Source organism: Scomber scombrus, chromosome 19, assembly GCF_963691925.1.
Source record: "Scomber scombrus chromosome 19, fScoSco1.1, whole genome shotgun sequence".
NCBI classification, from domain to species: Eukaryota; Metazoa; Chordata; class Actinopteri; order Scombriformes; family Scombridae; genus Scomber; species Scomber scombrus.
Window position 1 is genome coordinate 3309093 of NC_084988.1, and position 68759 is coordinate 3377851.

The following is a 68759-nucleotide window of genomic DNA, read 5'->3' on the forward strand; positions in this document are numbered from 1 at the left end:
CGGCTCGACTCGGCTCGACTCGACTCGACACGGTTCCAGGACAGACCTTTTCCATTACAAAAAAGTACCTACTCAACGTGGGCGGGGTCGTCATAGCACGGCTCCGCGAAACTGCCGTGACTTCGTTTTATACGCGACACAAAACACATAAACAATGGAGGACATTGAGGCAGTGGTGTACTTGCTGCTGTATGAGGCTTTTTGTCTCACACAAAGCAAGAAAATTGAGCCGTATAACTGTAACTATGGTAACGCTGCTGCCGGTATTTAAAAATGCCGGGTTTGATTCTTGTGTGGGACGGCTCATGACTCTTCCAGCGACGACTCTCTGACCAATCAGCGGCCAGCAGTCTGTTGACGTCACATTTAGTATCGGCTTGGCTCGCTTGGAACCTCACCAGAGCAGGTACTAAAAAAGTAGCAGGTACCAGGTACTTTCCCTAGTGGAAACGCAAAAAAAGTAGAGCCGAGTCGAGTCAAGTCGAGTCGAGTCGTGCTGGAACGGTGTAGTGGAAAAGCGCCATTAGTCGATAACAGTGTGGTGGTATGTTAAAAAGGTCAATGACGTAATGCAACCCAGTGTCAGTTGGTGTAACCAGTATTTTTTTCATAAAAATCTGATTAGGAAAATAAATGTGAACTAGTGTAGGTGGATGAAATATTTAATATGTATCATTCTTTTGTGGTTACACCATTTGACATGTTAAGGAGCATTCAGTCTTACTTTTGGTTAAAATAAATGTCATTTCAAATGATATAAAACCAACAAAAATACAAAATGTAAATTTTAACAAACCTGATGCTGCTTTTAAAACTATATTTAACAAAGTTTTGAATTGCTCATCTTGCATTTAAGAGCGCAAAAGCTCCCAAATTAGGTTTTTACACAAGATTATTTGCAACCTTGAATGAAAATAATCCCCAAAATAATAGACGGACATCTTAAGTTTTTTCCACTTTATTGGCTGTAAAATCTTGTGTGTCCAAATTTAGGGGATTTTCTTTTATATATCAATAATTTATCACTTGTTCAGGTCTATTCTTCATAATAGTTGTTACCATGTATACTTGAATTGAACAGTATTAGACTGCTAACACTATATTATTTTCATCACTTGTTGGGGGATTGCAGATTTCACCTGAATTGAGCTTCCAGTAATTACATTTTCACCTCAATTCTTACACTAATTCACATATTTACATGTAAGGTGTATTTCTATTTAAAATAAGCTCTGTATTAGCTCTGGTTTGGACTTCAACTTGGTCCTGGGCTATTTTGGATCTGGCCTTAACCTCAGACCTACCTGATCTGCACCGACTAGGACAGATCAGGTAACACAGAGATCTTTAATATAAGATCTGGGTCACCGTGATGCAGAGCAGCGTTTGTTTTAGTTTTGTTGGCTTGCTGTGACTCCCACAAGGGAAAATAATACAGTCTTTTTCTTGATTGCACTCCCCCTGTTGTCTGCAAGTCGTGTGTTTGCCATTCGAGTGAAATTGCTGGGGTAAGGTATTGCTGTATTATTAGACGGCATGTTGCAGACACAGAAAGTAAAGAGGAGACATTTCGTGAGCTGGATTTGACTCCTGAGCATCGCAGATATGAGCCAGCATCATCCACCCAGCCAACAGGGCAACATCCAAAGGCTAATTTTAATGTTTTTATTCAGAGTAAGCATCAAGATAATGGAACAAAATTATACTAAAATACAACTCTTTACTTTTCCTCACTAGTTTCCATTCCAACTATACCTAGTGTACCGTATTTTTGCATTTGCCGCCCAATACAGGACTTTAATTAAGGTCAGTATATTGACTCATCTCTTAACCTTCATGTCGTCCTCCCGGGTCAAATTGACCCCGTCTGTTTTGACTGTTCCTTCTTTCCTCCCTTCCTTCCTTCTTTCCTCCCTTCCTTCCTTCCTTCCTTCCTCCTTCTCTCTTTCTTTCCTTCCTCTCTCTGTCCTCCCTCCCTCCTTCTCTATATCTTTCCTCCCCCCTACCTTCCTCCCTTCCTTCTTTCCTCTGTCCTTATTTCCTTCCTTCCTTCCTCCTTCCCTCTTTTCCTCCCTCCCTCCCTTCCTCCTTCCTTCCTTCTTCCTCCCTTCCTTCCTCCTTTCCTTCCTTCTTCCTCCCTTTCTTCCTTGATTTGAGGACAAGAGGAGGGTTAAAGTTCAACTTCAGTCTAAACTTAATCACAACACTGTAGTAATTAAAATCCCATAATGATATCTAATTACAGGTCAGGATGTTGATATAAGGTAGACGTGTTTCCCTCTCTCATCTCCTCTCGGCTCAGAGCTGTTTATCTCACAGAGCTTTTATAAAAAACATCTGGCGTACGGTAGGCGGAGGCGCTCTCAACCCAGCAGCAGCTAACAACCTCCTCCTCCCTCACCGCTGCTGGCTCCACCTGCAGAGCCGCCCTATCTAAAATTGATTACAGTGACATTTACTATTCATAGAAAAGGTTACTAGAGTAACCCGGTGCTGTGCAGCATGTTTGAGTGGAACATTATTCCCAAACAAATGAAGAGGCGCTCTTCACTGAACAACTGTGGACCAGAGCTGAATGATAAACTGGTTGTATAATTATGAATAATATGCATATCGGCAACATGTATTTGGTCAGGATCTTGAATTATTTCCCCACTGTTGTTATATTTTGAAAAAGGAAAGAAAGACAGACAGATTGTTGAAGTTATTACTGTAAATTCAGCATTTTTTTGTTTTTATAAAGCTATGATGATGCAGTTTTTTTTGCCCTCATGACCTCATCAGGTTTCTCATTGCCTTAAATGTACGGTCCGAGAGCGAATGCATGTTTCTGATTGGCTGGCATGTCAGAGTTTTAGTTAACAGCTTACCTACTGTTATTAATAAGTGCTGTAAAAAGACAGTTTATTAACCTGCAGGTAACCATAGCAACAATACCTCTGCTCTGCCTCTTAACTCGCTGTGGTGAAACAAACTAACTACAGTAAAAAATTCTCTACAAGCAAATTTATTCCCTTTTTTTTAATATTTCCTTCCCCTCCGGTGCTGTAAGTGGCCTTGTTATAAGCACAATAATACACTGAAGTGTCCCAGTTACATGAATATAATCTATTCCACTGTGTGCCGCCTCTCTACCTGTTTTTAAAAAATGTTAAATACAAGTCCAGCTGAAATCACTGAAGTCATTTCTTTTATGCTTTTATTGTGATTTTTTTTCTATTATTATTGTACAGAGGGAAAAAAATATCTTGGAAGATTAATAGAAATGTTCTTTTAGTACTCAGGGTAAGCCAATCAGAGGCAGAGTAGGGTGGGTCTTGCCAAGAAAAGAAGAATACTTTGTTGGCAGAGTTGTTGAAGAACAATGACTACAACATCTAAAAAGATTGATTTTGTCAATATCGGGGGTGATATCTGATAATAATATTAGATTAGTGCATCCTTAGCTACAGCTGATTAGCTTTCCCTGGTGCACAGCAACAGCAGCCAAGATCACATGGTGAATCATATTCAATTTACATACAGTATGTCTATAGGTTTAATCACTTCAGTTAATTTTACTCAAGATTTAAATTGCATGACAAACTTGAAAGCTATCATCACTACTTGATAAACACATATTTAGTTTTCTCATGATTATGCTGGTAGGTCATCAGATACTACATCACATTTATTAGATACTAAGATGCTTTATTATTGCCGATCTATAAAAAAAAAGATTAAGATAAAATAAGATATTTCTTTAAAATGTACATTATTGCAGCAGTAAAGTGGATAGTAAAAGTAGAAAGTGCATCAATAAAAAACATTAAAAAACAATAAATAATAAGCAGAAAAGCAATAAAAACAATAGTAAATATAATAAAAAATAGTTACATTATGTACAAGAGTAATAATGGTTTAGTAATAAGTTTGATATTGTTATTGTACAGATTTTAACCCTCACGTACTGTTTATATTCAGATGTATCCACATTATCCCTTCATGGTTAGTCTCTCTAATGATGAATTATGAATGAATGCCTCATCAGTCACAAGTTAATATGTGATGAATCCCTCCTGTTGTCCTCGAGTCAAGGAAAGAAGGAAAGATGGAAGGAAAGAAGGAATGATGGAAGGGAGGAAGAAGGAAGGAAAGGAGGATGGAAGGGAGGAAGAAAGAAGGAAAGATGGAAGGAAGGAAGGAAAGAAAGATGGAAGGAAGGAAGGATGGAAGGAAAGATGGAAGGATTGGAAGGAAGGAAAGGAGGAAGGAAGGAAGAAAGAAGGAAAGGAGGGAGGAAGAAGGATGGAAGGAAGGAAAGATGGAAGGAAGGAAGGAAAGAAAGAAGGAAGGATGGAAAGATGGAAGGAAGGAAGGAAGGGAGGAAGGAAGGAAGAGAAGACGGAAAGAAGGAAGGAAGGAAGGAAAGATGGAAGGGAGGAAGAAGGAAGGAAAGGAGGAAGGAAGGAGGACGACACAAAGGTTAATCCCTAAGGAAGCTTTCATAGAGCAGAGATACTTTATTCTTACATTTTTATGCTTTTTGTTTATGGATAATAAAACATTTACAATCACACCGATGTTATATAGAACATGACGAGTTCAATTAATTATATTAAATGTGAAGAATGCAACAGTCATTTATGGATGTTTTAATTAAACATGGGTGACAATAATGTATATCAGCTGCTTACAAATGTTCATAAGAAGTTGAAATATTTCCATTTTTGTTTATTCTGGGTCACATTAGGAGAAGACGTCAAATTTAAGGCTAAAGGAAAAACAGTATTTAGGGTGTCAAATGTCAAAATAGGTTAAAAAATAAATTGACCCTGAACAGTATGTAAGAATTCAAGTGTAATAATTTTGCTTTCAGTACATTTCAGTTTTTGATTGAACCACCTGTAGCCTGTAAAGTTAATCTCAGATATAATCCTTAAAACACTTTAATTCTCCTTTACTTACTCTTCTATACCTTTTAATTGCCTCTTTTAGTCTTGTGTTCATATTTTAAACACTCTTATGTATTATGTAAGACACTTTGAATGTCTTTGTGTGTGATATGAGCATGAACTTTTCTTACCTAAATAACAAAATCTCTACATTGGTTCCACTTGAAATCACTCAACAAGTTGCTGGATGAATAATATCCACGTTTGCTTCCTGCTCAACATCTCCACTAGCAGCGCTGTGCTGGGCAGCCATGATGAGTCTAAGTCTTTTCTTTTTTTTTTCTCTACTCTGCGTGGGTGTCGGACTCAAAGGCTGAGAGGCCTCAGAGGAGACGGAGCTCCTCGCTGGCTGCCGTCCATACACTAAGTGCTCTTCATACAACCACACTGCATCTCGCCGCTCTTCTAATTTAGTCCGTCCACATTCAAGTGTTTCATAAAACTTGTGCTGTGTTTCATCAGTCCGGCCCTTCAAGAAGTCTCCTCTCTCTCTCTCTCTCTCTCTCTCTCTCTCTCTCTCTCTCTCTCTCTCTCTCTCTCTCTCTCTCTCTCTCTCTCTCTCTCTCTCTCTCTCTCTCTCTCTCTCTGCTGCACTATCAGCATCGATTCTTTAAAATTAAACCAAACCTTCGACCAGTTTGGAAACTTTTTTTTTTTTTACTTGGTACAAGGAAACACTCGAAAACACTCAGCATGAGAGGTCTGTTTACCGCTGTGATGTTTCCACTGGCTTCAGCTTGCATTAAGATATATGATGATAACGTCAGAGGAAATCCATTAGAGGGAGAATATGGGCTGTGATATGTTGATGAAAATGAGCTGTTTAGATGTACAAACTTGGTATTATTATATCTTATATAACTTGGTCTCATCAAAATTCAACATTAACCCACTAAAGACTGATTACAACTCTACTTTCAAGACTTTTAACCCTCCTGTTGTCCTCGAGTCGAGGAAGGAAGGAAAGAAGGGAGGAAGGAAGGAGGAAGGAAAGGAGGAAGGAAGGAGGAAAGAAGGACGGAAGGAAGGAAGGAAGGAAGGAAGGAAGGAAGGAAGGGAGGGAATAAGGAAGGTAGGAAGGAAGGAAGGAGGGAGAGAGGGAGAAAGGAAAAGAGAAAGGAAGGAAAGAAGGACAGAGGAAAGAAGGAAGGGGGAAGGTAGGAGGGAGTGAGGAAAGGAGGAAGGAAAGGAAGGAAGGGAGGAAGGAAAGGAAGGATGGATGGAGGAAATAAGGAAGGAGGGAGGGAGAAAGGAAAAGAGAAAGGAAGGAAAGAAGGACAGGGGAAAGAAGAAAGGGAGGAAAGAGAGAGGAAGAAAGGAAAGAGAGAAGGAGGAAGGGAGGAAGGACAGACGGAAGGAAGGAAGGAAGGAAGGAAGGAAGGAAGGAAGGAAGGAAGGAACAGTCAAAACAGACGGGGTCAATTTGACCCGGGAGGACGACACGAAGGTTAAGACACTAATTTACAACAGTCTCCTGAACCCTGATTATGACATTATTATTTATCCCCTAAGTGGCTTTAATTCATGTTTAAATATGCCCTGAGATATTAAACCAGGAAAGGGTTAAAAGCAGATTCAGTCTGATTTGATTACAGAAGGAAAACTTACATTATTTATGAATTTTTTAAATGATGAATTAGTGGCTTTATATCCACGGCCGTATTTGATTTAACTATTGTTAGTATGTGTTTCATGTCTGTCGTCCATATTTGGTGCACAGGATGGTCGGTGGATCATGGTGCTGTCAGACTTTCTAACATTACTGAAGTATACCGACACATTGGATAAGAATACTTGGCAGGGCCTCATATGCATAGATCATATTCTGTTTAGTTTATAACAGGAAATACCTGACATGCCAGCAAGACTATAGATGCTGTTCACTGTCGGTCGCAGAGTATCATCACAGTTGTATCTATCCTTCCTGCTGTCTGATGATTAAACGTACATTAAGAAAGAACTCCTGATTCACCCCATCTTTGTATCTTCAAGATCATCACAGAAACATCTCTCAACTATTAACGGATTGAATATATACTTGATCTCTTTATCATCATTTTCAACAACAACACTGAGTTTCTTTATGGCAATATGAGAAAGATGACTTATATAAAACACTGAAGTATGAGGATGAAAAAGAAAAGATGCGAGTCAATACATATAACAAACAAACCACCACAGACAACAGACATCATCATCTATAATGGTAAAAGTAAAAAATAAATGAATATATAAATATCAATACAGTCATTGATGCATGGACGTGATTTCTGTATCAATAATTTAATCATAAGTTTTCAGGCTTAAATATTTAAGTGAATAAACATCATTCTTACACAGACTTTTCTTTTAGTACTCTACCAAGCAAAACAAACACTACATCAAAGATTAGATGGACTTTTTTCCAATATCTGTATTTATTTTTTGTCCAAGAATGTCTTTAATTAAACTTAGAGGATTTACACTTTGAAGTAAGGAAAGTTCCGAGTTGCTGAAAGTGAAGAAAAAAGACACTTTAATCAAATGACTTTATGAGTTTAGGGTGTCTGAGAAACCTTTATGAGCAGCTGTCGAGTGATTAATCTCATGTATGTTCAGAGCACAGAAGATAATAAATATATATGTGTATAAGGGTCAGTGACAAATAAGGGTTGGCAAGATGAGCAATGCAAAAATATCTTTTAAAATAGTTTTAAAAGCAGCATCAGGTTTGTTAAAATGACATTTGCACCATTTTTAACCAAAAGTAAGACTGAATGCTCCTGAAAATGTCAAATGGTGTAACCACAAAATAATGATACATATTACATATTTTATCCACCTACAGTGTATTTAAGTGGACTTATACTAATAATGACTAATTACTTGATCTCCATGGTTACCAGATGAAATGTAATATTTAGAACAATTGTATTCCATTACCTTTATTTAATATAAAAGTTATAATGTAAGATCATGCCAAACTAGTTGATATGGTGTTTTATTGAGAATTTACTGTTTTTAAGCAAGTTGAATTATTTGGAACAAAGTTTTTATGGTTACACCACTTAGACATTTTTACCATAATCCTCTAATATATTCTCTCAAAATGGATTAAAAGCAGAAATTTGATGCTGGGTCCACAAAAAAAGAATGTGTGCAAGTTATTCATACGTTTATTTTCACATTTTAACTCCTGTTGGTTTGTCTCTGTACATGAGATTTGTTAACAATAAGAAAAACATAGAAAATCACCCTTTAAATGTTTCTATTTTTCTTATATACACATAAGTGTTTGGTGGCATGTTTATGTGCAGACTGCATCGTGTGTTTTCTGTGACACGTTGACATTACAGCTGCAGTAAAAAAAACAACCTTGTTATCCATCCTGGTGAGCTGGGAGAGGAGAGGCGGAGGGGCGAGTGCGCTTTACCTCGGCCTATCACGGACACATTTAAAAGGCCCGTTTGAAGCCAGCAGGAGTGGGAGATGAAAGTCCTGGCACAGCACACTTTGACATCATCAAAAACACAACTCCCTCACAACACTCAGCGGCTCTAATGGCTGTGTTAAAAGGTACTTTTAAATACACCGATTTACAAGTGGCTGCTGGCGTGGTCTGTGTGGTCTTTGTTCCAAATTGAACATGAATGAATTCTACATAATGAAACAGGAGAGCGGCAACAGCAGATGCAGCGGGGCAAAACAACCGTTATTTACTGTGACCGAGTCGGTTAATGTTCTGGGTAAAATGTGGGATTTGTTTTTTTTGGGAGATGGATGGTTTGTTAAAGAAATAAAGTCTTCTAATTCGGTTAAAATATTTGAGTTAAATATAAAAAACACTGCTTTCACAGATAAATATCACTTACAGGAAGTAAACAAGCAGTAAAATATGAGTTGAAACGGCTCGTTGTGAAGAAGGGATGACAGAAAAATGAAAACTTTGGGTATTTCTATGCTAGGATAGAATGAGGGAATAATAAAGGTATAGAAAAAGAGGAAAGGAAAGGAAAGCCAAAAGAAGGAATTAAAGAATTAAAGAAACATGGATGAATAAAGGGGGAAGAGGGAGAACAGAAGAAAAGAATAGTAGAAGTACAGCAGAAGAGGGAAAGTGAGAAGGAAAGGGTTAAAATGAATGTTGAAAAAGAGGACGAAAGGAAATATGTTGAAAGAAGAAAGACAGCGGCAAAGGAAAAGATCTGAAGGAAGCAAGGAGGGAGGAAGAAGAAAAAGGGCGAGGAAGATGGAAAGAAGAAAGGATGAAGGACAGAAGGGAGGAATAAAAGAAAGAAGGCTGAATGACAGAAGAAACAAAGTAGGACAGAAGGAAAAAGGGAACAGAGAAAAAACATTGAAAATATGGAATGAATGAATTTCTGTTTTTTAACGTCTTACAAACAGCAGTGTGTAGTCAGGCTCACATCTCAGATGTCTATGAGTTGTTAACAGCTCCACCAAATAGTGATTTTTCCCTCTAAACTTCTCACATGGTTTCATTTCAATAAACGTTCAAATGATCCAATATTTCAGCAAAAATCAAAGATTAGAGAAAAAGTCCAAAAACTGAAAACATGAATCATCTCACCACCCCTAATATTTATCTGCTGACCCTTTGGAGGGGCCCCACCCCTAGGTTGGGAACCACTGGACTAAACTAGCTAACTGTATATAAAGTAGTGTAAACTAGCTCCACCTCCAGCAGCTACAACAGTAACATGCTGCTCTAACACTGATGCTTCACTATTAATAATCTAATGATGTCATATATAATAATATATCAGTCAGAGGACCAAACCACTACTTTACTGTAATACTGCATACTACATCACTCATAATACTGCAGTCCTTTTACTGTAATACTGCATACTACATCACTCATAATACTGCAGTACTTTTACTGTAATACTACATACTACATCACTCATAATACTGCAGTACTTTTACTGTAATACTGCATACTACATCACTCATAATACTGCAGTACTTTTACTGTAATACTGCATACTACATCACTCATAATACTGCAGTACTTTTACTGTAATACTGCATACTACATCACTCATAATACTGCAGTACTTTTACTGTAATACTGCATACTACATCGCTCATAATACTGCAGTACTTTTACTGTAATACTGCATACTACATCGCTCATAATACTGCAGTACTTTTACTGTAATACTGCATACTACATCACTCATAATACTGCAGTACTTTTACTGTAATACTGCATACTACATCGCTCATAATACTGCAGTACTTTTACTGTAATACTGCATACTACATCGCTCATAATACTGAAGTACTTTTACTGTAATACTGCATACTACATCATTCATAATACTGCAGTACTTTTACTGTAATACTGCATACTACATCACTCATAATACTGCAGTACTTTTACTGTAATACTGCATACTACATCACTCATAATACTGCAGTACTTTTACTGTAATACTGCATACTACATCGCTCATAATACTGCAGTACTTTTACTGTAATACTGCATACTACATCACTCATAATACTGCACTACTATTTACCTGAGTAGGATATTTCATGAAGTATTTTTACTTGTAATAAAGTATTTTTTTACATTGTTGCATTTGTATTTTTACTTAAATAAAGGATCTGAATATTCAGATCCTTTATTTGAAGGATAAAGGATCTGTTGTACTGCAGCTGAATCTTGTTGTACACATGTTATCAGTAAAATATTATGTGCATGATGCAACTGCTAAAAGCTTCCACCTTTGTGAGAATAATGTGGAAAAAGATGAGCATGTGTGTGTGTGCGTGTGCGTGTGCGTGTGTGTGTGCGTGTGTGTGTGTGTGTGTGTGTGTGTGTGTGTGTCATCTTTAAGACAAGAGATGAGTGCAAGTCTTCCTTCCTCTGAAAAACAGCTTGTGACATTTAGAGATAATTGACACTGCGTTTTTTCCCCCCTCGCAGCCTTGCTCCCCGCAGCCCTTCATTTTCTCAGGAGTGACCCCGCTTGCTCCGACGAAGTGCTCTTCACAAGATTGTCATCCGAAAGGTCAGATCCAGAGAGTGAGCGAGGCATGGAAAAAATAAAATAAAATGGAGATCCTTCCATCCATCTCGCTGTCTGGATCAAGTCACCCATCTGACCTTTAACAGTGTATCAGCCTCAACAAGCCATCAGAGTGTACGTGGGAGCGGAGCGTGTTGCCTGTTCGTCTGAATGTGTGTATACAAGACAGGAGGAGAGACAGAAACACGCAGAAGCTCTAACATGTTTCTAATATTTACATGCAACAATACGTATCTCATCAACATGTTTCTGTATTTATCGACATACAGTTTACTGCAGGGTCAAAAGTACAGAGCTGCAATGATTAGTCAATTCATAGAGTAGCTGCCAAGTATTTAAGTCATTAAATGTTCAACTATACTGATAATTGGTTCATTTTTTGAGTCATTTTTAAAGAAGAAAAAAAAGTCAAAATTCTCGATTTCTGGCTTCTTTAGTCTTTGTATAAAAGTAAATTGAGTATTTTTGGTTTGTGGACAAAAGAATACATTTGAGGAAACACTTGGCAAACAATTGATCAAGGTTTCTCATCATTTTCTTAGACAACTAATCGATTAATCAAGAAGAAAAACACATTTTTGAGTGAAGGATATCTTTATTAATGACTTTCAATCAGTTTTCTGTTTTCGGATTATTCTGTAAACTTGTCTGATTTGATAGATTATTGTAATTCTTAAAGTAAAAATAACAAACATTACAATTCAATTTTTTCCTATCAATAAAATGTTGCTCTCAACAAGTCGTCCCAAAGTTAATGATCAGATGTTTGACCATGTGACACCAGAACGACACTTAAGTTGCCTTTATCAGCAGTAATCTGCAGACTGACATTACGAACTATTGTGTTGTTTTTCAGTCTCTTTGCTCTTGATGATGTTCGACTGGATGAAAATGTAAAAAATATTGGGTAAAAATATTAGTATAACTAAAATATTCTTATTATGAGCTAAATCATGGCAGCTGATTAAGATGGAACTAGGGCTGCAGTTCATTCATTGTCATTTTGATAATTTTCTCGATTAATCGATTAGTTGTTTGGTCCATAAAATATCAGAAAATGGGGAAAGAAGTCAATCACTGATTCCCAAAGCTCAAAGTGACGTCCTTAAATGTCTTATTTTGTCCTGATCAACAGTCCACAACCCAAAGATATTCAGTTTAATGTCACATATGAGTAAAGATACAAGAAAATATTCATATTAGAGAAGCTGCAACCAGATAATTTAGACATTTTCTTTTTGTGATTTTGAGAATTTTGGTTAGGGTTGAAATGTTTATTTAATGGTTGTCTATTAAGTGATTTGTCAGTTAATCAATATTAATGATTATCTAAGTTACAGCTCTAACAGTTTTTACCTGAATCCATCGGGTCAGAGTAAACTGACTTTGCTCTGTTCTTGTCACATCAGATTTTGCTGTCACTGTGACCCTCCGCCTAAAATAATAAAAAAAACATTTCCCCCATCAGCCTCAAAGCCATGATTACAAGCAGAGCATGTAGGGATATTTTTGCGATGCCTGTCATATTCACCACTTGAGGCCATTAAGTGGGGAAGATGTCGGCACAGCTGATCCGCGGATGATAGCCGTGTAACACATCATGATGAAAATGAATTAATGTCAAAAGGTGCAGAACATCTGCTGCCATTTGTCGACGCCGGATTCATGAATAAAATTATTGTGAATGATGCCGAGAAGTGATATTTGAAAAGTTGCACGGCGGTCGGATGCGGTGCTATGACGTCAGATGGAGCAGTGGGGTACAGCAGATGGTGGAGTTACTTTCCTTGAATATCTATGAGGCAAGAAAACATAAATCAGAGACTAAAATAAGAACACAGAGTTTGGATTCGTGCTGCAGCCTCCAGCTCAGAGAGGAGACACACCTGAGCCTCCTTCAGTGCAAAGCTACAGGAAACAGGGTCACACTCTTTCTAGGAAAACATTTCCAATCAAATAATATGATTAATAGAATTGATTCATGTGGTTTCTGCTACTTATTATCAAGTATCACAGCACATTAAAATGACTGGGATGATAAAGAGGATTCATTCATGTAGTCGTGAGTGATCCACTGCTTGTTTTATTATATTTTTGTTGTATAAAAGGGCCTCAGCCAAAAAAGAAACATCTATATTCTTCCCCTAAAACTAATTTCAGCCTGATGAATGCGACCTGTTCATAAGGAGGTGCAAGGCCAATAGATTGCAATATGAAGCCACGTGTTGATGGTGAATGAGCTTCATTCACAAAAAAATGTTACAAAAGAGTAAAAAAAAGAAAAAAGAATTTCACTCAGAGAAGCTTCAAGTCTTGCTTTCAGACACAAGCAGACAAATAACATAAATGTAGGAGTCGGTAATTGAATCAGAGACCCGAAACAATGAGAAAATATGAATCCGAGTCAGGCTGTACTGTTAACCATATGATGAAATGAATCTAGTAGCAACAAGTCAATTAGTCCAATCTTTTGGGGCTTTAAACATAAAAGCTCTTAGAGAAATAGAGTTGAGCAGAATGCAATAGTTTATCACATGAAAACCAATCTTGTAAGATGTTGAAATCAGACTGAGGAGAAGCTTGAATTTGTGCTAAATCAGGTTTAGATGTATATACAACAGCGTCATCGGCATAAAGTTAAACACAACTGTTATTGAAAATTGGCAGTAAATGTCACAGGATCATCTGCTCAGGACTATTATTGTTTATTTCTCTGTTCATCTGTTGTTGTTGTTGTTTTTTACTAACTCTTGTTATTGCAGATCTTGCCACTCCCTGTCCTGAGCTTCCCTTTTCCCACAGCTGGCCCTCATCATCCTCATCATCCTCCTTTTTATAAACAGCTCTTTCTCATTTACTCTGTTAGATTGTAAAACATACCCTGCTCTCATCCTGCCTGAAACTTACCAGTATTTTTTAACGTACCTCTCTCTTTTAATTAAGTTATCTTCATTCATATTGTTTACTTATATTGACACTTTTCTGTTGAACTCTCCTTCTTCTTGGTGATGACAAACTGCCCCTACAGCTGAGTCGAGTGCAATACTATATAGATCAGGAGTGACTGCCCACACTTTCCTTTGTTGTTGTGTTTTCTGTTCACTTTCTTTGTTGGTGTTTTATGTGTCTGTGTTTGCAACCCTGGTAGTAATGAAGCTTAGTGAAAGTTCAGACAGGAAGACCACCTTATGGTATGCTCACGTCATACTTTTATTTCTCATTCTTTAGTCATCCTGATCCTTCTTACAGCTCATACTGATCTCTGTCAAAGCTCATATTTTCCTTGCTGTTATTTCTGGAGCATCAATTGACACATCAGCTGTTCACATCACCTGGTCAAGTCTAACCAACAGCACGGTGACACACCTTCATTGTCAGCCTATCATATTGCAGCTGTCTTTTTAAATGTTCTCCCTCTCTGCTCAGGTGCTCTCTTGATGCTGTTTTAAATGGGGGGGGGGGATCTATCATGCTGATGTTCAGGACTTACGTCCTTCAATTCAAAAATTCTCCCTGCAGAGTCCAAGCGCCAAAGACTATGACAATACCTAATCATTAATATCATCTGCATAATAAACATTATTTTACTTCATTTCTGGTCTCTCCTGATTGAACTGCTGGAACAATAAAGTTTATCCTCATCCTTTAGTTTGAAGCCTGGTTTATTTTTTGTGATTTAACTAAATGTTGTTTGGACGCTTGATTTTCGCCTCTGAATTCGTGCACCGTCTGACTCATTATACATTTTTTACATAAATACAGAAGAGAAGTTGTCCCAAGGTTGAACCCTGAGGCACACCTCTCTGTCCAATCAACAGATCAGATTTATGTTTGTAAGACGACACATTGTTTTCTGTTATGACGGTATCAACTCAACCACAGAACCTCATTTTCAGAGAGGCCGATAACACAGAGTTTATCTAAAAGGTATGAATTGACCCATAGAAGGCTGACAAGCGTAGAGTTTATCTTAAAGCAGATAGCAATCAACAAATTCAAAAGCTTGAATTAATTCAGTAAAGATTACTCCTGTGGGTTTTAACGTTGTCTGCAGCAGAGAACACATCATTGGTGAATTAGCAGGACTCTAGTTGTGGAGCGCTAGAGCTATCGATACTGAGATAATGTGATAGTTGATTATAAATGACATTTTCAAAGAGTTTATAGCAACAGAACAAATAATGGATAGATGTCTATATATGTTTAGTTCAAGTAAATTGCCTCCTTAATGTACTGGAGTGATGCGTACATATATCTGGATGGCTGGGAACTCACATGTTGACAGAGAAAAGTCCAATAAATCAGCAAATGGATATATGTCATCTATATTTATATACAGTTGATGGTCTGATCCAAGGGAGATTTTTACTTTTGACTTGAGCAGTTTTCCAAGCAGCATGTTTGTCCACAACATTAATGAACTCAGAGTAGAGAAAATCCGAAGCATCTTGTATATTATGTATTGATAATTCTTGTACTGTCTGAATTAAGTTAGTATTAGTGGTGATTTAGGTAGTTTGATGTTCGATACACAGTAGACAATTGAGTGATCATCATACTTGCAAGTAGATTAATGTTGTTTTGGCTCTGCACATGAGATATGCTCACAATAAGAAAAATATAGAAAAATACCAGCCATATTTTTAAAGGTATAAACACTTGAGTTTGTTTTGAAGTTTCCTGCCCCCTTGTGGTCAAAAAACCACTTGACGCAGCTTTAATGTTTTATTACAAGGCAGATCCAGATGTGTCTTAACATCAATAAAACAGCTGCTACCACTTAAAGCAGAGGTGTCAAACTCATTTTAGTTGAAGGGCCCAATTTGATCTCAAGTGAGCCAAACTTTACTATAATAAACCATCTATTTACTTAAGAAAAACGATTTCAATAATATTGTCTTTTTCAGATTATTTGTGTTCAGTATACTGTATGAATGTTTTGAATATGATATAACCACAATATGTATTCAGTGTTTTGTTAGAGAGTATGTACAGTACAAACCACAATAAATATGAGAACATTTTTAAGAATTTTGAAAAGGTTTATTACTTGTGCAATAATTTAGGCTTCCAGTATTTTAAAAAATATCATGTCTGTGACAAGCGACACATCTAAAATACACTGGTTGTCTCCTTACTTCTGTAACAAAATCGTCTGCCTTTAAATTCTTGTGAACATATTGCTCTTATCTGAAGTAAAACAACACAATTACATTCCCTTTTAACACCTACTGTATCATAACAATGTGTACATATCGTAATATATTAAAGAATGTATCGTAATAACATTGAATAAAGCGATAAAGGCTTCCTTAATTAAATACTGTTGTTTAAAACATCATAGCTATTATTACAAAGTGAATAGTGAGACCAAGATCACCGAACTACAGCAGTCAGCACTTAACATTTAGTCATTTACATCTAGTTAATGTAAAAACTGTGCACAAAATACAGTAGCTACCATTAGTAGTAGTATGGCACACATCAGCTAAATACTTAAGACAGCATTCAGATGTGCAGATGATGTCATGGGCGTCAAGGGCTTGGAGCCAGAGGGAGAAAATACTAAATTAAAAACATGGAAATGTGATATTATGTCATGTTGGCGAAGAAGACCCGAAAATACATAAACTGAAGCATAAGTATGGCATCTATACTTTGAATTATGACATTAAAAACCAAATATTTGGAATTAAACTTTACTTTTTGGTCTAGAAGAACCAACTAGAAAGAAAAAAAAGGTTTAGGATGGCAATTGGTCCCTTCAGTCGTCTTAATTAACTTACATATGCCGGAACAAACTCCGTCATCAGCGCTATAAGATCTATAAACAAAAATTAAAAAAGTTTACCGACACGACTCTGGCTCCAAGCACCATGAGCTGGGGTTTGGGAATCTGTTTGTTCTACTCGTCCTCCTCCTTTATCTCTGTGACCTTTTCTATCCACTGTACAGTATGTGCTCATCTATTGGACTCTGTTCCTTTCATCCAAATCTGGACACTCTCACAGTTACACTGGGCTTTTTTTTTGTGTGGTTTTTTTTCAGGGGGGAGTCTTCAGTTGGAGTCCTGCATCTCCGCCGCTGAAGCTTCTTCGTCCACAGCGACGTCTGACTGCTCCTCACCTGGAAAAACATGCAGATGCTGGATTACTCACTAATCTTTTAAATAACTTAGTCCTAATAATACTACAGGGCAGAGTCATGCACTGGGTCGGGTTCAAACAGGTACCAAAAAGTATGTATAACATGTAAAAATGTATATTCATTATTAACAGCTGTGGGCACGAGTAAAAATTAACAAAATGCATCTTATAAAGTTGTTCAATGTCCAGTTTTTTTCCCCAATGGATTTTCATTTTCACACAATTTCAGTTATGCAAATTATTTCATATATTTCATTATTTGCTCTGCACATACCCAAATACAATGTTAAAATTAAGTCTATCAGCAAATTAATAACAATATGACAAATAAATAAAATAAATAAATAAGTGAATAAAAACAAAAGAATGAATAAAAATAAATAAACACATTAAATTAATTAAAAAAAGAAGAAAAAAGAAAAGCAAATCATACAGAATGATAGTTGAGGCAGCAGTTTAATCCAGGACAGTGTTACGGCTCCAGGTCCATATTACAAACACCAGAGAGCGTCAGTCTAATTCTTTCTAATTTAAAAAAAAACAAAACAAGATGTCCTTAATCCAGTTTGCAGAGATAGGTGGAGCAGTGGATTTCCATCTTAACAATATAAATCGTCTATCCACAACCTTTCACCCCTTAATTCATATCAAGTAAGTAGCAGAAAGTCACTGGTGAAACAGATGTAAGTGGTGAATACAAAATTGTGGACATTACATCACCAAAGGCAAAAGTAAAGCTTTACAGAGCCGCTAACATGGCAGTAGACTCTTAGCATATGACTCCAGCTTCTAAAAATGTGAATATTTTTTGTCCTCTACGTTAATAAACTGAATATCTTTGGATTGTGGATTGTTTGGGTGTCTGGTTGGGACAGAAAAAGACATTTGAGGGTGTCATCTTTGGCTTTGGGAAACAGTGATTGACATGTTTCACCACTTTCTGACATCTTATGGACCAAACAACTGATCAAATAATTGTTAAAATAGTCGACAGAATGATCAATAATGAAAATAAACATTAGTTGTAGTTGAATATCTTAAATAAATTCAAACAGTCATCTTGTTTTATGAGCAGACGAATACAAGATGAGAATAAATATGGAGCCCAAATGTCTAAAGCAGAAAAAAAATACTCATACATGGTAAAAAACCACAATCTTCTCCACAAAAGTGCCAAATTCTGCAGTTTTATATAACTTGAGGCGATGTCAAAACGCAGCATGAATGGAAACAGAGTGAATGCAGAAACCCAAGCGGAATGAACCGAGACAAAGAGGAGTCACATTTTTAATCTGAACAAGAAAGTGAGTTTTTATGACTCCATGAATGAACACAAACTATGTCTGAAAGCCAAAAGACTCAGTAGATTATTCTAGATATTGCAATCCATTTTTCAGCTCCATGAAAAAAGAAACGAAATAGAACAAAAATGATGAAAATAATGCCGTCATATTTCTGATTCATGAATATTGAGTTCATTTTGCACTGTCAGAATCAAATTATGCCACGGAAATGCTCGGAGATTCATTCACCTCCAATATGAATGCAAAGTGGATCATTAGCATTAGAACTAACTACAGAAACCAACCCTTTAATATGAGTGCATATGAGTTTCCGGTGATAATTTAAGAGGAGTATATGCCTGTAACTGTAACTCATAATGCAGCTGTTTATATGAATACACAAGCTGCTGATTGTTTACAAGTCCTGCTTCACTTGTAATTGACTGTAATAAAAAACTAAATGAGGCGAGTACTAAAAGGGGCAATGAGGTCAACTTTTGCCCCTGTGGTTACAGACCAAAAACATAACACACACTCCTCCTCACCTGCAGCTTGTTCCTCTACACTCTGTCTCTCGGTTTGGGCGTCTGGAGAGCTCGGCTCGTCCGGCGGCCAGCGGAGCTCGCCGCTCTCCACCTCGGCTGCGTCCGTCGGCTCCACCACGATGGAGGGAAGCCTCTTGGTCAACTTTGGATACCTTTCATGGGTATCTGGGAATATCTGTTGAAAGCTTATGTAAGGTTAACTGAAGTGTGATCGTAGCACATCGTTGCTCACAGCACATACGTGAAAGAACATCAATGCAGTAAAAATGGGATTAGGATGTCAGATGAAAGACTTCGGATGATGACTTCACTCACATTTTACTTTGAACTCTGACTGAAGTTATGACCTCTGTTTTGATTGGGCTTCACATGCTTTCCTTCCATTTTCTAGTTGAATTGCATCTGAAATTATCTTGACACACTGTTGGTCTAGCTCAGGGGGTTTTTAAACTGTGAGGAGAGCTGAAGAAGATACTGGCCCCTGAGGTCAAAGAGACTGGCACTATAAAAATAACGGGAAGTTAATTATTGTGGTTTGGCCTCTGTTTTGTCACACTTGTCAGCGGCTTCAGCTGCAGCAGTGGCTTTGACACGCAGCTCATGGAGGCAATTAAGATACTTTAAAACCCTTAGTGCCACAGTTTGCGTCAAATTCATACTTCCAAAGATATTATTTTACCCAATGTCTTTCTGAGTTTTCTTCAGTATCAAAGTAATCCATTGATAGTAGTCTTTACATTAGGGGTGTACCAGTTTGTGTATTTGTTCTGAACTGTTTGGTACAGGACGTTTGGTTCGATATGCTCTGTGGCACAAAGCAATATAGTCAAAATAGTTAAACAATCCACTAATTCGGATGTGCAGAACAATACTTCTAGCATTTAAGTTAGCCAGCTTAGCCAAGTTAACCTGGTTATCCATGCTCATGTAGGGTTATCGCCATCTTTATTGACACTGTAACACCAAGTGAGTCATATTTGATACATGAGTTTAAGAGAGCTCTTCATCATCAGCGTAAAAATCTCATTAGATACATGTAATACACAGATAAACCAGCAGGGGGCCTTTTTAATTGAGGCGTGCAAGATGGACGTTGTCAATCAGTGACCTGCGATTTTGAGGCCTGGATATTTTTTTGCCAATTTTGAAAAAGTTAAGGTAAGAAAAACATTAAAATAGTTACTGATACTTCAATAGGAATTGTTGCTGGATTGATGCAATGTTGAATTACACAAGTTTTATGTTGAAAATGTGTGTATCAGATTAGATACAGCAGGTATAGAAGGTAATTTATCTGCAAATCTGTCAGCTGTCATTTTATTGCATTTCATGTTTCAAAGAATACATTTTCTGGCATTTATCTTTCAAAGGTTCAGGCTTTACAGAGTTAAATCATCATTATGTGCTGTTGTCGCATGATATTGTACCTCCACGTCCTCCACCCCTCTCTGTTTTGTCCATTGGCTTTGAGTGAAACCGCTCAAAACCAATTATAATATTATATTCCTCATGTGGTCGGACAGCACTTCGTAAGAACCGACTCTGAGTGACCATAAATCATTGTAAAACAGCTGTCAGCAGGTGTCATAATGACATACAGGAACAGAAAAGTTGTTGTTGAATGTTTATATTATTTAATCTTCTTCTTTTTCTTCCTGCTGTACTGATAATGTACCAAAATGTGACCAAAATGACTGTTTAAATTATTATATCACTCATTAAATATGTGGCCTTTGCTATGTGATGTAGCACCACTGCTCGTTTTCCCTCCAAGCCTTAATAGGCTTTAAATATATCATATTTCATAAAAATGTAAGAAATTCCTCCGAGGTTAGTGGAGATGAAGCACCTCCACTATAAAAAGCTGCAGGAAAACCACGTTAAACATGACCTAGACCTCTAAAAAGCTTTCTCTTCTCAACCAAATTTAGCCCAGTTTTAACTTAAGACACCTGAATATCATCACCTGTAAATCACTTATTCAATTACTTTAATGGAAACATCGTTTTTTCTCAGTCTGTGCTGTAGTTTTCTTGAGTCTGTTTCACCGAGTAAAGCCCTTTCCATTAGATGTCTGACAGAAAGGAAATGAGAATATTCATCACAACACAATCACGATCAAGCTTACAGAAGAAATCAAATAATAAAGCAGTGTTCATTCTTTATAGTTCACTTAAAGATGATACATTATGTTTATAAAATCAAGTCTTACAGCAGTAGACGATAACCCACTTGTCCTTTTTTTTAGACACACACCATTCACTCACAGCAGCAGAGTCCAACTCATGACCTTAGTCGCGTCAACCCACATTTTACCCTTGTTCATCACTCCTGTGACTCACCGCTGTATGTGCTCTACTCGAATAAAGCAGGACTGGTTTGAAATCATCTAAACACGCACTATTATTCAAACACTATATTCATTAAAAAAAAAAAAAACCTGGAAGGATACTGAGTCCTGGTCTCCTCCTGCTCCACCGCTGAAGTCCTCCGTCCCCGGTTCCAGAGAGTTCATCACCTCAGTCATCCTGGAGAGAAAGAACGAAATGATAATCAATGATCAATAAACTGCTGATACCAAGTTTCTCTGCTTTTGAGTTCTTATCACCTGAATGTTTATGGTTGGCTTACCTTATCTAATTAATCCTATATCTAACATTTACATATCAATCTTCAATACTTTTTGATTTTTCAAGCAAAGATGTCAAACATTCAACTATTCCAGCTTCTTAAATGTGATTATTCATGTTTTTCTTTGTTTCATATCATTGTAGATTTAATATATTTAGGTTTTGGTTCTACAAGTACTTTAAAGTTGTCACCACTACTACTATAGATATTAATTTCACTATTATCTGACATTTTTGAGAACGAATCGTCAAGTCAATTAATTGAGAAAATAATCTGGAGATCAATAGATACTGATGATAATATAAGTTAGTTACAGCCCTAAAATGTTTGCATAGATAATAAACACAGATATATCTTGGTTAACGTCAATTTGATAAGACTTTTAAGAGCCAGCTGCAAACAACCCCACAAAACCCACGTTTAACAACCAAAACAGCATCACAGAAACAATGATTTTTAACGTAAAACTGCTTTATTCTGTGTTTTTACTGATTCCAACCACCAGGTATGTTTGTTTTGGAGAGGAAGAGACCTCTGCGGATGATTTAGCACCTGGTAAAAACTTTCTGAACGATGAACACCGAAGGAATCCTAACCAGGAGAAGCTGAGCAGAGCACCGTCTGAATGAGACAAATGGTGTTTGTTAAACAATGAAGGCAACAACTCCCATGATCCCACACTACTACTTCATCAAACTCTGTCTTTTAGTATTGTTTTGAGTGAGAGACCTCTAAAACTAGCAGATAAATGACATATCGTGCTAACTGTTAAATAATGTGAATTACCAAATTATACAGTATAATCTAGGCTGTATTTCACTGTTTCTTGCACCTTTGCAGCGATATGTGTGAAAAAGTTCTTGATTCCTACTAAACAACATTCATCCAGTTGGAGGTCAGAGGATTACTCAATCCTGACTAAAGAGATTGACCTGTATGGACTACACAGGGTGCTATACGCCACATATTCAGCAATGTTTCACAGAGGTATGAAATCATCTCGGATGGAGGCCTGCATGCCACCGATCACCTTTTGCAGCTGAGAGACAAGATTTCTCACAAGTAAATGCATTTTTTTTTAGATGATGTAACATAAACCATCTTATCTCCTGGCTCAATTATAGAAAAAGGCGTGCAAAATGGTTCCCACACAGTTAAATGGCCTACACAAACTGAACAGCTGTAATCCTTCTGTATTTCAGGTTGGCGAGGGTTATGGCGAGGACCACATTCCCCCGTGCATCTAATGTCATACGTGTAATGTTCCTGAGATGCAGCTCCTTCGCCCCTTGAGTGAACAAGACCTTGCAGCCCTACAAAACCTCAACGTTCCTTTCAGTCAAGCATTAGCAGCTTATCTTGAAACTGTTCAGACCTTAAAAGTTACGGTGAGGCCACAACCTTAGGTCAGACATCAAACACTAGAGTGCAATCTGTAGCAGCTATTTGTTTGTATTCTGCATTATTGTAATTAATCCGGTCACATTAAAGTGCAATTGGTTAAATGGATATCCGTCTGCTTCATTATGTCTTTATCCACATTGGCGTCTTAAGTTTTAAAACGTGGCTGATGACTGTAGCCAAAGAACGTCGTCTTATATCAGATCACCAAGCTTTCATTAATTGCAGTAATCGATACACTCGGGACGGGCACACTGCCACCTCCCTCAAGATTTTATCTCGGAGGTAATCTCAAGGGGGTTGGGGGCAGATTTGAGAGTGCACTTATGACCTGCTGGAGTATGTGTAGAATGAGGGGGAGACATTAGCAGGCAAGAGGGGGCTGTATGTGAGCTGTGGGGCCAAACAGCTCAATATCATTTACAGATATTTCTTTTGATACATTGACAGTGTCAGCGCAAATTCTGCCCTTTGTGCATGCTGAGCATTTTTAAAAGAAATGTAAGAGAAATTGCACCACTGCTAGTGGCAGAGAGGGGGCACTGGGGAGCAACGCCTGTCCAATTGGGCTTCTGTGCACCCCCAAAATTCCCGTTGACAGCTGTCCCACCCTCCAAATTCATGAAAACTCAGTCAGTCAGTCATGTAAGAGGCTGGCAGGCTGTCAATCTGTCAGTCAGCAGATTGACAGCCTGCCCACCCAATCAGCTTCATGAAAACTTCCTCTCTTACTGTACGCGACTAACATTACGACACATCATGCACACGCTGTCAGAAAAGTTTTGTGTAACTAGCAGCAAGATGAAGGTTGTGGACACTGTGACTAAAGAGCTATGAGAGAGAGGATGAAGGATTTTTCGGACCACACGGAGCCTGAACAGGAGTCGCAGCAGGACGGTTGTGAGACGTTTGTTGGCTCTAAAGGACCCATTAGCTCACCAAATAGAGTGTAACATCAGATCCAGACATGGCTGAGCTCATCTATGTTGACTGGACGCCTGAACAACTTGGCATTATTGTATTTTGAAGGAGAACAAACAGGCACTTTGGATCACAATGGACATAATCAACCATTTATCCCTATTTTTTGCTACCCACTCCGCTGCTGTAATGCTGTAAATTTCCCCATTGTGGGACTAATAAAGGATTATCTTATTTTATCTTCAACTCAAAGCCCAGAAAACTCTGCTTTGTGTAGGCACAGTAGCTGCAGTAACCGTACTATAATGTTATTTTCAGCAAGTTGTAATGAAGCAACAGCATAACAGAAGTCAAAATAAACTGAAATACTTTCAAAGTTTAGTAATTCAGTGCTATTCTGTCGTTATTCCTTTCCCCCCCATTTATTTAAATATAACAGGAAAGAAAAACTTCCCTTCACCTTCCCATACATTTGAATGAGAAAGTGTGTCCAAACTTTTGACTGGTACTGCATATAGAATTATATATATTTAATGCCTACGTATACATATTTCATGGGCATATTTATCAGCTCCCCACTATCTCCATTTTCATTTACAGGCAGAGTGATGTTGGATGGAGACCTTTGTTAAAGCCACATGAATAAAAACCTTTCCTCGTCATCCCCTTTTGAAACCAGCCAACAGTATCAGTGCTCGGCTCGCTGCTGAAACACAGACTTTTTACATGTGACAAGTTATCAGAAACACCACTTTCCATACAATCAAACCGGCAGTTGCTGTTGCCATGGGGACGAGAGATTGAGATTTTATGCCTCTGATTGTCTGAGTAGTGCACTTCGCCTAAGCGCACGAGGCCGAGAGCTGATTCGGGGGTATTCATGTGTGCCGTTACGCAGCAATTACCGCCGTCAGGACGGGGCCGTGCTGTTGTGAGACTTCTCTGTGAAACCTGGAATCGCTTCTGCCCTTCATCATCGCGGCTCTGAGACAATACAGCCTTTATTCCTCATCAGAGGCTCCTATTGTTCCCCTGGAGGGAATCTGTGCGGTCGCTCCGGTCAGTCTCATGTCCTGGTTATAAAAGAAAAAGTATCTGCTGCTCTGTAGGTAGACACTGAGGAAGCCTGTGGAGGTCTGCACATGATTTTAGTCTGATGACTCTGTTGTCGAGAAGTGCATTCACTCTGCAGTGATGCGAAGCGTAACAGACACAGGAATTTAAATGTTGATGTCAGGCATGACGCTTCAGTCATGCTTTTTTCCCCTCTCTCTCTATCTGAATAATAATTCCTTATTTAAGCCATTAAGTCTGAACAAGGTTATCCACGCGTTCATGTCTGCCTGTTTACTCTGCGGGAAGCTGCTTCACTTCTGCCTCAGCAGAGAAATGAAATGTTAAGACGTGTGTCTCTTTACATTTATAATTGGTTCAAGATGAAAGTGTTTCAACTGGTGGTTTAAATTTTGACACACAGCATTTTAAAATAACTTCCACCCGGAGGTCTAGAGGTGAATCACAGATTAAAGTCTTTAGAGAGTTTAATAATGTGCTCAACAGATAGACAGAAAATTAATCGGCAACTATTTTGATAATCCAATAGTGGCTCTCAAATTGAGTTTTCTTGGTCGTACGTTACTGTGAGAGTAATATTTTGGGGGTTTTGTACTAAATGAGATTTTTAGGATGTCGAAGTTGTTCTGATGTGGATTTTTCACCATTTTCCGATGTTTTATTGTCTAAAAGCAGCAATAACTGGATAACAGGACAATGCATTCACCCATTATTCTCTTGAAACCATTGCTTTATTTATCTCAGAAATGCTTAAATACAGAGTAGCAGGTGCAAAAATCTGCAAACCTACTTTACTTTGATGTCAGTTGGATTGCATCAAAGTGCCACCATTAGCTGCTGCTCAGTGAGGCTGTAGCAGTAAAATCTCTGAGTGTACTGAGGTGACGGTGTGTTTTACTGCTCGTAGACTTTAAAGGAGTGAATCAATATTTTAAGGGAGTGAACTTTAAGGTGAACCAATATTTTTTTAACATGAAATTTGTAGACTGACCCCAAAGTTAGTGTGAACTAGGGTTATAACTAGGGGTGAAATGGACAATTATCTTCTTTATGGTATTAGTAATTAATTAAGATCTTTGGTTGATAAAGCGGATACCGACCTCAAGTAAAAGTAATCCAATTTTCTTATTAACAAACAAAAAGGTGATAATGACTCAACTTATAATGATATGAAAAGCACTATAGCAATATTCACATTTTACAAAGTGCAACCTTCAGGTGTTAAAGGTATATTATGCAGGATTTTCCAATGAATGTATCAACTTATACACAAATGAATCCCTCTCAATCAACATTTATGAGGTGTTTGGCCGTGTATTTATCTGTATTCTCTTTTATTATTGGCTATACAAAGATTGATGCTGTCCTTGCTAACTCAGGAACATTGCACACATGTATATAATCTCAGGAACTTCTGCATTTTTCACATTTATATATATTGCAGATTTATTTACACAGAGATTGTTTACTGTATATAGTATTTTATTTTATCTTTTTTATTCTTATCACTTTCACGCTTACAATGCTACTTTTTTTCCATTGTACTGCTTTTGTCAATTTGAATTTCTCCCATGGTGGATCAATAAAGATACATCTTATTTTATCTTATCTTATCTTATCTTAATGACATTGTGCAGGGTGTGAGGTCGGGACTCGTATTGTTACATTGCTGTTTCTTGCTTTAGTGTTTCCTCTGCTGCTCTGTTTCTCCTCTGCTGCTCTGTTTCTCCTCTGCTGCGTGCTGTTCTTCTGCTCTCTGTCTGTGTGTGTTCGCACACACACAGGCAGATCAGAGAGGCCACCGCGGACAGGATATGCAGCACCTTCCTGCAGGGTTGTGCAGAGGTGTGGGCGTGTTTGATTGAGCTTTAGAAGATAACTGCTGTAAACAATCAGAAAATAATGTTTCACGGCTTTGTTCTCACTACCGTCACTCACCCTCTTCATTCACTCTCTAGCTCGCTCGACCACCTCTGCTCTCTCTCTCTCTCTCTCTCTCTCTCTCTCTCTCTCTCTCTCTCTCTCTCCCTCGCTCATTGGAGGAGGGGCCGACTTTGAGTGATGTGTTTACAAATCCTGCCTGTCTTTAAGGATATTTAGCCTTATTTCGGACTTTAACTAACAATTATTTTCATTATCTGTTAATCTACAGAATACTTTTAGGATTCAATGGTTAGTCTAAAATTGTGAAAAATGTCAATCACTGTTTCCCAAAACCTTTAGTGACGTCCTCAAATGTCTTTCTTTGGTCCACAACTTAAGGATATTTCGTTTTAATATCATAGAAGATGAAAGAAACCAGAAAATATTCACATGCTGGAACCAACGCATTTGGACTTTTATGACTTCAAATGATTATCAATCATCAAAATTAGTTAAAGATTATTTCACAGTTGCGAGTAATAGATAAATGGAGTAATGGCTGCAGCTCTACCCCAAAACCGTCACAGCTTCCTGATGTACTGATGTCTGATTTCCACATGAAACACAACCAGATCTCCAGAAAATCACCCTGCATGCTCACACTCTCTCTCCTTTTCCATCCTTGCAGTTTTCATTTTCGGATGGAAGCTGCCGTACATCAAAGATTAAAATTCCTCCTCTCTTCTTCTTCTTCTTCTTCTTCTTCTGTCCGTCATGGTGGAGACTGTCTAGTTAAAGAGGCAACAGCTCCCAAAAGTAACATCTTCCACCCCTCCCCTCCATCCAAACCCCAACTCCAGGAGTCTGACAGATAGTTTTAATCCCTCTATTTCATTTTTTTGCTGATATTGTACATTGATGGGATGTTGCTCTCCTTTTTTATCGCCCCAGCTGCAGTTCAAACACTTGTTTCCATTTCTGCTGCTACTAAATCGAAGCCAGCAGCAGCAGCACCACCATCTCCTCCTCCTCAGCAGCAGGTTTCTCGGATAAATCCAGTAAGTTTCTTAGCGCCCAAGGACATAAAAAATTCAATCCATGTCCAAATATAGTGATATTCTTCTTTACTTACCACACAGCTTTGGCAAATACTCCACTGGTGTGTTTCTGTTGAAGTTTAATTTGATTCTTGTCTTTCTCTTTGATTTTTCATTGCCCTAATTCAAATTTCCTGTTCTATTTTTAAACTTGGTCAATGTTTTAGTGGCACAGAAACTGATTTACATTCATTTTTATGCATTTTAACATATATATATGATGAATAAATGTCAGTAAATGTGCAGGATTAGGAGTGCAGCCTTTACCTGCCTGGCACACAACAGGTAGCCTCTCACTGCAGGTGGCAGACACTATTAATAGATTTAAATAAATATGGTAGGCTATATAAAACACAGCTTCTGCTACACCTACACTTTAAAACACACTATTCAGCCTGATATGTATGTGCACAATCCCACACTCTGAGCATCACCAGTGCGTAAAAATCACAATGTAAAGCAAGGTTTTATGAATTTTCCTAAACCTCTTATGTGCAGTTTTAATTATTAAAACTGATCAATCATTCTGATACTTTCATATTAATTGATAAAAGCAGCTTCCTCTAATTTAGTACCAAGGCGTTTAAGTGTTTCCAGAGTATTTTGAAAAGGTGGATATATATTTAAAACAATTTTAAAAAGCTCTGTAGCCTACCTGTCCGCGCGCTGATCCAGAGTCTCAGAGCAGGAAGGTTTCCGTCCTCCGCTGCTTCATCACACTGATGCTGCTGCTGCTGTTGCTGCTGATGATGATGATGGTGGTGATGATGATGATGGTGATGATGATGATGATGATGCGGGCTGTTGTGGGCGACAGGCGGCAAGGCTCCCGGTGAAGTTGCCGCTCACATCAAAGTGTTCAGAGTCTGCGCAGTGCTGCCTTCAATGACCGTCGGAAACTTTGAGAGTATAGGATAAGGATTGCAATTTCCAATATTTTACCCCCACAGCTTTTAAGACCCTTACATACTACGTTCAGGGTCAGTTTTTTTTATTTATTTTTTTTAACCCTTTGTAGGTCTGCTCAACCGTCTGGTAGAGGTCACTTTGTGTCATGATAGCTGGTCAAAAACTAAATCTATTTAACCCTTTTAGCAGACCAACACTCCTATAGTACAAGTGTTGCTCCAGCTTTGTCTTTCTTCAGACTTTCTTCCTTCTCCATGAAGCAGGTGAGGTTGTGGCAGAAACCTCCACCCTGATTCTGTTGAATTGCAATGAAGGCATTAAATATTGAGTTTAATTTTGACGAACACTCTCCCTTTTGAAAGAGAAGCTATAAAGGATCTTTTTTTTAAAATGTATTTCACCTGTCTTTGGAGTGTTAGAAAATGCTGAGCTTGTGTTGTGACCTTTTAGTTTACATTTTGACCACTAATTTATAGTTACAGCTATAGGTGATGGTGCTCTTGATTGTTTGTTTAATATTATTTATAGTTAGGGTTAGGGTTAGGGTTCATACCTCGTGAGTGGTGGATACTTTCCCTTCTCCATCCCATCACTTGATGAAACACCACACGAGTTGTCAAAATACTTGGTGTAGCATCTATATTATTGTAATCAGTGTTGGGGAGTAACTAGCTAAAATGTAATTACAAAATATGTAACCATAATCTGTTACAGTTACTGAGAAAAAAATGTGTTTTTAATTCTTTTAAATCATTTTTTTTTTAAATTAGTAAATAAATCATGAGGTGGGCTTAAATGGAGTCACAGTACCAATTAAGCCCAATTTTTTCATCAAATATCTTTATTTAATATTCCATAATCTACATGAACTAATGAATACATTTTCAAATGAGAGATAAATCTTGCTTTATAAGAAATGATCTCCCTTATAAATCATGTCAGTATCCATGAAAAACAGCTGAACTTAGTTATTGGCGCTTAATGGGTACATTTAACCTAACAGCTGAAAACATTGGTTAGAAAATTAGAAAAGTAATCAAAAAGTAATCACCACTTATTACATTTCAAATAGAGTAACTAATAATCTGCAACCAATTAAATCTCCAACCCTGATTATAATTTACCGACCAAGTATGTCTCTAGAATAGGTCCTTATTGAAGCTCTACTTTACGAGGAGTCCGTGAAGGCAACAACTAATCGGCAGTTAAGCGAGCAGCTGTTGATGAATAAAATCCGTTAAATTTCATTATAAACTGCTTTTTTCAGGTAATTTATCCCATTTTGTACCATAAAACTTTAAGTCCTCGACACATAAAGATACATTATCTTTAATATGTGACTCTGTGGCGGTTAAGTAAAGTTAGTGAAGGGTTTTTACTTGTATACAGTGTTAAATTAGCTTTTAGCTAGTGCATCAATTATTATTACGTTACCAAAGAAAACGTTTATTTTCACCGTGTGTTACAGAGATAATTCACCTTTTTTAAACCCTGATGTACAGAGGTAGATAAAAAATAATATGCTTGTGAGCTGTCTCCCTCTAGTGTTCAAATTACAGATTATCACTGAATAACTATCAGCCTCTTTTTGACACTTTTAACAACTGAAAATGAGTTTGTGAACTATATGTTACGTTATTTGCGATCATTAGTGAACTAAATATGTAGAAACTGGCATAATGTGCATTTGGGTAAAAGGAGGGAAGATTAAAGGACAGGTTCATCATTTTTCACGTGTGTCTTAAAACAACAGGTGTCCATATGAGAGGTTTTCCTTGTTGTAATGATAACTCCTGTTCATACTGACTATTATAAGATCTCCTTCAAATGTGCTTTTAATGTAAAGTGATGGAGGCCAAAATCCACAGTGTGTCCACACAGTCATGTAAAAGTAGATGTGAAGTTTATATTCAGCTTCATCAGTCTGAGTTAGTCATATCAAGTGGATATCTGACACATTTACAGTCTTTTTAGCATCAAATTCCCTCTTAGTGTTTCCCTGTTGAGCTGTGGTGGAAGTATAGTAACAAAAAGAGGGACTTTGGTACTAAAAAGACTATAATGTTGAAACATAGAAGACTTGATTTCACTCATTTGGACAGCTGAAGCTTCATATGAGAATCTGAGAGCAGCTGGAAGTGTTAATATCTTGAAAGATAAACTTAAAAATCTGCCCTTAGTCTGGCTTTTGCTTAGGAATGATCTATAGACATTTGTTACTTTATTTTATTGTATTCATGTTGTTGTATTTTATCTTTTATTTTATATCAGTTTTTATTATTATAGTTTTTTAACTATGTATTATTGGCTTGTCAGTCATCTGTGATGCACTTTGAATTGCACTAACTTGTATGAAAGGTGCTATACCCCAAAGTTTGGTTGATTAATTGATAAACCTTTCAAACATATTTTTGCACAGGAGGAGGACTCTGGATTTTGTCCCCCATCACTTATGAAGGGATGGTCTAATGGTCAGTATGAACAGGAGGAATGATTACAGCAAGAAAAACAGGTTTTACTGTGAACCCGTCCTTTAAGATGTGAGTAAGTGATTTCAATATACAGTTTGATTATGCAGGAACCAAATCTTAATTGTGTGTAATTGTGCACCTCATATACAGTTTTCACCCTTTTTCAGTTAATCAAATGTGACAGAACAATCAGAAGAAAACAAAAAAGTTTTAAACCTGCTGATGTGAAATACAGATCATAACCTGAGCTACAGACACAGTCATTTGCATATAATTATATTTCTTTATTGTGTATAACATTGCAAACATGTTGAGTTAAAGCTTACATCAGAGTCAGAATACAAACAGGGAGCAGTAATCAAATAAAACTCCAGAGGTCATTACGAGCTATTTACACAGCAAGTTCATTATTCCCACTTTATACAGTGATATTGAAAGAGGACATATTATATATATTATATATATATATTTATTCACTGTAGCAAATTAGGTGCTAAGCAAAAATATTAATAGAAAATATAGTTTCAGCATTACAGTTTAGTATTTCATCTCAGCTTTGCATTGCTATTGTTTCTTTACATTTTAGCTACAGCAACAAGAATATCTTTGTGATACATGTACATATATACTTTTTTTTGCCACTTACTGCACTATCGTTTCGTAGGTGTTTCTCTACCGCTAATCTTTACAGTGAAATTATTGTAAACATGTTGGAATGTCAGTAACATTGATCGATTTTTGCAGCAGTGTCGTTCAGGTTTTTTCAATCAAATGCACTGGTGATTATCATCTTCATAAGTAAGTAAGAGCACAAGTAACCCGTTATTTTAACATTGAACATTAAAAACTATGAAACGATAAAGACTTTGATAAGCGAAAGACATGGCTTACTTTAGTGCAGTACCATAAGCAGGGATATTTGGTGAAGCCCTGTCATAATTCGCAGTTAGGGCACTTAGTTACATAGCTTATTAACAACTTTACCACATTTTCAGTGTGAATTATATTAACATATCTCTTTATAGGTCAACAACATGCAACCAGAGATTAAAGTTAACAACTAAAAACTGACAAATTCTGTGACTGGTAAATTCAACCTGCAAACAGCCTTTTTCAGTCAGCCAAAATGTTTTCTATCTCACTTTTTGGTTGCAGGACTTTGACCAGTGAACGTGCCAGTGAACGCACCAACCGTTGAGGTTAGGCAATGAGGAATGTTATCTTTAGATGTACTTTACATCAAGTTATTTCATTTCCCGGCACCATCAAAAAACTTCATTTTCTCAGAGTGCACAGTGTCTCTCAGTCGTTGAATAGATGTTGCTGTCTCATCTGAGATGGGCTCAGCAGAGTCAAATACGTGTGTAATTTCTTTAGTTATAACAGTTGTTTCTTGGCCGTCACTTGATGTTTCCTTAACTAAGTGTTTCTCAAAGACTGTTCTGCTGCTGCTCTGTGACTTTTCAACAGTCCATGATGCAGCCTCGGTACCTTCTGATTGCAGTGGAAGGTCTCCAGCCGACTGGACTTGGGCAGCAGTTAGAAGCCTGGCCTGCTGTGTTTCTGGGGTTGCTTGTATGTTTGATGTAATGATGTGAATTTTTCCTGATTCCAGTCTGAGCGTGTCTTCTGATGAAGATGAAAGAATGGTGATTTTCTCAGGTAAGTTGGGCTCAACTGATATCATCCCAGTCCTTGTGGTGGAAGTAATGATGTTACCATGCACATTTTCAAGGCCGGTAGCAAAGTTAGGATCAGAATATTTGACAGTAACCTTGGTTGGGGAAGATGAGGACAGGCCAACATGTTCACTTGTCATTGCAGAGCTAATATCAGCAAAGGCGTCTGATGACTGAACAGAAATGGTGGGACTTATTTCCTCATCCACTGTTTCCCCTACTGGGCTCTTTTCATCCTTTTGCTCGTCTTTTTCGGAAATCTTTGCAGGTTCTGATGGGGATGACAGTCCAAATCTGGGAAATTTAAACCAGCCTGTCCTCTCAGCACTTTTGGTAGTATCTGGCTTGGTATTTGTTTCCTTTCCCTTTGCCTCTTGCTTTTTGAGTTCATCTGTTCCATGAACTTCCTTTGAGATGTCAAGGTTTTCCTCCTCTTGTTCTGTTTTTGGTACATCAAATTCAACATCAATATTCTTGAGGATCTCACCAAATGATGTCAAAGTCATTTTTGGTGATATACTCTCTCCTTTGGTGGGTTCGGCCTCAATCTCTAGCTGATTGTCTTTACCTTCTGTGTCAACAGAGACATGTTCATCTTCAGGTTTGGGTTTGGAAAAATTCAGCCAAAATTTGAATTTACTTGGAGAGGCAAGACCCACACTGTCCGTCTCAGTCTTTGGTGGTTCAGAATCTGATACTGCAGCTTTGGACGCATCCGTTTTAATATCAACACTTGGACCTGTGATATTGACAGTGACATCGTCCTTAATTTTGGCTCCATCTGTTTCAGTGTCTTTGTCTATATCAGTTCCAAATTTCACTTTTGGCGTTTTAAATTTCAATGGTGATCCCCCAACATCTTTTGACTTAGTCTCAGTCTCTGATGTTTTAATTTCTGCATTTGTTGAAAGTTCTTTGACTCCTGCGAGTTTGACCTCTGCTTGAACTTCTGGCAGTTTGACTTTAACTTCTCCTTCTGGAAGAGAAACATCAACATGTGCAAGATCAGCACTTCCTTCAGGTTCTTTAACACTTGACTTTGAAAAAGAAAATCTTGGCAGGGAAAATCTAGGTTTTTTCAAAATTGCATCAAGTTCTTCTGCAGGTGGCTCTTCTATTGAATGGCCTTTGACTTCAACATCTGGTACAGAGACCTCTGCTTTTGATTCTGATGATGTAACATCAACTTTGGGTGTTTCAAGGTTGACATCAACATCAGGGGCATTGCCACCTGTCCTTGAAAAGGAAAATCTTGGAAATGCCCAGGTTGATTGCTTCAACTTGGCCTCCTCCTCAACTGGTACATCAGGTACAGAAACAGCAGCTTCAGGTTGTTTGACTTTAACATCTAACAGTTTGACATCAGCTTTAGCCTTTGGTAAGGGGACCTCTACATCTTTCTTTGATGAACTTAAATCAGTTTCAGTCTCTTTTACTTTGGGCATTGAGATGCCGAACTTTGGCATTTTGAACTTGCTCCCAGATGCTGTACCGTCCACTGTAGCTCCCTCTTTAGATATTTCCAGCTTTGCTCCATCAATTTTACTGTCTTTGTTTACATCAGGTACATCCACACTGACTTTTGGAGTAGCAGCTCCAAATTTGGGTAATGTGAAGGTCGGCATTTTAAGTTTTGATGGGGATCCTTCAACATTACCTGTCTGAGCTTCAGTTTCAGGAGTTTTCATCTCCATTTTAGCAGACGGCTGTTTCACTTTTACATTTGGAAGTTTAGCTTTAGCTTCTGGTAAGGGGACCTCTACATCTTTCTTTGATGAACTTAAATCAATTTCAGCCCCTTTTGCTTTTGTCATTGAGATGCCAAACTTTGGCATTTTAAACTTGCTTCCAGATGCTGTACCGTCCACTGTAGCTCCCTCTTTAGGCACCTCCTGCTTTGCTCCATCAATTTTAATGTCTTTGTTTACATCAGGTACTTCCACACTGGCCTTTGGTGCAGCAGCTCCAAATTTGGGTAATGTGAATGTCGGCATTTTAAGTTTTGATGGAGATCCTTCAACATTACCTTTTTGTGTTTCAGTTTCAGGAGCTTTAACTTCCATTTTAGCAGATGTTTTTTTCATTTTAACATCTGGAAGTTGAACTTCTCCATCAATTTTAATGTCCTTCTTTACATCAGGTACATCCACACTGACATTTGGAGTAGAAGCTCCAAATCTGGGTAATGTGAATGATGGCATTTTAAATTTTGATGGGGATCCATCAACATTACCGGTTGGAGCTTCATGTTCGGGAGCTTTAATTTCCATTTTAACATCTGGAAGTTGAGCTTCAGCTTCTGGGAGTTTGACATCTGAATCTTTCTTTGAGACACTTACATTAAGTTTAGGCTTTGACATACCAAACTTTGGCATTTTAAACTTGCTTTCCTGTCCATCTAATTCTGCATCACCTTCTGTTGCCTTAATCTCCACTTCAGGTTTTTTGACTTCCAACTTTCCCTCTGGAAGAGAAACATCAACATCTAGAACACTGAAATCCACTTCAGGCTCTTTTGAACCTTGTTTGGAAAACGATAATTTGGGTAAGGAAAACCGTGTCTTTTTCAATTTGGCATCAAGGTCTGTAGCAGGTGCCTCCTCTGTTGAAATACCTGAGGTTTGTTTGATGTCGATATCTGGAAGATGTACATCTGTTTTGGCCTCCGGTAATGTCACGTCAACTTTTGGGACATCAAGATCAGCCTCATCGGGCTTAGCGCTTGTCTTTGAAAATGAAAATTTTGGCAATGTCCAGCTTGACTTTCTCAATTTGGCATCACCCTCTGTCACTGGTGGCTGTGAGACTGAAATTGAACCTGTGGGCTCTTTGATTTCAACATCAGGGATTTTGACTTCAGCTTTTGCTTCTGGTAATGTTAAATCTGCTCCATCCAGTTTAATATCTTTGTCCAAATCTGGTACTTCTACACTGACTTGTGGAGTGGCAGCTTCAACTTTGGGTAACTTGATGTCGATATCTGGAAGATGTACATCTGTTTTGGCCTCCGGTAATGTCACGTCAACTTTTAGGACATCAAGATCAGCCTCATCGGGCTTAGCGCTTGTCTTTGAAAATGAAAATTTTGGCAATGTCCAGCTTGACTTTCTCAACTTGGCATCACCCTCTGTCACTGGTGGCTGTGAGACTGAAATTGAACCTGTGGGCTCTTTGATTTCAACATCAGGGAGTTTGACTTCAGCTTTTGCTGCTGGCAATGTTAAATCTGCTCCATCCACTTTAATATCTTTGTCCAAATCAGGTACTTCTACATTGACCTGTGGAATCGAAACTCCAAATTTGGGTAATTTGAATGTTGGCATTTTAAATGTTGATGGTGATCCTTCAACATCAGTTGTCTGAACGTCAATTCCAGGAGCTTTAATTTCCACTTTGGCAGAAAGTTCTTCAGCTTTAACTTCTGGTAGTGTTACGTCTACATCTTTCTTTGATAAACTTAAGTCAATTTCAGGAGCTTTGACTTGAGGCACAGAGAAACCGAGATTTGGCATTTTAAACTTGCTCCCCTTTCCCTCATGTTCAATTCCTTTAGTTTTCACATCTACAGATAGGCCTTCGGTGTCAATGATGGGTGCTGTAACATCCACTGCAGCTCCCTCTTTAGTTACCCCCATCTTTGCTCCTCCAATTTGAATGTCTTTCTTTACATCAGGTACTTCCACACTGACCTTTGGAATAATAGTTCCAAATTTGGGTAATGTGAATGTCGGCATTTTAAGTTCTGATTGGGATCCTTCAACATGACCTGTTTGAACATCTGGAAGTTGAACTTCAGACTCTGGTAGGGTGACATCTACATCCTTCTTTGATAAGCTTAAATTAATTTCAGGCCCTTTAAGTTTTGGCTTTGAGATGTCAAACTCTGGCATTTTAAACTTGCTCTCATGTCCATCTAATTCTGCATCACCTTCTGGTGCCTTAAGGTCCAATTCAGGTTGTTTGACCTCCACATTTCCTTCTGGAAGAGAAACATCAACATCTGGAACACTGAAATCGACTTCAGGCTGTTTTGTGCTTTGCTTTGAAAACGATAATTTGGGTAAGGAAAACCGTGGCTTTTTCAATTTGGCATCAAGGTCTGTAGCAGGTGCCTCCTCTGTTGAAATACCTGAGGATTGTTTGATGTTGATATCTGGAAGCTGTACATCTGTTTTGGCCTCCGGTAATGTCACGTCAACTTTTGGGACATCAAGTTTGACATCAGCCTCAGTGGGCTTAGCACTTGTCTTTGAAAATGAAAATTTTGGGAATGCCCAGTTTGACTTTCTCAACTTGGCATCACCCTCTGTCACTGGTGGCTGTGAGACTGAAATTGAAGCTGTGGGCTCTTTGATTTCAACATCAGGGATTTTTACTTCAGCTTTTGCTTCTGGTAATGTTAAATCTGCTCCATCCACTTTAATGTCTTTGTCCAAATCAGGTACTTCTACACTGACCTGTGGAATCGAAACTCCAAATTTGGGTATTTTGAATGTTGGCATGTTAAATGTTGATGGTGATCCTTCAACATCAGTTGTCTGAACGTCAATTCCAGGAGCTTTAATTTCCACTTTGGCAGAAGGTACTTTTACTTCAATGTCGGGGAGTTGAACTTCAGCTTTGGCTTCTAGTAGTGTTACATCAACATCTTTCTTTGATAAGCTTACATCAATTTCAGGAGCTTTGACTTGAGGAACAGGGAAACCGAACTTTGGCATTTTAAACTTGCTCCCTGATCCCTCAAGCTCAATTCCTTTAGCTTTCACATCTACAGATAGGCCTTCGGTGTCAATGCTGGGTGCTGTAACATCCACTGCAGCTCCCTCTTTAGTTACCCCCAGCTTTGCTCCTCCAATTTGAATGTCTTTCTTTACATCAGGTACTTCCACACTGACCTTTGGAATAATAGTTCCAAATTTGGGTAATGTGAATGTCGGCATTTTAAATTCTGATTGGGATCCTTCAACATGACCTGTTTGAACATCTGGAAGTTGAACTTCAGACTCTGGTAGGGTGACATCTACATCCTTCTTTGATAAGCTTAAATTAATTTCAGGCCCTTTAAGTTTTGGCTTTGAGATGCCGAACTCTGGCATTTTAAACTTGTTTTCCTCTCCATCTAATTCTGCATCACCTTCTGGTGCCTTAAGGTCCAATTCAGGTTGTTTGACCTCCACATTTCCTTCTGGAAGAGAAACGTCAACATCTGGAACACTGAAATCGACTTCAGGCTGTTTTGTGCTTTGCTTTGAAAACGATAATTTGGGTAAGGAAAACCGTGTCTTTTTCAATTTTGCATCAAGGTCTGTAGCAGGTTCCTCCTCTGTTGAAATACCTGAGGATTGTTTGATGTTGATATCTGAAAGCTGTACATCGGTTTTGGCCTCCGGTAATGTCACGTCAACTTTTGGGACATCAAGTTTGACATCAGCCTCAGTGGGCTTAGCACTTGTCTTTGAAAATGAAAATTTTGGGAATGCCCAGTTTGACTTTCTCAACTTGGCATCACCCTCTGTAACTGGTGGCTGTGAGACTGAAATTGAACCTGTGGGCTCTTTGATTTCAACATCAGGGATTTTGACTTCAGCTTTTGCTTCTGGTAATGTTAAATCTGCTCCATCCAGTTTAATATCTTTGTCCAAATCTGGTACTTCTACACTGACTTGTGGAGTGGCAGCTTCAACTTTGGGTAACTTGATGTCAATATCTGGAAGATGTACATCTGTTTTGGCCTCCGGTAATGTCACGTCAACTTTTAGGACATCAAGATCAGCCTCATCGGGCTCAGCGCTTGTCTTTGAAAATGAAAATTTTGGCAATGTCCAGCTTGACTTTCTCAACTTGGCATCACCCTCTGTCACTGGTGGCTGTGAGACTGAAATTGAACCTGTGGGCTCTTTGATTTCAACATCAGGGATTTTGACTTCAGCTTTTGCTGCTGGCAATGTTAAATCTGCTCCATCCAATTTAATGTCTTTGTCCAAATCAGGTACTTCTACACTTGTAAGAATGTCAATTCCAGGAGCTTTAATTTTCACTTTGGCAGAAGGTACTTTTACTTCAATGTCAGGGAGTTGAACTTCAGCGTTGGCTTCTGGTAGTGTTACATCTACGTCTTTCTTTGATAAGCTTAAATCAGTTTCAGGCCCTGTTAACTTTGGCATTGTCAATCCAAACTTTGGCATTTTAAACTTGCTTCCTTGACTGTCTATTTCTGCTTCACATTCTGGTGGTTTCATATCTACTTCCCCTCCTTTTAGTTCCACCTTCCCTTCTGGAATTGAAGCAGTCACACCCTGAGCACTGACATCAACTTCTGGGGCTTTACCACTTTTTGAAAAAGAAAATAGTGAAAACCTTGGCTTTTTCAGTTTAGCATCTACCTCCACACCTGGCTGCTGCTCCATCACAGCACTGCCTTTGACTTCAACCTCTGGCAAACGGATCCCTGTTTTAACTTCTGGTACATCAACATCTTTTTGTGGTACAGATATTTCCATGTCAGCTACATCAATTTTAATGTCTTTGTCTATATCAGGTACCTCAACACTAATATTTGGTGTGGCAGCTCCAAATTTAGGAAATTTGAATGTTGGCATTTTAAATCTTGATGGTGATCCTTTCACACTGCTTAGTTGAGCTTCAATCTCAGGAGCTTTCATTTCCACTTTAGCAGAAGGTTCTTTTAGTTCAACATCAGGTTGGTTGACTTCTGCACTGGCTTCTGGTAGTGTGGCATCTACATCTTTCTTTGATAAGCTGACATCAATTTCTGGTCCTTTTACTTTTGGAAGTGACATTCCAAACTTAGGCATTTTGAACTTTTTTCCTTGTCCATCAAGTTCACTTTCAGACAGAATTTCCAGTTCATGCTTTTCTAGTTCAAGCTCTTTTGGTGTTTTCAACTCACCTCCTTCAATTGCAGGTGCTTTAATATCCACTTCAACTTTGGAGTCTGGTAGGGATACATCTACATCTTTCTTCATGAAGCTTAAATCAATTTCAGGCCCTTTTACTTTTGGCATTGTGATTCCAAACTTTGGCATTTTAAACTTGCTTCCATGCCCATCAATTTCTGCTTCACACTCTGGTGGTTTCATATCCACAGCAACTGTAGGAGCATCTGGGAGTTCAACCCCAGCCTTAGCATCTGGTAGTGTGACATCTATACCTTTCTTTGATAAACTTAAATCAATTTCAGGTACTTTTACTTTTGGCACTGACATGCCAAACTTTGGCGTTTTGAACTTGCTTCCTTCTCTTTCAAGTTCCACTTCAGTATGCAAAGGTTTGGATTCTTTTAGTTCAATGTCAGGTAGTTTGACTTCAGCTTTGGCTTCTGGTAGTGTGACATCTGCATCCTTCTTTGATAAGCCAAAGTGAATTTCAGGTCCTTTCATGTGAGGCATTGACATTCCCAACTTTGGCATTTTAAATTTGCTTCCTTTTCCCTCATGTTCTGTACCTGTTGTTTTCATATCTATTGATGGCCCTTCAATGTCAATGCTGGGTGTGGCAATGTTAACCACAGACTCCTTCCCTGAAATATTAATGTCAGATCCATCGATTTTGAAATCTTTGGCAATATCAGGTACTTCTGCAGAGATCTTAAATTTTGATGGTGATCCTTCAACATCCTTTTGATGAACTTCAATCTCTGGAGCTTTAAGCTTGACTTTAAATCCATGGTCAACATCAGGAAGTTTGACTTCTGATTCAGGCAATGTGGCATCTACATCTTTCTTTGACAAGCTTAAATCAATTTCAGGACCTTTAACTTTTGGCAATGATATTCCAAATTTTGGCATTTTGAACTTGCCTCCTTTTCCATCAAGTTCAGCTGCTGTTGTTTTCACATCAAGAGATGGACTTTCAATATCAGTGCTAGTTACTGTAATGCCAACTGTGCCACCATCTTCAGGTGTTTTCAGTTGTGTTTCGGGAATTTGAATGTCTTTGTTTTTATCAGATATTTGAACACTGACATTTGGAGTAGCAGTTCCAAATTTGGGTAGTTTGAAAATTGGCATTTTAAATTTTAATGGTGATCCTTCTGCAGCCTTTCCTGTACCTCTGGTTTCAGGAGCTTTAATTTCTACTTTAGCAGAGGGTCCCTTTAGTTCAACATCAGGAAGTTTGACTTCAGCTTTGGCTTCTGGTAGTGTAATATCTACATCTTTCTTTGATGTGCTGAAATCAATTTCAGGCCCTTTGACTTTTGGCATTTTGATACCAAACTTTGGCTTTTTGAACTTTCCTCCTTGTCCATCAAGTTCACCTTCAATCTGCAGAGGTTTGATATCCAACTGAGGTTTTTCAACCCCCAGTATTTGCTCCGGAATAGAAACATCTATGGTCCCCTGAGTAATATCAATCTCGGGGGCTTCAAGGAATTTGACATCAGCTGTAGCCTCTGGGACATCTACGCCCTTCTTTGATAAGCTTAAATCAAATTCAGGCCCCTTTATTTTTGGTATTTTGATACCAAACTTTGGCATTTTGAACTTGCCTCCTTGTCCATCAAGTTCACCCTCAGTTTCCAGAGATTTTTCAACCTCCATCTTTAGCTCAGGGCTAGAAATAGCTATGTTTTCGGGAGTAATATCAATCTCAGGGGCTTCAGGGAATTTTACCTCAGCTGTAGCCTCTGAGACATCCATATCTTTCTTTGATGAGCTTAAATCAAATTCAGGACCTTTTATTTTGGGTATTTTGATACCAAACTTTGGCATCTTAAATTTGCTTCCTTGTCCACCAAGCTCACCTTCAATCTGCAGAGGTTGGATTTCCAATTCAGGCTTTTTGACTTCCAGCTTTTGCTCCGGAATGGAAACATCTACTCTTCCAAGAGTAACATCAACATCAGGGGCTTCAGAGAATTTTACCTTAGCTGTAGCCTTTGGGACATCTATGTCTTTCTTTGATAAGCTTAAATCAAATTCAGGCCCCTTTTTTTTTGGCATTGCAAATCGCAACTTTGGCATTTTGAACTTGCTTCCTTGTCCATCAAGCTCACCTTCAATCTGCAGAGGTTGGATTTCCAGTTCAGGTTTTTTGACTTCGAGCTTTTTCCCTGGAATGGAAACATCTACTTTTCCAAGAGTAACATCAACATCAGGGGCTTCTGGGAGTTTGACCTCACTTTTAGCCTCTGGTAGTGTAACATCTACGTCTTTCTTTGATAAGCTTAAATCAAATTCAGGCCCTTTCATTTTTGGCATTTTGATTCCAAACTTTGGTATTTTGAACTTGCTTTCTCCTCCATCAAGATCACCTTCAGACTGCAGATTTTTGATTTCCAGTTCAGGTTTTTTGACTTCCAGCTTTTTCCCTGGAATAACATCAACATCAGGGGCTTCTGGGAGTTTGACCTCACTTTTAGCCTTTGGTAGTGTAACATCTACGTCTTTCTTTGATAAGCTTAAATCAAATCCAGGCCCTTTCATTTTTGGCATTTTGATTCCAAACTTTGGTATTTTGAACTTGCTTCCTTGTCCATCAAAGTCACCCTCAGACTGCAGATTTTTGATTTCCAGCTTTTGCTCTGGAATCGAAACATCTGCACTTGCTAGAGTAATGTCCTCTGTGAGTCTCACATCTACATCTGTCTTTGTCTTTGTGAGGCCTACATCCATTTTAGGTCCTTTCACCTTTGGCATGGAGATACTGAGACCTGGCATTTTAAACTTACTACCCTTTCCTTCTTTTTCAAGTGTTTTTATCTCTGCCCCATCAATGTTTATATCCTTAGCTGCATCAGGTACATTTTCACTGATATCCGGAATAACAGCTCCAAATTTGGGCAGTTTGTTTATGTGCTCCTCAGCTTCAACATCTTTGATTTCACCTCTGATCTCAGGAAAAGAGACATCAGCCTTTGCCTTTGCAGCATCAATTTTAACACCAAAACCTGTATGCCTAATGCCCCCATCCTTCATGGCTAGTGAGCCACCTACTGAATCAATGTATTCAAAGTCATCCCTGGGAGCTTCCAGTTCACCTTCAGTTGTCATTGCAGATGTTTCGATTGCAGGTATTTTGATATCAGGCATGACTCCTCCAAGCTGCCTCTTGTCTTTCCCTCTTTCAGTTTTTGACATCTTTCCTTCGTGGAGGAATGTAGTCCTTTCTCCTTTTACTTCATCACCTTTTTGCTCAGAGATATTTTGCTTTGGAAAATCAATTCCAAAGTTAGGGATACTTATGTCTGGTATTGCAATCCCAAAGCTAGGCACTGCTATCTTTGCCTTCTTTGATTTGTTATCTGATTCTTTTGAACTGAGTGCAGTTGTAAGTTCATATTCCAATTTGATATCCCCTGTGCCTTTTGTTTTCTCAGTTTCTGGCGTCTGATGAATGGCTAACTTTTCTGGACTCTCTTTTCCAATTATAATAATATCTTCTTGTTTAATGAAGCCAGTTTTAATATCTTTGTTGCTTTGTTTTTGCTTTGCTCTGGATTCCTTTTCAAGATCTACCTTGACCTCACTAACAAGTTCCTCTGAGGTTACATCCTCAGGTTTGATCTTTGGTAGTTTGATTGAAGTCTTGGGGATTTCTGGAGAGGCAGTTACATCAAATTTAGTGACGTGTGCCTCTTGTTTTGTTTTGGTATCTACAACTTTTGTTGGTGTTTTCACTGATATTCTTTGTGCATTTGCATCTATCACAGTAATTTCCTCTGGAATTTGCATGCCAAACGTATCGACCTTTGGCAACTTAAATCCAGGCAATTTTGAAACTGCCTCTTTCACACTGTTGACATCAATTGACATTTGTACAGTTTCAGACTGGATTTCTTCATAAGGTCCTGTAAAAACTGCTTTAGGCACTTTAATTCCTTTGGCTTTTATCCCCTTGGACACATCCTCCATACCTGGGATCTCAATGTCTTCCCGTTTGGGAAGTTGTGTTCCAGAAACGGTGCTTTTTGACAGTTTGTCATAAGGGTCTTCTGTTACATCTTTACCCTCAGTTGTAAATTGCTTGATATTTGTTTTGCTTTCTTCAACATTTACGTTAATTTTTTGTATAGTTTCCTCAGTGGCAATGTCACTGAAGCCTACTTTAGGCAGTTTGAATGTTGGACTTGTCTTTGTGTCTTGTTTTTGTTTAATGCCCTTGCCTTTCTTGGTTTTTTCTTCGCCTTTCTTTGGAGATTTTTTTACAAGTGCAATATCAGATATACCCAGTTCAACCTGTGGTACACTTATTTTCACTGGTGTCACTGATTTGGCTTTTGGACTCTCACTGCTGATTATTTGGGTACTGGTATCAAGCATCAGTTGATCCCCCTGTAGTTCTTTGTTTGACTCAACAACTGGGATGACATCAGATTTTTGATTTTCAGGTTGATCTGTTTTTTCTATACTTGCCCCCAGCGTTTTCAGCCTTTTAGGTGAGGATTTCTCTTTTGAATCTTTCTTAAGCTTATCCCTCCCCAAAATTTTCATTTTTAATTCAGACTTTTCCTTCTTTTTTTTCTTTCCATCGGGGGACTTGATAGGAGAGGAGCTTTCTTGATCTGTCAGAGCCGTAGTTAGATCTGTTGTTTTCATAGTGCTATCTATGGTGATCAGTTCAACTTTGTGTTGAACAGTTTCTGGCTCAGTCAGTTTTTTCTGATTTTCTTCAAGTCTCAAGTCTGACCCTTCCACTACCGTCAAAACGTCTGTCGCATAGGCTTCAGGTGTTTCTCCAGGGGGGCTTTCAAAGCTGTCTGATGCTTCCTGTGTCTGGTGAATGTCAACACCACTGATCTGCCCAGTTGTTGGTGTGTCTGTGTCCTGTTCTTCAGATGAACTTACACGTCCTTTTCTCGTTAGGACAGAAAGCTTTATCTTATGCCTCTTCTTGCCTTTGAGGGCATCCTGAGATTTTATAGGTGACTCTGTGTAACTTGTACTGGGGCTCAGCTCCAACTTTCTCTGATCCTCAGCTTCTGAGGAACTGTGAGACCTTGTAAAACGTGACTTCCGTCCTTTGCCAAAGGAGGGAAACTTAGGCCATGAAATTCGAGTATCACCACGCCTCTTAGTTTTTTCTTGCTCCCTCATCTCTGGAGCGAAGAGGTCTTCTTCCTGTTGGGCAACAGAAATGCGAAATGTCAGTTTGAGCCTAAAGACTAAATATCACAGAGGAGTGAGCAGTGAGTGTGAGGAGACAGCTTGAGAATAGTTACAGGGATGACGTCAGATTCGATGACTGGTTCAGTCTCTGTGATGTCTGGTTGGCGTTTCAAGCAGAGCTTCACTTTGTAAGCCTGAGCATGCTCCAGAATCTGAATGGCATCCTCATATGACACATTGTCGAAATACACAGTGGCGCTCAGAACCTGATCACCTGCATAAAAAAAGTGAAACATTTCACTGTGATGAGAAAACTTTTAGTCTATGGAAATCTGTGTTTAAGGTCACTTGCTCATAAAGTTCCCTTTTAAAAATGATTGTAATGGATATTAGAAATTTTAAAATTGGAAAATATACAACAAAATACAGCAGAATCCATTGATTTTTCAGGTTACTCAATTAAGTTATAAATTTAGTTTTTGCTGTCATTGAAAAAAGTCACTGTAATTCGTACTTATTTGCAAGTGCTGGCTTACCTTGTTTCAGTTTTAGACTCTTTGAGGCAGGTGACTCTGGTACCACGTCCTTAATGAAGATTCCCTCTTTACCACCTCCACCATAAATGAGACCTTCCGCACATCCATCTTTGGCTGTTTTCACAATCACCCCTGACTCAGGGCTGTGTACTTCCTGCCAAAACATAAAAATAGAAAGGATAATCATTTTTACCTTTAGCTGTGCTATTATCTGCTGCGGCACAGCCTGAAGGCATTCACAGCTCCAGTACAGAGAGGAAAAGGTTTGGAATGTCTTACCTTCAGTTTACTCATCTTGGGAGTTGAGTGCTTGTCAAACATGGACCCAAACCCAGACTTTTTTGTTTTCTTCCCTCTTTTGTGGTGTGGGTCATGCTCCGCTTCACACTTAAAGAAAAATAGAAACAAATCTTTGAATTTTAAGTAAACATAACACTGAAAATAGATTACTGTTGCAGTTTGCCAAGCTACAGCTTGATTAAACCTGAGAGGCAACAGAGATCGTTCATTCATTCATTCAGCAGTAGGCTTTGGAAGCATTTGCACTGAGAGTGAAGGAGTTACATACTCTATATACTGTACAAACATGGGAAATTCATACATGGGAGCCTGGGACAGTATTGCAATAAACAACAAAACAGAGAGTCTATTTGCAGCACACACTGTTGAGTGTTGACACAGAAATACGGAGCCTGATACAGGTAAAGGGCAAATCGCTGACAAATTGTACTCCCCAGAGACTCATTTGTGTTGGTTTATTTGTGTTGAGTCAGTGTACATATTTAATCACCAATATTGTCAAAGATAACATGGTGTTTAACAGCCAAAACCCAGAATATACCTACATGTCTCAGTCCAAAATATATTTTAGTAAATCAAGCTGTCCGTAGTGAGAATTTCGAGGGGGAAAGAACGAAAGGATGGAGAGTTATAATTCAATAATGCTCTAATTTGAGGGAATGAATTTAGTCACTTGAAAGAACAAATTACTAAATTGAGCAATTTATAAATTTTTTACTAGGCTTACCAGACTTAGTACAACAACATGCTATTAGTGGGATTGTTTTCTTGGAGGTTTTCACATCTGAAGATGGAAAAAGACCCAACAGAGGGTTCTGGCATAAAATAAAAAACTTAAAGCAGTCACACAGTCCATTAAAGATCACTGCCATTACCGACATGTTATGATGGACTGTTCAATGTCAGCTTATCAAAATTGTTATTAAGCATGCAATTCATGACTTATTGTTGGCATGACTTGTTTGGGATACAAATGATCAGATAAAATAATTAAAATAAGGCTTGATTTACAACTGTTAGAACTTTCTGTGGTTTTAGATTTTACTTGGTTTTCTTAATTAATATTATCAAGAGACCAATGATTAGTGTTTGTTCAGTTAATATTGAGAATCAAATTTAACTTAATTGTTGCCATTGGGCGTGGTCTATACGGTAATTACTAAGCAGAAATAATAATAAAGGCAAAACGAGAAGGATGTATAAACTCATACAAAAATAATCGCTCCCAATCATCACTTATGACCTACTGGATGTGTGTGGCAGTGTGGCCCTCTTGCTGTATTTTTGGTGTGATTGGGATATTTCTGGGCATCAATATTTGGGCAGTGGGTGTGTAGTCCCCCGCCAATACCACCATACATTGTGTAAGGGCAAGATTTTAAAAACTGCTTCCTATCACAGGCTTCTGGTGACGTGTAGCCGGTGAGAAGGGCCAACTTGGATGTTATATTTTCCGAACCACAACAGACAAATCCTTATTCTGCTTCTTTTATGTAAGAACGATGATGTATTTCTACAAACATGTAACACTGGATTGTAGAATTTGTGTATGGGATCTTCATGTGGCCCCATGTGAGCATAAATGAGCCAAAAACACAAACTTGGTCACAAGCAAATTTCTCTAACGTCATTTATCTACAGCCTGAACAAAATAGACTGTTGAATCAGAAACTGTTGAATCACTCACTGTGTTCAGCATTTAACTAACTAGGTTATGGTCTGCCCTCTAGTAACCTAATTTTTCAAGGAAAGGGGACCCGGTTTCCTCTATTGAGAAAAGTTTATGACAAATACAACGTACACCACTTGATCCCTGCTGGAGAAACCTGCCTTTCTGATCATGTGTTTATTTTATTTAGGTTATTGTTGGTTGGTTCTCTGATTTCCTGTCTTAAGCTGATTTATTGTGTCTGTGTACCATAGTGATGTGTTGTTCTGTACCTCCTTGTCACTGTCGGTGTATTTCTCAGTTTCAGGAAACTCTTCGACGGGGGACGATCCTTGAGGGCGAGGTCTTTCTCCCTCGGTGAACTGAGGTGGCTCGTCGTCACATATCTACACGAACAGAAGGTCAGTCTATAAGCACATGGTCTATTCCCAAAACTGTTTTTTTTTTTTTCAAAGAGCTATAACTACATTTGAGTCCATTGCAGTTGGCCTAAACATTGCATCTCTTGTTCTGCAGCTACTTGAAAAACTATTAGCGTTAAAGTTTTTGTAGCTGCGCCTCCAGCATGAACAAACAAAATCTGAAGAAAGATGGATCACAAAATGTGTAATAACGACACTTTTGCTGAGCTAAAGGCTGCATTGACTCTGTGTTTAGCTGTTTGCCAGTTTTTTAAATGTGACATTAGTGGTTTGTTTCCAGGAATGCTAAATTTGGCCGTTCTGTCAGACCAACATTTTGATCCAACGTGAGATTTTAGCAGTAATGAAATGTATTGGCATGAAATTGGTACAGACATTTAATGGCTCCCAGAAGATTAATCCTAATGACTTTGATGACTTCCTCACTTTTCATCTAATGCCACCAACAGGTTGTCACGGAAACCTTTTAAACTAATGACTGAATTGTGGCCTCAGCTGCACTAAAATATCAGCTAAGATGCAATAATTCTGGTTTTCGGTGCCTACAATTTACAACATTTTTTTGTGTGTTTTTTGTGGATATCCTTATCTGATAGAACCAATTAAATACTTACTTCAAATCAATAGTTTCCATAGAATAAGATGTACATTAATTTGTATTAATAATGCACAGCCTTATATAAACTTCTATAGATTTTACAATAATAGAACAGTTTAAGCTATAAAATTAAGCAAATCAATTGTGACGTCTGTCAGCATCGTCAGCATCGTTAACACATGCAGACTTGGAAACTGTTAATAAAGTAAAGTATAACTCATGGTAAGTAGGACGGTTTAAATAAGAGGGCAATTTTAATATACTGTTTTTCTTTTAACGGAGCCAATACAGAAACATCTTCCCACATTCAGTGAAAGATAAATAAATAAACTGAAACATATAAAATAAACATTTATTTCACTTACTGACTCGTCCTCTTTCCCGGACTCTGGTCCTCTCGCCCTTCGAGCAGCTCCTGTTGACAAAGAAACACACATAACATAAGTACGGACTCGACACTGATATGACATCTGTTCATCGTAAATATTTCAGTAAATTGTTGAGCTTCATTCCACCAGGATCTGCACACACAATTAAATAACCTACAAATGACATACTTACAAATACACTGCCTGGTGATGCATGACTAAAGGGAAAATTGTATTAGGTAATTTTAGCAGGACAGCGGTCACAGAGTAACTGAACAGAGTGAGACATCTGACAATCACCCATACATATAAAAACCGATAAAATGCATTCAACAAGACGTCAGTGTCATTTCAGTAAATTATATTAGTGTAAAAAGTACACTCTGAACACTTATCCTTCACAGACTGACATTGTTTTAGCCTCTTTTTTTTTGCAGCAGGAATACAGCACAAGAAAAATACACAAAAAACAGCAGTAAAAACTGAAGCTTTCACTCTGTCTGTTGTTGTTTTGAAACTCAGAGAGACACTGGAGCTGATGAGGAGACTATTTAGAGCTCTTCCTGGCAATAATTCCCCCAGGAAGCCGCTGCCTCCGACGTTTGTTAAGTGATCCACTGTATTGATCTACAGATTAGACTCTGCAGCCTCTCGGCCCCTTCAGGGCTTCCAAAAAGGGAAAGTCTGACTCAAGATGAATCGGGTTAGTCAGTGGGAGCGTTATTATTGCCAGCTGTGATACCTAACCTCTGATTTATCTCTACTTCAGATTAGATTAACACTCTATTCCAGACATTTTAATGTAAGGTCCATTATATCATGAGTTGTACTTGTTTTTAAAAAACCAGCAGATAAAATAAGTAAAATAAGGCTTGAGTCATGGAGAACTAGTGTTGCACTGTTGCAGCTAAACATCTCTTCAATTTCTGTGGTTTCAGATTCTCATTGACTGTTAAATTAATATCATCAAGAGACTAGAGATCAGTATTTGTTATATTGTCAGTGGACATTGGCATGATTAAATGCGGTTTCACTCAACATTGAGAATCAAATTATTTCCATTGCAGATAAAATGTTTTTCGGCTTTGGGCAGACAATTAATCTTCATCTACTGAGTGATTGTTGATCGTTTTTTATGTCTATAATTACAGTCGTATAAATCATAAAGAACCACCAAACTCCTCAAACCCAAAACAAGTAATTCAAATTATAATCTTGCCGTCATAATTTTATATTTCCGAAATGATAGATGAAAATGTGGTTGTGGTTGAACTTCTGAACAGAAAGGGAGCTCCTAAAAGTAAATTAGTTTACAATGTTAATTATAACAACAATAAAGATAAAGGTTATTAAAAACTCTATGCACCATTGTTATAATCTCGGGTATCCAAGTCTAGAAAAAATATGTGCTTCGCATTATAACTAGAGCCAAATAACCCAATTAGTTTGTGTCACAGTGGAGGCTAAACAAAAACAACCTTTTTCTTCTGGCCTTTGAAGCTGGATTGATTGATTGATTGATTGATTGATTGACTTTAATGTATTATTGTGTCAAGACATCACAAAAGAAAAAGAAAAAGCAAATAGGCACAAACCAGATACCAAATACAGGTAATACTAACCACATAAACCATCCTGATGTTTTTTTCCAAGCTTTAGAGACAAAAGTAGCCAACTTATAAACATTAAATTTAAACAACCATCCAATCATCTGTCATCATCAGAGCACCAAAACATCTCTGGTTCATTTCATTAAATAACAGTGCTCTTAACTCATCATAAAAAAGGACAATACAGAAGAATTCAAGGAAAGTAATATACAATACTTATAATTTTGAAGGAAGTATTAATTTAAAGCCTATATAAAAGAAAGAAAGTGTTGAATATTGAGATAGAGATTGTATAACATTCCTGCAATTTGCACAGTGCTGAAGATGTTTACTAAGTACAGTCCATTTACTATAGCATCCACCGTCCCACCCATTGCCTTAATGTATGTCATGTGAAGTCCTCTGAATGCCTGACAATCAAGAAAAGACCTACTGTATCAGGGTGTGTCCCCACCTCAAGATTTATATCAAGACATGATCAAATAACATTACTGATACTGAAACATAACCTGCACAGTCATCATAAAGCTAAATTCCTCTGACATCAGGTTTTAGAAATATCATTTATCTGACAGAGAAGAACATTCACAAAGAGGCTCACCACAGTCTAGACGTGCTGTGAAACGTAATAATCAAAAGCTGCATTTCATCATGAACTCTAATGTGGAATGAATCCTTTCCATACAGTCATTACCATCCTCTTATATTCAACATCTCACCTACCTGCTACTGTGTGTCTGTTTAACTCCTGGATGGAAAAAAATAACGAGGTGTTAATAACTCGTCGTTCAAACTGCCTTGAAACAATCCTGGTGTGAGTCCAACTGCCAAAGTGGCTAAAGTGATTTGTTCAGCCTGAGATGGACAAAGGAGGCGGGACACTTTCAGCCTACTTTTAGGTTGCAGTCATACCTTGCCTGAACTTGTGTCACTCCCCAAATTAAATTAAGTGGTTTCAAAACGTCCATAATGCTGACTTTGGTTCAGAGACTCTTTCAACTACATATTCCTAAAAAATAACCTTAACTCTACACTATAATCTCTTATCAGGCAACAACCACACCCCCTTTATTTTCCTTATTAGGCAGATTAATTTCTATTATGAGGATCAGAACTTGCCATTAAATCCACTTCAATCTCCAAATCTATCATTTTTCATTTTAAGTTTTTAGTAAAAGACTGATACGCTGTGCCATTAAAGCAGAAAAGTCATTAATTGCCTGTAGTTTAATTAATTTAATTGACTTAAAGCGGCTAAAATCAATAATTTTATTAATAACAATGCATCAAATGACAGCATGTTATCATCTTTATCAGCTTTACGGAACTTTATAGTGAGTTTCAGCTCATTGTTTAACTGTCCAGCTGCAACTTGACTGTTTTGGTTCAGTCTCAGCGCTCTCATAGTGTCGTTTTGGGTCACAGCAAGCAGCTGTTTCCAGAGAAGAAGCTGTAATGTGCATTATCTACTCAGCACCAAATGACAAACAGACACAGTTAGCGAACATAATGAATATAATGAGCCGTTAGCTGAGGAAACGCGACTCCATATTAATGATAATGTTGCTCCATAACTGCTAGATGTGGAAATAAGCAGCTGTTTGCTAAAAGGTTCAACATATCAACTTAAAAGCTGATGATGATATTTCAGTCTTGTGTTTACAACTTGTCACTGCTGACCTTCAATAGTCCTTATCTGCATCAGTTAGAGACTGAACAAAGAAAAATGTGGTACTTTTAATCGTGTAATTGAGTGTAATGTCAGGTAATCAGTCATTGCTTATTTAATGGAAGAGATTTGGCGTTAAACTTGAGAAACTAACATTTTCACTCTAGCAACCAATTAATAAACCAATGCAAAAAACATCATTAAATCCCTTTATAATTAGTGCCTCCATAAACCAATTTAAGAATATGTCCCTTGCTGTGACAATGAGCCTCTAATATTAATGTATTCACAGCATGTATTGGCATTCATTCAAATGATAAAATATTACAAAAACCAAAACTGTAACCCTGTAGATATAAATCATTTTATAGATTTGCTTTGACTGTATTGTGTTCGCTGCCTGTCCTCAGCTCTCCTCTTACATAACTCCTCCTGCTCCAGTTTGGGTTTCCTGTTTGAAAATACCTGGAAGGCTCCCTGAGGCTCTCCTCTTCATTAAACTAATATAAAGTGATACAGCTCGTTATTTGTGCTCTTGGATTTGGGATGCTGCTCTTTTTTTTTTTCTCCCTTTTTTTTTGCGCAACAGACAGACACAAGCTTCTTTCACTGGAAGACACAGTTCATTTGGATCCAAATTATAATGAGATTTGAGGGCAGTGCAGAATTAGATTTTCTGCATGGATTATATGAACATGAGACTGCAAAGGCGCATGCTTTCAATCTATTAATCTGCTGCAAATTTACAGCGAGTTTCATCACAGCTTTGGAATTCGTATCTTAATCTGCCTGTTTTCCCACGACATGCATTTACACCAACAACACACACAAACACACACGCACACACACACACACACACACACACACACACACACACACACACACACACACACACACAAACACATACTCTTATATCAAATCAGCAAACCCACACCTGGGTTGAACTGTGTTTGCAAACGCTTTTTGGTGTTTGTTTTTTCTAGCATGCCTGCAGTGCCAAGTGACTGATTTAAACATGATCATTTAGCCCAGTTAGTTCAAAGAGGCTGCTGTGATATGATAAATTGTGAAGATATCAAGCTTTTATTAAATATAAGTTATTGAGCTCAAAAAAGTTATTTAGTGACAATGCAACTTATGTCTTGACATCTTTATGTCTTTGTATCTCACAGTTTCCTGTACTTCACTTGTTCTCAGTTTTAATGTACTGTAACAGACAAAATGCTGTTTAAAAGGCACTTTCCATCCCAACAAGAAGGGAAACCTGGGTGTAAATTATCATGATATGAACAGATATATGTAAACGTTACACGTGAGCATCTTCAGTTTAAATTTTTTGTGTCAGAATCAACTTTCTAGAAATCCAGCTGGTCAAAAATTATCGAATCATTTAGAAATCTATACATCAGTTCACCTGTCTGATCCAAGCAGGTTAAAACAAATACTGATTGTCTTTTTTCAGAAGTACAGTGTTGTAATATTGATTTAAGAGCAGGATTTATCCCATTGAGGCTGATGGTTCGTAATGGATCAGGATCGTCTTTTACAGGCACCACTGCCAAGTAGATGAGCCACTTTGTCTGGCTCACTTCCTCGCTGTCAGCCAAACTAACTCTCTGTCTCTCTCTGAAACCTCTCAGAGCATCACAAACCTCCCTAACCTCCCTAAGTGGCAGCAGAAGATGATGAGGAGAATTGGCAGAAATTGAAAACTCTGTCTTTTACCGCAGCATGGGACAACATAGTCTATGATATCATACTGTAATACTCCATTATCTAGCAATAACCTATGAAACATAACCATCATTTTACATTTTATGGGTACTTTGCTGCTTTTATCGTCACTGTAAATTTTTCCTGATCAGGAGGAACTGTATATTGGTGACGCAGCAATTTCTTCATCACTAACTCACTGTACACCATAGAAGTCTATAATGTACATTTTAAATCAAGTTAAAATTGCTGCTCATGCACCAGAAAACATCCACACAAAGCAACTATTTAAATGTTTTAAAACTCGTCTTATCTGATAAAGCAACTAAAGCAGGAATATCATAACTTTTCACAGACATGCACTCAAACTTCAAACTACTGTTTCAGCTTCATATGTGCTGATTCAGCTTGAATTTAATTTCAATTTTCAATTTCACACAAACCATATCACTATGCTCTACGCCCATATACATGATCAGATACGGTTTATTTACATGACGGATCATCAGCATCTATTTGATGTCATTTTTTTGCCTCAACTAATTTCCATGTGATTCCCTTAAACTGTGCACTAATGAACATGAAAGAGTAAGTATAGGGTATATGAAGAGGGAAAGTGCAAACTGCAGCGTTACCAGTGCACTCATAAACTTTTTAGAAATGTTCATGTATTTTATTGTTACTACAGTAAAAGTGATGCAAGGTTAGTAGCTCTTCCTTCTGTCACATAAAGCCTGGAGCTTTGCAGCTTAGATCTCTCAGATTCTGCCAGCGAAGATATATCTAATTTCCCCGAATATTTATGCTCCCACATTTCAGCAGACTCATTCATCTCAGGAAGTTATCCTCTGCTACTGTTTTTTTGCAAATCCTGATTTCTGCTCTGCTGAGCCGCCACAGTAACACCACGTCTGTTTTCCTTTCAGCCTCTGCTTCAAACACACAGCGGGAGAGAAACAGGAGAAGTGCGGAGCTCCCTGTCAAAAAACGATGATGACATCCTCAAACACCCTCCCCTGCACTCTGCAGACACACCCAGCACTCACTGCAGGTCAGTAACACAACAGCAGCAGCAGCAGCAGAAGCAGCCTCACACTCGCTCACTGTCTCTCTCCATCACAAACACACACACACTTAAGTAATCTCTTCCACTGCACTACTGAACCCTGCTGCTGAATCAGTGAGTTGCAGAGGGGAGAGCAGCGGAAACAGAGTGAGAGAGAGCAAGAGAGAAGGAAAGAGAGAGAGGAATAAAGAGCAGAGAGAGAGAGAGCAAAGATAATGATGCCCACCCGTCCCTGAGGAGGCAGCGTGCCAGTTGGGGAAGGCCAGGTGGAAACAGTCGCACATGATGGCAGCTGCAATGGAGGCGGCGGCAGCAGAAGAGACGAGGTCCTGGGCCACACAGGCGGGGGAGATGGAGGGAAGAAAGGTGGTGCAGGGTTGAGCAGGTGCTCGTGTAGCTGCTTCCCCCCGGATCCTCCTGTGTGTTAAGGTCAGGCAGTCGCAAGCGCAGCGAAGGATGAGTTGCAGAAATAACCCGAGAAAGAAGAGAGTGAGAGAGCTCGCTGCTGCCTACTCCGCGCTCTGAGCTGTCCACAGAGTGAAGGAAACTCCCTCGCCTGCCCCGTAAACATGGACCTCCAGCACAGCACGCTAACTTAATTATGGGAGGAGCTGCCCCCCCTCCACATCCACCCCACTCTCCTCAACACACACAGACACATCCTTTAGTTCTCCTTCTACTCCTCCTCCTCTTCTTCCTCTCTCTCCTCTGTTCACTGTCATTGATCGGCCTAATCGGACAAGGACATTCATGATCTCAGCTTCTGGCTGCAGCACTGACAGCAGGGGGGTGAAACAGTTTATTGACTCGGAGACATAACTCAATTTAACACTGTGTACACATTGTTTAAATCCCCTAATTGTGGACAGGGAGGCAAGATGATGAAGATTTTGAGCAGGGAAAGCCTTCACCTGTCAGAGTGCAGGTCAGGTTGGTCTGAGAGGCTGCAGACTGATAAACTTAGATTTTTAGGTCAAGATAAACAGTCGAGCAATCAGAAAAGTTTATTTAAAGACAGAATAATAGCAGTCACACTAACTATGACACAGATAAGCATGTGGTAGCTCTGTGTCATATCGTATAAGACATCCACACGTAAAAGCACCAATAGAAACTTTAAATTCATGTTCAGTGGTAAATACCTGAGGAATTTGTTGAAAAACATCAGTGTCATGAATTATAGATGCTGCAACACTGAAAGCATCAACCTGAGAGCTGCTGAGGAGGGAAAAAAATCCACTCTGTCGTATTTTGTTACCTTTTACCTTAAATATTATTATGTACTTTTACTTAATGGATGATTAGCTGTATAGTGGATTATTAAAGTGCTAAACTGTTTATAAGCAATTAATCAACGTTAATTGATTGTAAATCATTCGTCAAACATTCTCTGAGTGCAACAATTTTGGAAAGTGTTTATTTGCTGGTTTTCTTTGTTTTAGATCATTTTAAATTATTATCTTTGGGACGGTTGGCCGGATGAAACAAGCATTTTGTGCTCTTGAAACTTTCACTACTTTCTTTCATTTTTTTAGACTAAAAATAATCAATAGGGCAGCAAATAACGATTATTTCCATTATTGTGTGTCAATTATTTTCTCAATGATGTTTTGATTTCAATTATTGTTTATTAATATAAAATGTTTTATATGTATTTAAAAACCCTATATTTCACCATTTTCTAATATGAAATATCAGAAAATGGTGAAAAATGTCCATCAGTTTCCCAGAGCCAAAGATGCAACCTAACAAGTCCTATTTTGTCCTGACCAACACAAACACAGTAACACAAATATTTAGTTTACTACCACAGAACATCAAAGAAACCAGAAATTATTCACATTTTAGGAGCTGTTTTATTTTATTTTACTTTTTTCAACAAAATAAAAGACTCAAAATGATTAATCAATTATCAAAATAGTTGGAGATGATTAATCAACTGTTTGTTGCTTCTCTAATAATCAACACTGATGATGAAAATGATGGTAGTTGAAGTTCTAAGTTAGTGATTTCCTGTATTTCTTCCTCTTCTACAACAGAGACTTCAGTGTATAATTTTGGATCTAAAAGAAGATTCAGGTCTTTGATTCAGAAAAAGATGAATGACTGTAAAACATCATGAATATAAAGGGGTCCAAATGTCTGAGATCATTTTCCCGGATCGGATGCTAAACACCAAAATGACTCATTGGGAGCAGCGACTCTTTCCCTGAAACAGACTGAACATGTGATTTCAAGTGAAAGCATCGATCTTTTACTGATTCTATCACTACGCCTGTCATGAAGGCCAGATGGACATGAAGGAGAAAACACACGTTAAGAGCTTTTAAAACCGGGCAGGTAGGACATGGCCTTTATCTAAAAACAGACCTCAGCTCCCTAAGGAGGAGATTACTTATGTTGACTTTATATTTACCCAAGAGGTGCTATCCCCTAATTTTTCGCTCACATCCTATTTGTCAGCATCAGGGTTTATTAGAAAATCTATTTGGACGTTTTACCTGCCTGCTGGCCAATTCATCCTGTCTCTGGGTGCTCTTGTGTTTGATCGTCAGTGCTAAGTGATGTTTGGACCTCAGAGTGAAGCTAGCAGTGCATTAGCCTCGTTGGACCGAGTGCTCACATCAATACCAGAGAAATGCAAGGCAGCAATATGGTGTGACAGGCAGCGCAGGTATCAGGTGTCCAATATGTTTGTTTCCTCCTTCCTGAAACATGAGTGCAAAATAACAGCAAAGAAAGTATGAAAACAGGAGTGTGGCTGTGTCATACTTCAGTGTTTCAGATGGGTGTTTCTATGCCAACAGGGCAATAATAATTTTATCAGGACAGGACTCTGCTCAGTTAGCATGCAGCAATTCAAAAATTATAACTACTTTATTATTTTATGCCATTATGTATTAAATCACACATCATTTAATCTACTTTAAACGATAGAAATACCTGATGCATCCTCTTTTTTATGCTTAAAACAGCTCTACATGTGTGATTTGTGACTAAATCTGCATTCAAGTCAGGGCCAATCCAGACAGATGAGATAATCTCTTTACATCTTTTCTTTCTTTTCTTTTTTTTTCTTGTTTTTCCCCCCCGTCTTGGCAGGCAGCAGCCAAAGTGACACAGCATTTAGTTTTGGCTCAAATTCAAAAAACGTTTCCAAACCTAAATCAATTTCTGATGAGAGAGGAAAAGAAAAATATCCACTTCAAGCCGAACTTGAGCCAGGGCCCATAATGGAAATAAGCCTCTGGGCTGTAGTGTGTTATCCTGTCTTTTCCTGTATGTACACAATCAATGCCTCGGCAGAGCTGATGTTTTTAATATGAAACCATCAATCAATCAATCACAACTCCATTTTGCACATATTAAATTGATCACACTAGCAGAAGACAAAAGACAGCGAGGACATCAGTACCACTGAGTCAACAAAGGACATGTTTTATGTTTTATGCTCTGTGGTTTGTTGTTCATCCTTCAGAGATAAAGTGTCTCAGTGTCCTTCAACAAATGTCACAAAATTCCCATTTATTGTATATACGACTGTAACGTGCGCCAAGAAGAATAGAGCTAAAGAAAGCAGAGTCATTCTTAGCGTAAAGTTTGCACATGCACATAAGCAATATAAAAACAAATTCACAATATAACCTCTTAACACATCTCAGTCTTATATTTAACCAGCAGGCGTTAATCAATATTAACTCTATTTAAAGACGCACAAATCACAGTGTAAAACCTGTCTCTATAACAGCTTACAGATTATCACACTGCCCCCTCTTCAACATCTCAAATGTTTTTTAATGACCTGATGTTATCTGGGTCCTGTGTAAGCATGAAACTGACATGAAACTGGTTTAACGTCAGAGGAGCTATTAGTGACTTAACTGATGTAATCTAAATCCCATTCTTGTTATTCGCTGTATGTCCATTTCATGATCAAATCAAGTCTTTATGTCCCGTGACGAATCATATTGCTGCCACTTATTAAAACACTACAACTGTTCTGATCAACAATAAACCACATGAGTCGATAAAAACTATACAAATATGAAACTAATATATAATAATTGTATCTACAAATAGCTGGGAACTGCTGATCTGTTCTGTTGTGTGTTGGTATGTAGAATAATATTTGTGTGACATTCAACTTAGGCACGCTGATAAGTTGCATCCTGTTTGCATTACACGTACTTTAAGTCAGGTTAGTAACCCTTTGATTGCACAACCTTAAAGCTGGCAGTCAGACATTTCAAATTATGTAGTTCAGAGGTTTTTAAAGTGGTAGGTGGGCCTCTACAGGGGGGCTTCAAAGAGTTTAGGGGCAGGCTCAGTCAATTGAAGTGAAAAAATATGTTATCAAAAGGAGAAATGTGTGTGATTTTGTTAAAGTGATAGTTCAGTAAATACAGTAGTTTTGGAGAGTTTTACTTTTTTTCCCAGAGTCTGAAACTAATAAATAAACCTTCAGACAGAACTTTTTTATGTATTTGGTGTTATCGTAAGTATGTTGAACAGCAATATTAGGCTTTCTTGGCTCAATAGTTGAGTGTCTATGGGTTCAAATTACATAATCATGATCCCATAGACATACAGGGATTGAGCAAAACTAAGCAAGTTAACTAAAGTTGGGAGGGGCTTCTTCCAAGCTTTCTCTGAGAGGACGCCAACAGCCTCAGACTATGAAAACTCCTTATAAAGTTAAAATCAGCGCTGGGTGATACATCAGAATGATTTGATAGATTTAAATATACGTTTTTGAACTTGTGTAAAATCGCTAAATTGTGTATTTTTAGTCAAGAAGTAATGTAGACGGTAGCTGGTTACATGTTGAGTAACAACAGTCCGATATTCTGACATTAGTTTAACTACACGTTGACCTGTTGCAGTTTACGGGACCGTCTTGACTCCAGGTGACTCGCTGTCTCCGGCTAACTCTTAGTCACATCTACAGACTGAAAATGACTCTTCACCTGATCTGTGCTCCTGGTTTGTGTTAGTTGTATCATCTCTGGTTACAAGAGTTAAAGTGCTGGAAGTCGACTGAGTTTCCAGATTCTTTGCTCAGTCTGTACTTGACAGGTAGCCAATCAGCCAGCAGTCTGCAGATATCATGTAAAGCTGTGGATGCACATATGCAACTAGCATCACTTCATTGCTGGTTTTCGTCTTCAATGGGATCTGTTGACAAGAAGAAATACTAGCATACTTATTTAAAGTGCATGACACAAAAATTCTTTAACAATACACGACATGCAGCTACTAAATGACATACTCAAGTCGTAACAATATACGTCAAGCATCCTTAACTTAATAGTAGGATAAAAATATAAAGAAAGCTCGGATCAAACTGTCAAACTAGGCAGTGCTGAACAAATATGGATCAAAATTATGTTACTCCATGCTTTCAAATGCTTTCAGAAACATATTTTGTCTGGCAAAGAGGACACTGAGGGACTAACATGCACTAACATGCACATGCAGCCAGAGCAGCTACCAAAACAAAGAACAGAGAAGATAGAATAACAACACACATAAAGGTAGTGTGACTTTATTCACTGCTCAGGTTACCATCACGCCATTTCTCCTCACATAGCAAAATAGTTGTTTGCTGACATCCAGGGAGGCGTAGTGTGATTTATTGCACCTTTAAAAAATAGTTAAGTAAGAAAGTAAATGATATGTCTACAGCAACCTGTCTCCTGCATCAAAAACACAACAAAAAACTGTGTGAGTTTTTCCTGTTTTGTTTGCAACAGTTTTGTTCGCTTGTTTTTAAGCAGCGCCGATGGATTCGTTGCAGTTAACGTGCTGTGAGAATGTCAGCAAAGGTGTGCAACTCAGTTCGAGCCGAGTTTCCCAGAGAAATGCAGCCTGACGAGCGTTCGGTTCCACACAATGCACTGTGAACAAATCTGAGAATCCAAGAGACGAGCCAGCATCACATGGCAGCTTATAATACACGCTCGCACACAAACACACAAAACATGCATGCACATACCACAGGCTTCATAGCGTATGCTCTTAGGCGGATCTTTACTCTTGACCGGTCCGCTGGAATGTGCGTGGATGAGACTGTACATGATCCATACGCTCTGCTGGCGTCACACTGATTTTAATTCCAACTCAGGGATGTTCTGGCACTTTAATCAGCGGAGGGGACAGCTGGGCAGCGCAGAGGTCCAGGTTCAGGAAAGTTTAGTTCAGGGCAGCTGGCATATTTGTGTGCCTCAGTTGCACAAGTTAAAGGGCAGAAAGTCCTCAACAATTTCAACTATTACAGGGTCCAAATATAGAGGCTTAATGAATGGACTTTATTGTCATTATACTAGCAGTACGATTACATTTTTGTGAGGCTTTCTCTCATTAAATAAGATGCAAAGACAAACAAACAAACACAACAATATAAAAAGCAGAACAAACAAACACAGCACTATACAAATCTAAAAGTGATGCAAAGTTACACCATCAGAGCAGCCTTTGTGTAATGTAGCAGCATAAATGTCTTAAAGTGTCACGTGCAAGTGTTTCATTTTTCTGTGAGGAGGGGAGTAATGGAGGCAACAGCTCTAAGGTAGAAACTGTTTCTCAGTCTGTTGGTTTTATTTTTTATTTTTCTGAACCTCCTTCGAAACCTCCTGTTTATGCAGAGACTAAATTAAGTTAGTCGGTGGATACGTTAAAACAAATCCACCAACTTTTTGATACAATATCTCTCATTTGTTTGGATTCTTTGCAGATGACGACAGTGTCTTACAACATCACAGCCATTTAGAAAAGAAATACTCTACATTTAACTTATTAACAAATCCCATGAAAAGAAACAAACCATCAGAGCTTTAATTTGTCTCTCAGTACTCTCTGACTCCACTACCCTGTCTTTGGCTCTCCGTCCCGAACCCATTGATTTACACTGAAGATAATCAATATTTCTTATAATGACAATGTATCAAATGACAGCGTGTAATGTGTTGGTTGTGGGTCGTAGTGATAAACCTACAGAGCGTTATCAGTGACTCTGCAGCTCCTCTCAGCTTTGCAGAGCTTTAAAGTGAGTTTCAGCTCATTGCTTAGCTGTCCGACTGCAACTTTACTGTTTTGGTTCACTCTCAGCGCTCTCATAGTGTCGTTTTCAGAAAAAAAAGGCTGTAAAAAGCCACTATCCAGCACTAGACAGACACAGTTAGCTGTAATACTAATAATACTAATACTTAATTATTATTTATACTAATAAATAATAACTTAGATAAAACATTTGTTACAAAGTGGTTCACAGAGCATAGGAAGACTAGAAATTTGAAGGCAAAACAACAAGCAACAAGAAATAAAATCACTCAGAGTCCAAGTACAAAGTTATAAAATAAACTAAATAAATAAATAATTGCAGGCTGCAACTCGAGGGCAGGAAAAGCCTGAAATGTTTTTTTAAGATAAGACTTGAATCTTGAAATGTTGAAACTGAGGTGTTGCTCCTAAGTTCCTCTGGAAAGGCGTTGCAGAGTCGGGCAGCCTTAACAGCAAAAGCTCTGTCACCCGTAGTTACCAGCCTTCATATGGAAACAGGCAGGAGGTCCTTACCAGAGCATCAGATGGTGATTTGGTTCATAAGGTGTTCAGAGCAGTTCAGTTATTTGTTCTGCAGCAATACCCTGTTTAGCCTTAAATTTAATTAGTAAAATTTTAGAAACAATTCTTTTGATAACTGACAGTAAAGAGAGGCCATATGGTGGGGGATATAATCACATTTCCTTGAGTTAGCTGCAGACTAGCTGGTGAACATAGAGGAGCATTTAGCAGCTAGAGAGCCAGATATTTCCCTCAGGAGTTGGTAGAGAACAAAAGCAGAGCTAAAAGAGAGTGAATATTGGACTTAGATTCAGCAGGTGGACAGAAACACGACTCCAAATGAATGATAATGTTGATCAGTAACTGCTGGATGTGGAAATAAGTTCAACATATCAACTTAGAATGTAATGATAAGTTAATGTTGTGTTTATATTTGGCCAAAAAATCAGCTCATTTAAAAACAAATTATTATATATATTTTCATTTTTTTAAAGTAGTGTCCCTTCCTAAAACAGCTTGGACCTGCAGACTTTAGCCAACATCACTCAAACAGGAGGAAACTTGTGCTTTTGTTCTGAACTATTTTCAGAAGCAGATGAATCCACATTTGTACTTGTGGCAGCTGAAGCCGGTGTGTGTGTGTGTGTGTGTGTGTGTGTGTGTGTGTGTGTGTGTGTGTGTGTGTGTGTGTGTGTGTGTGTGTGTGTGTGTGTGTGTGAGTGTGAGTGAGTGTGAGAGGCTTATTTTTAACCGGTGCTGTTTTCATTCACAGATCTCCACTCAGTGAAGAAAAGGGATTTGTTTTGGCCCCCTTGGCGACACATTGTGATACCAAAACTGTCTGTGTGTTTTACAATTTTACCATGTAGCCCCTCCCTGTCAGTGCTGCAATGCATTGTGGGTGTTTCCGAATGGCAGTTTTGCATTCAAGTATTGCACCATCTGTGTCACACTCAATGTATGTAATTAAATATGTTAAAGTGTATTTTATGTAGTCATTTCTCCAGTGTGAGCATTTAATACACTTCAAATGACGGCAGAATTTAGTATTAAAGGAGACGACGCTACTTGAAACTGAGCTTATGGAAGAATTTGTGTACAAACAGTATTCCCACCAATTATTTGTTTGTGGTATCACAATTCATGTGTGTTGAAACAGCAGAAGTAAACTCTTGAGTTGTGTAACAGAGATACAACAGTACAGTAAATATCTGTGCTGGTGATTCTGATCAACACGTCACGCTTTTCCACACGGCAGTGTTGGAAATTAATTATGTTATCATGCATACAACGTGATTTCATTTTTTCACGGACAAGGAAAACTCCCCAAAAGGTGGAGAGAAGAGGCATGTTTAAAATGCTGCAGTGATACGCTTCGACTTTACATCATTTGAAATGCATCTATTTATGGACGGATGGATTAATTACTCACTCTGTGTAGCTGCGTATCACATGGCTTCTTCATATTGTTGACAGAAATGGTTTTGGTTTGATTTATATAGTTAAAATATGATCAGAATGTGGACGATCTTTCTTCTTCACGTGTTGTTTTTTACATGTAATTTTATCCTATAAGTTAAATTATAATAGTGACTATCTTTTTCATCTCAGGTGTCGTCGTTCAGGTTAAAGAAGTAAACTGAGGGCTGGAAGGTTGCTGGTTCAAATCCCATCACATGCAGGTAAATGAGAGTTTCTCTGTTTCAGCAGCTGTCGTTGAGCAAAGCAGCATGGACTAATGTGATTGTGAAACAGGGCCTTTCTGGGAAAGAAAGAAAAAACCTCAAGGGGTTTCCCCCTAGATGAATTTAAAAAAAAACCTAGTTAAACATTTTTTTTATACTTTTAGTTTGTGTGTCATCTTCAGACATTGGATCTAGTCTTTTAACAGTGACTCTCAACCTTTTACTATTGTTTTAAACACCAAATCACTGTGCAGTTTGGTGCTTTTTGTGTAATTATGTGAATTTTAACGGTCTGTTAGGCATCAGACCTCTTCGTGTAGAGACACACACAGACCTTTTCTGTTCCCCAATAAGTGATTGATGAGTGGAATATTTAGGTAAACATGTTATCTTAACAGTCCAGACAGAATGATTCCCTGAACTTTCACGAACCATCAGTTAACCTTTTTTTTGCTAAGTAATAGCAGACCTGTCCAGATGCTTTAAAACAGAGCGTTAATCAGAGCGGTTGACTGAAGGGGGAGGGTGACAGCGCACGCCATCGACGTTGCATAATTCAACCACCCTGACAGTGACTGAGGCCTTTTGTTCCTGCTAATTATCTGTAAGACGGCGTTAAAATAAGACGTAGGTTACATTTCTAATATTTTCTTTGTATATTGAGTCCTGAGAGGCACGAAGCATGACAAGTACAGGACAGAAAAAAACATTAAAAATAACAAATTAGAGAAAAGATTTATTTGAAAAGGAGGAGAAAAAAAGCTTATAAACCTCATGCAGGTTTACATGAAAGTGACCATCATTTCATTCTCCAATTGATTTCTTGACCTGATGTTTACAATGACTTCATGTGCAAACTAAGTGCAGCGTTTTGCACTTAGTTTGGGGATTTTCTACATGGGATTTTCTACATGGAAATCACCTAAATTTACAGGTTCTTCCCAGACCGTCTTCTGCTGTATGAGTAACCCTTCTGTTACTGTGTGTATGTGATTATCACTTTGGTTTGCTGCATATGGTCAATACTCTCTTTAGGTCTTAAAGAGATTAAAAGTAAAAGCTCGAAAAATCTACAATAACATGACCACATTTCATCCAGTCAAAGGAATTATGATTTGTTGCTGAAATCATCATCAACCTCACATATACAGTACTTTCTCACAACTTCACAATTTGACCACAGTCCAAAAATAATGTATATAAAAAAATATAAGTATATATATTTTGCGGGGGGTGGAGTTGTTTCATCAGTGTTGTCTTGGGAAAACGTTTTAGCTACATTTATGTGTTAAAAGCACAAAAAACCTTTATTTATATAGCTTTGCATCAGCTAATGGGGATCATAATAAAGTATATAGAACTTTACACACAGAGAGAGGAAGACAAAACAAAAGCAAGGATGAATAGTAACTAATAACAATGATAATAATAATGATAGTAATAGTAAAGGGGGCAGCGATAGAAAAAGTCCTTTCCCCATAACACTTCATCTCTGGTCAGACGATTTCAACTCTCTCACAGTGTTACACGGGGACAAGAGTTCTGTAAGGAGGAGAAAAAACACATTTAATACCTTGTAAACAAACACCAGGATTTTAAAATCAATTCTGTAGTTTACAGGTAACAATCAGATTGATATGGTTTAACCTTGACAAAACTCCTGCTGCTGCATTTTGAACTAGCAATTAAACAAGATATATATATAAAAAAAAGAAACTCATGACTCAGCAGGATAAGGAGAACCAAGGAAAATGGTAAGGAGTATTACAGAGATTGTAATAAATGAAAACGCAGACGAGGCAGCAAAGATAAAACGAAGATAATCCAAAACATTGCAGAAAGTTCTGATCGGTGATTAAAAGGAAAATCAGAGGTTTTATAGTAAATACTGATAACTAATATCTGTAATTAATGTTATTACATATGACTCGAAGATTTACTCCTCTCATGTGACTATCACATGATGGACGTCCATGCATGTTGGTGCGAGATGCATGTGCCTCATCTACATGCGACCAGCGGCAGACATGACTAATAGCTTCTCCTCTGCCTTTAATTACCCACATTTATAATTCATTTGGAGAAAATTAGATTGAAGCGTGCGAGCGACGCGTCCACGTGGTACACCGTCACTCTTGTTCTCCTCGTAAAGAGTCCTGGACTTTTAGTTGGATCCCCCATCATCATCATCATCATCATCATCATCATTACTATCAACGAGATGTCATCACAGGAAAACCTTTCAATCACATTTTTATGCCCACCTGATCAGCCTCTAAACCTCCACTCTTACACTCACTCACAGCTTCATGTTGAAACCATATTTCTCTCTTTAGTAAGATGTCAAAGGGCTTGACTCATGCATGGAGGCGTTTCTCATACCCGAGGAGTTGCTAATTTAGTGCTCATTACTAATAATTGCTAATTTAGTGGCTAGTTGTAAATCTAATAATAATTATAATACACTTTTAGTTATAGAGCGCTTTTATCAATACTCAAAGATGCTTTACAGAATCAAATTGAAACAATAAAACCATACAGAATAAAGGAAAACACTATTAAAAAATCAATGTAGGGAAGAAGAAACAAAAAAACACATAAAAGAAAGGTGAGTCTTGAGAAGTGATTTGAATGTGATGAGGTCAGTGCAGTCACGGAGGGGTTTGGGGGTAGCACCAGAGAAGGGTCTGTTCCCCCAGGTCCGGTGTTTGGTCCTGAGAGGGGTGGAAAGGAGGTTAACATCTGATGTGGAACTACAATCACTGAGCAATATTTTGTCCCTATTGTCCCCAAACCAGAAATCTCAATGTAGTCGTAATTTCAGACCTGACTCTCAGCAGTCACATTTACATAAGTACAAAGTCAGGATATAATCACCTTAAGAATATATTAAGGTTTAAAGGATTTACTCTTGTCCAAGCGTTTATCTTCAGTAGACTCGACTACTGTAACGTGACTTTACAGATCTCTCTAAAAACTTGATCAAACAGCTGCTGCTCGAGTCCATGAAAGTGGATCACATCACTCCAGTTCAGATGAAGCAGATCAGTTCAGTTTTTATGCTCCACGTATCTGAACAAACTCCCAGAAAACTGCAGGTCTGCTTCTTTTAAATCAAGTCTGAAGACCTTTTCTGTTTGCTGCTGCCTTTTATTAAATCAAATAATTTCACAATTTCTCTGCACTTTAACTTCCACTCTTGTATTTTTTGCCTGTTTTATTCTATTTTAGCTTATTTTAGTTTTCTGTTCTCTCTTTACTCTTTAATGACTTTTTGATTATGTTTAGATTCCCTTTTAGGCAGTGTGTTTCTTCTTCATTGTCTCGATGCTTTTAATGTTTTATGTAAAGCGCTTTGAATTACCTTGTGCCATATAAATTCACTTTCCATAAAGATCACTTTTCAAATGAATGCCCTCCTGTACACCGTTACCACCCACTACAACCGGAATAATAAACATAACATCATCTTATTCTGTTATGTAATTATAGGCTGCTGCTCCTAAAACAGAAGTTACTTGGTATCACTGTTTCATCTCATATAATCTGAAGTACTTCATTCATGGTTCTGATGATGTCGCTCACAATAAACAACCCCGCCTCTTTCACATGAAGTTGGAGAAAACCCAGAGTTGACTGAGTTAGTTGAGCTAGCCAGCGTCCAGCTCCCCCTAATTAGTTGATCAACAGAATATTAATCAATTTCAATTCATCGTTTAAGTCATTTATTAAAGAATATTGCCAAACACTGCACTGCAGTCACAACACATGCCAGCTCCTCAAACCCGAGGATGCGTATACTGAATAGTTTCAGTTTTGGACTCTTGATAGAAAGAATATTTCACCTTAGTTAGTATCAATATGTACTGATAGGCTTTGCCAAATGATATTCATTTAAAACTAAACTTTGGGGTTTTTTAGGAAGATTATGAAACTATAATTTTCATCGTCATGCCATAATTTTTCATCAACATGTCATCAGTGCCAAAATAGTCATTTATCAATCTTGTCCACCAGAATCTGATTACTTCCACAATTTGTCATATTTAATCTGTTTTAGTGTAAGTTTTAAAAAATGCATCAAGTCACAGATCCAGTGTAAGTTTGAGTTTTGGCAGCGGGCGTCTGTCTGGAAATGACCCGGTCAATAACTTCCCCTTGTTTCCCCTTTCAATTAACGAGACCACGTTACAGGAGGGTCAGGACCTTTACATGAGCGCCTTGCTACAAATCACTATGTTCTGTGCTCCGTCTCTGTGTTACTGTCAGTCAGTGCGTTCAGCCAGAAAAACAACATACCAGCAGCTAATTTGTTTCCCCGTGAAAAATGAACGGAAGCCGATTGGTCGGAAGATGCCGCTTCAAATCCATTTCTACATGAATGTTGGTGTTCAGGTCACATTTCGGACCTGCACTTGAATCTCCACGCTGTCTGGAGAACCTTGTAAATCACTTACAGATAATGTGGAGAATTTGTTCCTCAGAGTTCATGTAGCTTGT

General features: G+C 38.2%; 2 protein-coding genes across 2 annotated transcripts; both read right to left on the bottom strand.

Moving 5' to 3' along the window:
* Nucleotides 1–17033: 17033 nt before the first annotated feature.
* On the bottom strand, nucleotides 17034–21476 carry LOC134001350 (protein LBH-like). The gene is made up of 3 exons (XM_062440917.1): nucleotides 21402–21476; nucleotides 18950–19124; nucleotides 17034–17101 (listed from the first exon to the last, which is right to left on the bottom strand). The coding sequence occupies exons 1-3, from the start codon at nucleotides 21474–21476 to the stop codon at nucleotides 17034–17036; spliced, it is 318 nt and encodes a 105-aa protein (XP_062296901.1).
* Nucleotides 21477–32565: 11089 nt separating this feature from the next.
* LOC134001253 (neuroblast differentiation-associated protein AHNAK-like) lies at nucleotides 32566–55298 on the bottom strand. Its single transcript, XM_062440821.1, has 8 exons — nucleotides 55241–55298; nucleotides 48954–49000; nucleotides 47841–47954; nucleotides 45879–45986; nucleotides 45600–45753; nucleotides 45177–45337; nucleotides 44309–45075; nucleotides 32566–44263 (listed from the first exon to the last, which is right to left on the bottom strand). The coding sequence occupies exons 1-8, from the start codon at nucleotides 55296–55298 to the stop codon at nucleotides 32566–32568; spliced, it is 13107 nt and encodes a 4368-aa protein (XP_062296805.1).
* Nucleotides 55299–68759: the final 13461 nt, after the last annotated feature.

What these genes read in the sequence shown, in the direction of transcription:
- LOC134001350 (XM_062440917.1), bottom strand. Translation starts at nt 21,476, where the DNA reads ATGACTGAGGTGATGAACTCTCTGGAACCGGGGACGGAGGACTTCAGC. An exon ending in CAGGAGGAGACCAGGACTCA is followed by an intron (nt 19,125 to 21,401) that starts GTATCCTTCCAG and finishes AGCTTTCAACAG; the next exon opens with ATATTCCCAGATACCCATGA. An exon ending in TGTAGAGGAACAAGCTGCAG is followed by an intron (nt 17,102 to 18,949) that starts GTGAGGAGGAGT and finishes ATGTTTTTCCAG; the next exon opens with GTGAGGAGCAGTCAGACGTC.
- LOC134001253 (XM_062440821.1), bottom strand. Translation starts at nt 55,298, where the DNA reads ATGTGCGACTGTTTCCACCTGGCCTTCCCCAACTGGCACGCTGCCTCC. An exon ending in TCGAATCTGACGTCATCCCT is followed by an intron (nt 45,076 to 45,176) that starts GTAACTATTCTC and finishes GTTGCCCAACAG; the next exon opens with GAAGAAGACCTCTTCGCTCC. An exon ending in GATGTCATCCCAGTTGTTGA is followed by an intron (nt 44,264 to 44,308) that starts GTCAAACAAAGA and finishes GCTTGATACCAG; the next exon opens with TACCCAAATAATCAGCAGTG.